The sequence below is a fragment of the Ochotona curzoniae genome, unplaced genomic scaffold, assembly GCF_017591425.1.
Source record: "Ochotona curzoniae isolate NIBS_2020 unplaced genomic scaffold, NIBS_Ocur_1.0 contig_4792, whole genome shotgun sequence".
Lineage (NCBI taxonomy): Eukaryota > Metazoa > Chordata > Mammalia > Lagomorpha > Ochotonidae > Ochotona > Ochotona curzoniae.
Window position 1 is genome coordinate 12,167,491 of NW_024466389.1, and position 70,008 is coordinate 12,237,498.

The 70,008-nt window shown below is 50.9% G+C and overlaps 2 protein-coding genes across 2 annotated transcripts; one reads left to right on the forward strand and one right to left on the reverse strand.

Annotated features, from left to right (window-relative positions):
- The first annotated feature begins 16,529 nt into the window (after positions 1 to 16,529).
- Positions 16,530 to 30,073, forward strand: PLA2G5 (phospholipase A2 group V). The gene is made up of 4 exons (XM_040987712.1): positions 16,530 to 16,569; positions 17,988 to 18,132; positions 29,250 to 29,356; positions 29,949 to 30,073. Exons 1-4 carry the CDS (start codon positions 16,530 to 16,532, stop codon positions 30,071 to 30,073), a joined length of 417 nt encoding a protein of 138 aa, XP_040843646.1.
- Positions 30,074 to 49,749: 19,676 nt separating this feature from the next.
- PLA2G2D (phospholipase A2 group IID) lies at positions 49,750 to 54,898 on the reverse strand. Its single transcript, XM_040987716.1, has 4 exons — positions 54,859 to 54,898; positions 51,728 to 51,872; positions 51,014 to 51,123; positions 49,750 to 49,991 (listed from the first exon to the last, which is right to left on the reverse strand). Exons 1-4 carry the CDS (start codon positions 54,896 to 54,898, stop codon positions 49,846 to 49,848), a joined length of 441 nt encoding a protein of 146 aa, XP_040843650.1. The 3' UTR covers positions 49,750 to 49,845.
- Between the last annotated feature and the right edge of the window lie 15,110 nt (positions 54,899 to 70,008).

The window sequence follows — 70,008 nt, forward strand, 5'->3', positions numbered from 1 at the left end:
CATACCTCCCTTTTATTCTAACACATACATGCATTTCCCATTGCTTTTAAATGTTTATTCAAGCTCTGGGGTCTAGGGGGTATGGAATTACTGCCTAGGGACATCCGTGGATAAGGCCATTATACATGTAGGTAAGGAATGAATCCTGTGGGACACCCAATGACAGGGCTTCTGTACTTGCAGGTAAGCAAGGGAACTGAGATCTGGTGGTTTGGAGGAGAGAGACCTGAAGATCTGTATGGGTCAGATTGATGCACCAACCCACATGGAAGTTCTGGGTTGGGCTTGTTAGCATGAAACATGGCTGCCTACCACATGGCAGCACACATACAAGCTATGGCTGGGGGCCTGTCTGGCAGAGTTAGATCCCAGCGCCTGATAGTAAGTGTCATATCAGGGGATGGGTCACGTTAGACTGGGCCATGACACCAACCAGCACGCAAGAGAACCAGGTCCAGGGTTGGATTCTGCGGGGGATATGAGTATCCAACCCTATAGAACTACAAGTCCTGCTGGTTAGCTTGAGAGTTGGGATGGTGATAGGTTGAGCTAGGTATGACCATGGAACTCACCAATGCTCACCAGAACTGGGGTTGGGAACAAGTAGAGCAAGTCCAGGCTGCAGCACCGCATGAGCACCCTAAAACATAGTGTGGGGTGGGCCGGGCCGCACCAGCTCATACAAAGACCAGGACAGATGGGGCAGGCTGTGTCTGGTAAGGGCCAAGCCCTGCTGGCATGTGTGAGATCTGGGTCTGGAAGTGGCCCAAGTGGGGGAGCCTGGGAAATCTCATAGTGGGTCATAGCCCCACTGATGAGCACGTGGTCCAGGTTTGGGTGTTGGGCAGGGTAGCTCATCCGTTGGCAAGTGTGTGAATTGGTTTTGGAAGGGGGCAGACCAGGTGGGGTAGAGCAAACCACAGCCCACTGGCAAGTGCAGAAACTAGGATGGAGTGAAAGTCATGAAGAACTAGGCTGCCACACCTACTGGTTTGCATGAGCCAGGGAAGAGAGTAAACTGAGCAGAGCCAGGTTCCAGCACCTACCAGCAAGAGTCAGGACTGGGGTCCAGCTGGGCCAGGCCAGGCTGCAGCCGTAAGTAGAGGCCAAGACAAGGGAGGGCTATGTCAAGCTGGGTCAGAGCAACCACTGGCAGGAGCAAGATCTGTGACTGGATCAGGTGTGGTTGAGGAGCAAAGAGGATGCTCTGACTGGGTTGTGCGTCCCACTGGTGAGCACAGGGGCTGGAGTGGGGGCTGTGGTCTGGTCTGGACATGGATACAGTCTGCCTTGGCACGGGTGTGGACTGGGCCTGGGGCATGCAAGACTGGGCTAGACTCCAGCCCCCACTGGAGCTCATGAGAACCAGGATGGGTGTAGGGTGGGTTGGGCTAGGTCTCTGTCCCTGCTAAGCCATGCATGAGCTGTGTCAAGATATGACCCGGCTTGACTGGGCTGTAGTACCCAACAGTAAAAACCAGAATGAGGTGAGGGCTGGTCAGTAAAGGCCACTGTTCCAGCTAGGACAGGAGGTGAACTAAGTAGGGCTGGCCCATGGACCCACCGGTGTGTGTGAGATCTGGCATTGGGAAAGGTTCAGATGGAGGAGCTTGGCAACTCCTCTGTCAGGACATAGTTCCTACAGGTGAGCGCAAGAACCATGATAGGGAGCAGCCCAGACAAGACCAGGTAATGGTACCCACCGGCATACATTTGGCTCAGATCAAGGGCAAGCTAGGCTGGACGCATCCGTACCACTAATAACCACTTTAGAAAGCGAAAGGGGAAAATGATGTCATTTACAGTAAGAAAAAAAAGCGCAGAATGCCTGAGGGGAATTAAAAAAAAAAGAAAAGGAAAAGAAAAAAGGGAAAACAAGTGAAAATGTTTTTGAGAAAAAATTCTAAAGCTTTAGTGAAAAAAGTGGATCTAAATAATTGGAGACGAAGACCATGTCATTTTCAGAACTGGCCAAGTGATTTGTAAGTCAGTGCAGTGCCGATACAAATTCCAGTGGGAGTTTTCAGGGAACTTCGCAAACTGTTTCTAAAATTCCTATGACAGACTGAAGCTTTAAAAATAACTAAACCATTTCCAAAGAAGAAAGACTTCCGTATTTTCTTTAGTATAAGAGAAGATTCCTCAGCTCTACATGGACCCAGGAACTGAGTCAGCACCCAGGAGCCATCAGACTGTTAGAGAAAAACATAGGAGGCGCTCTCCAAGACATAGGCATTGGTGAAGATTTTTTAGAAAAGTCACCGGAAGCTCAAACGGCTAAGGCCAAAATAAACAAATGGAACTACATCAAACTAAGACACTTCTGCAGAGCGAAGGAAATAAACAACAAAGCAAAGAGGCAACCAACAGAATGGGAGAAAATCTTTGCACATTGCACAATGGATAGGGGACTAATATTCAGGATTTACAAAAAAAAAAAATGCCTAATATTCAACAACAGCACAGCAAACAAGCCTGTTAAGAAATGGGCAAAGGAAATAAGCGGGCATTTTTCAAAAAAGCAAATTTGGTGGCCAATAAACATATGAAAAAATGCCTAGACTCCCTCACTATTAGAGAAATGCAAATAAAAACCGCAATGAAGTTACACCTAACTCCAGTGGGAATGGCCTACATTCAGAAACCTACTAACAGCACCTGCTGGTGTGGGTGTGGGGAAAAAGAATCGCTACTCTGCTGCTGGTGGGAATGTAGACTAGTTAGTGGGAATAAGGCCATTCTGGAGGTCAATGTAGAGAGTGCTCAGACAACTGAATTTTAATCTACCATATAATCCAGCTACCCCACTGCTGGGAATACATCCTAATAAAGTGAAATCTGCTTATGAGCAAGTGACCAACAAACGCTATATTGATCGCAGCACAATCCACAATAGTAATGACAAAACAATCCAGATGTACGCTGAAAGAGGACTGGATTTAAAAAAAAAAAAAGCTATGGTACATCTACTCCATGGAATACAACATATCCATTAAAAAGAATAAAATTCTACCTTTTACAACAAAATGGTCCCAACTGGAGACCATTATGCTCAGGGAAATAAGCCAATCCCCAAGGTGTTTGTCCTTTGCAGTAAATACCACGTACCCTTTCTGATATACGGCAACCTTTATGCAAAATACAAACAGTAGTTATATAGCTGAAAAGTATGTATGCATATTTTCCTAGATGAACTGTATAATGGATATTAGCATCCTGGGAAGTGAAGATATGTTACAGTAGGCATCTCTACTCCCAAATAGATGAAGGACTGCCAACGAAACTGATAAATATACCTTGACAATACGATGGAAGCTTTCCTACCATTGCCTATACAGGAATATTAAATAGGAATATTAAACTTGTAACTGTTACTGAAGGTCTATACCACTGTAACAATAAGGAGGGAAATGGTGGGAGGCGTAAATGAGGAAGGAGCGAGGGGAGGAAAAGGGGGAAACCCCTATAACTACAAAACTATCAAGTAAAAGAGTGATAATAATAATTTGTTCAAGTTAAAAGTAGAGAAGTTTCCATACATTGTAGCAGTTGGGCTGTTGCGAGGACAAAGGCGGGAGCATGGAACACAGCAGTGCCAAGCCCAGGACAGGCTAGCCGCGTCGGCGGGAACCTCTGCACAGGAGGAAGCAGGAAATTCGGAAGGAGGAGCAGGTGCCCAGCCCAGCAGCTGAGACCCGCGTGTCCCACAAGGCTGCACCTGGGCTGGATGCCTGGCTCCAGCTCCTGCGTCCAGCTGATGCTCATGCAAACCCTTGATGGAAGCAGTGATGGCTTGCGCAGTTGGGTTCTTGCTAGCCATGAGGGAGTCCTGGATTGAGTTCCCAGCAGTTGGCTTCAGCACAGCCCAGCCCCACCTATCATGGGCATTTAGGGAAAGAGTCATCTCTCTCTCCCTCTCCCTCTCCCTCTCCCTCTCCCTCTCCCTCTCCCTCTCCCTCTCCCTCTCCCTCTCCCTCTCCCTCTCCCTCTCCCTCTCCCTCTCCCTCTCCCTCTCCCTCTCCCTCTCCCTCTCCCTCTCCCTCTCCCTCTCCCTCTCCCTCTCCCTCTCCCTCTCCCTCTCCCTCTCCCTCTCCCTCTCCCTCTCCCTCTCCCTCTCCCTCTCCCTCTCCCTCTCCCTCTCTCTCTCCCTCTCCCTCTCCCTCTCCCTCTCCCTCTCCCTCTCCCTCTCCCTCTCCCTCTCCCACACACACACTGACTCACTCACTCTCTGTCACACACACACACACACAGGCACACACAAACAACAAACACACTGTTTAAATAATAAAGATCGTACTATTCCATTGAAGATACTGAAAGATACTTTCCTATGAATAAACAAAATTAAAGTTTGGCCTCAGCAATAAATACCATGTAAATTAAAGTCCTAAGTTTAAAACCTAACAATTTAGAGCCAATACCTTCAGAGTTATATAAAAGTTTAAAGGTTTATATAATACAAGGCATCATACATGAAATAGGAAGATAAATGACATATTCACAGAATGTATTTGCAAGGTATATGCACTGTGAAAGAGTGTGGCCTTTCCCAATCCCCTGCCTTCTGCAAGCAGCTAGTACAGGAGCCCACAGACTCCACCAGAGTAGAACATGGGGAGGACCAGGATGGAGCTAGGGGGTCAGTACAGGTACCAGCAAGCCGTTCATCAAAGACATCCAAACAGTCATAAATTGCCTGAGCCGAGAGCCAGGGACAGCAGATGGAAAGAGTACTGAGCAGGTGCTTGCTGTAGCACTGTGACGGGTCCTGCCTGGCACTTCTGTTGGGGGATGCTTGTGGGAGAGGACTAGGAAAGTTAGAGATGTGCATTCCACTCCCACCTGAGCATTAAACTCATTAAGGATACATACTTTGCTCTATTTGTGTTTGACCGTAGCTCAGTGGCCAGGCTACTACAGGTGCCACTGCTTCCTCCATCCCCTCCGGCCCCTCCGGAACTCACTTAAAGCAGCTTCTTTGCTTCCCTGAGAGTGACTCCATTAGTTCCCACTTGTGGGAGTTCCTCTTATTGGATTTCCTCCACCTGCGTCCTGGAACTTGTCCTCCCTGTCTCTGTGTCTGTCTTCCTGCCCCAGCCACAGCCCAGGAGATCCTGGCATGCAAATGGTAAAGATGCTTAGCAGGCAGGCTAAGAAAGTTCTGAGCTCAGGGCCCAGGCGGGATGATGGAGATTACAAAGCCCGTGCACTGGCTTGGGCCGTGACCTGGATAATTGAGGACTTCCAGCCACCCACACTGGAATGCTCTGGGTGACCGCCCACCTCCTGTGGTGAGAGCCGGCTCCAGGCTGGGGTATTGCCGGACTTCCTGACTGTGCAGGGGCCCACTTGGCAGAAGCTTCTCCTCTCCTCCGGGCCCATCTGCATTGCTGGCAAGTCCCCGGGCTGCTGCAGGTTAGGAATCCTTGCGCCCTGGTGGGAAGCAGGGAGTCAGCAGGGCCCAAGGTGCTGGGGAGCAAGAGCTGAGCCAGGCCAAAGAGGTCAGTTGCTGGGGAGGGGGCTGCACAAAGCTGCTGGACAGAGAGAAGTGGGAGCAGGTGGGTTCTGCCATGATCCCGAGGGGCCGGAGGAGGGTGGACAGGCCGGACACCTGTCACAGGGCCTCCCCACAGCTGCCAGGCTCCAACCTTGTGAGCTGCAGTGGTTCTGAAGGAGCCAGACCATGGGAAAGTAGGCTACTGCAGAGATTCCTGAAACTTGGTGCATACGCAGGGCAGGGCTGTGGCAAGGGTGTGGCAGGGGTGATTAGAAGCTATGCTGCCCTTCACTGGGTGAACCTTGTCTGGATTTCTCTTTAACTCAGATCACAAGAAAACATTCCCTTGTGGGAAAAGACGTTGTCAACATCCATTCCTCTAACCTCGGGGAGGTATTTCAGGACCCATGGAAACGAATCCAGACCTGGGTTAGAGCGGCTCCCGGCCGGCACTTAAAGAGAGCTCTTCATGCTTCCTCCTGGCCCGGCTCTTTCTCTGGCGGTCTTCTAGCTCCACACCTCTGGAAGGTAGGCTATCCCCCTGCTGAGGACAAGCGTCTTCGGAAAGTTCAGGGATGTGGGAGATAAACCATCCACCAACGGATGGACTCAGAACCAGGAAGGAAACAGAAAGTAAAGTGTTTGTTTCCCACCGTGACTGCTGGTGGAAGTGTGCTGTTAGCCCTCCCAGACACAGGTCTTACCTCTGGGTTTTTATTGGGTGAGAAAGTTGGGAGGAATAACCTGACCCCAGATGGCAGAGCCCAAGGTGGGGTGGGGTCATAGAGGAGTGGGTGCTTGAGCAGCTGGGAGAAGCAGGGTGTGCACGCGTGTGTGTGTGTGTATTGGGGGGGTGGTTGGCTGGGACAAGGGCAACACAGGGAGGGGGGCCTTGGGGCTGCAGCAATGTCCCCGAGGGTGCGTTTGACAGCTGTTGGTTCACACTGATACCAGGAACTGGTGCCAACAGGGTGATCCTGTGGTTACTGATTCTAGACACTGCTGGGGCATTGGTTACATAAAAAAGCAAAGTAGGAGAGCTGTGCAGACAGCTCAGCTGCTCACCTCCTGTGGGGTTTCCTACCCCCAGCTCCCTCCTCCTCCTGAGCCCCCTCTGCAGTAGTGGCCCTGGTACCACGGCTGCACTAAGATTAGGCTCTAAGTCCTTAAAAAGCAAACAAACAAACAAACAAAAAGCCTTGAGTGCATTTACCAGGGAGAAGTCTGCAGTGAAAGAGGCTGCATGTGGGTTTCAAGACCTGCTTGTACCAACAGCAGCCATGAGGGCAGAGTTTTCCACTGTCCTGGGTGTTGCTACAGGCCCAGCGTCCAAGACAGGCCTTGGCATGAAGCAGGGGTGCATTAGTAGCTGGGGAATGAAAAGCGAGTCACGTCTACCAGGAGGAGTGGGAGCTCGGGGAGGAGAGACAGCCCAGGGAGTAACAGGTGGAAAGGGACCGAGAGGACAGAGGCACAGGGGGAAGAGATGGAAAGAGAGGGTGGGAAAGAGACAGAGCAGCAGGGAGAGCTGAGGGTGACGGGGTATGGAGGCAGAGGCAGATCCCGGGGGGTGGGAAGTTGAAAAAGCAGACTTCTTCCCAGGCAACACGGGGAGTATGTGGCAGTCTACACAGCTGGGGAGGGCGGCAGGGCCGTATGGCATCCGGGAGGGGCAGCAGGCCCCTCTGCCTACAGTGGGATATGCTTTGTGCTGTCACGGATGTCAGGAAGGTTGACGCAAGAGAAGGGGCACGGGGGTAGGGAGAGCCATGAACCCTGCCCAGGAGATATCAGGGAGGGCATCTCAGAAGAGGTGCCTCCCACTCTCAGGTCCCAGGGAAAAGTGTCAAAGCTATTCTGGGTGCGAAAGGACGCTCCAGACACCGTCCCTGTGTCCCCTCCCTCACGAAGGCAGGTTTACAAACTGTCAAGGGTAGGGGCTGAAGGACTTGGCTGGTGTCAGTGTCCCTGAATAAGCCACATGGGACTCTGTCCATGGGATCCACTCAAGAAATGAGACAGATGGGGGTGGCTCAGCTCCAGCAGGGATTGTGCCAGTTGGGGCATGGGCAGTCCTAAGGCTGTCCTGCCTGCTGCAAAGGTGGAGGGACAAGGCTGCTTGGAAAGCAAATTGGATTTGTGAGATGAAAGTGGAGAATGCTCTGGGCAGAGCGAATGAAACACAGACAGAAAAGCTGGTGGACGCAAAGAGTGTGAACAGCTGAACTGGACACACCTGTCAAAGGTAAAACAACGTGTTGTCACTCGCAAGCCAGAATCTGGGTTTGTGTCTGTAAGCCAAAGCCCTGGGGTGGTGTGGACACAGACCCCATTGTCAACAGGAGTTGCTACAACTGTACCACTGGGCACCTCCTGGCTGCCACCAGCACAGGGCCACTGAGCACCTCCTGGCTGCCACCAGCACAGGGCCACTGGGCACCTCCTGGCTGCCACCAGCACAAGGCCAACTGTTTATCACTTTGTTCTGTTTTTTTTCAAGTTTATTTATTTGGAAGGTACAAATGACACAGAAAGAGGAGAGAGAGATTTTCCACCTGCTGATTCACTCTGAAAGTAGCTACAATAGCCAGGGCTGGACCAGACCAAAGGCAGGAGCCTGGAACTCCGTCTGGGTCACCCACAAGGGGGGAAGGGACTTGAGAACTTAGACCATCTTCTGCCGCTGTCCCAGGGAGCTGGACTTGTAGAACAAGGACTTGTACTCCCGTATGGGATGCTGGCTCTGCAATCAGCAGCCTAACGCACTGTGCCACGGCGCCTGCCTTTGTGGATCCTGACAAGATACCACGTTGTAGACAGCTGAGTCCTGGGTGGGCTGCTGCTTGCTCTAGATGTCTGTGATTCCTTCATCCATCCCTTTGTCTTACAAATAAGCACCGACCACCTAGTATATGTGGATGGTGTGCTGTCAGCTGAGGCTGTAATGAAGAATGATGTGAAGGAGTCTTCTACTGCCAGGCTAGTGGAAAGGATATAAACCTTAACCACAAACACAGGAAGGGAGAAAAAAAAACCAGAGTGATCCTCCGTAGGTAATCAGGGAAGGCTTTCTGGAGGATGTGTCTCTTGAGTTGCAGGTGCAGAAGCTCACAAGTTAGAGGCTCGGGGGTGTGAGAGCAGGCTGCGTGAGAGCACAACCCATCACGGCTGGCCCAGCCAGGGGGTATTTGAGCCCACCCAATCCAGCTTCCACTCAAAAGATGTTATCTGCAGCACCTCTGGACATGACTCTGGCACGGATGAAGTGGCAGTGGAGTGACAGTGCACCTGCTGGGCAGGGAGCACAGAATATTCATGGCTCTCGCCGTGTCACAGGGCAGCCAAGGGGCTCATCATTCTTCTTGCTTTTGTTTTCATCCTGCTAAAACATGATTTAAAAATCAGTGATGGAGGAATGGCACTGTCACACAGCATCACAGGCATCCAGTATGGGCGTGAGTTTTGAGTTCCGGCCGTTTCATCTCTAATCGAACTCCCAGCTAATGTGCCTGAGAAAGCAGCAGAAAATGGCCCAATTTCTCGGGCCCCTGCACCTATGTGGGAGAAGCTCCGGCTTTGGCCTGATCTAGGACCCGGGAACCTGTCCTGCTGTGGATGCCATGATCTGTCCCCGTGGGGAAGCACAGTGACTCCTTTCTCACTGTGTACCCTCCAGAGATGTGGGGAGGGCTAGGCTGCTCCTGGTCACCTACTTTTTTTTTTTTCTTTTTTAAGATTTATTTATTTGTATTGCAAAGTCAGATATACAGAGAGGAGAGACAGAAAGATCCTCCGTCCATTGATTCACTCCCCAAGTAGCTGCCACGGCCAGAGGTGAGCTGATCTGAAGTCAGGAGCCCAGAGCCTCTTCCAGGTCTCCCACACAGGTACAGGGTCCCAAGGCTTGGGCCGTCCTCGACTGCTTTCCCAGGCCATAAGCAGGGAGCTGGATGGGAAGCAAGGCTGCTGGGATATGCACTGGTGCCCATATGGGATCCTGGTACATTTAAGGCGAGGACTTTAACTGCTAGACTACCATGCCAAGCCCCCCTGGTCACCTTCTGACCATCAGGCTGTTGGCCTATTAGCTGGGTCCAGACACCTCCTTGCCTCCCAGAAGCCTATGCTCATTGGCACAGCAGTAGACATAGCCCTCTGAGCATGGTCTTCTAGGAGCTCCTGCTCATCGCCCTCCTTGTCAGAGAAGGCTACCGCATCTGTGCTGAGCCTGGCGTGGAGTCTGGGGCCAGACAAGATGGCTGGGCTGGGTCCTTGTGTATGTCTCCTGTTTGTGGGGAGCAATGCGCTGGAGCTGACCCCACATGTGTGACAGGCAGTCGTTGGTGTCTTTATATTGAACTTGGGTCATTTTGGTATTGATCGAGATCATTCCAGGACGTAGTCAGCATGCCCTGCTGCTTGACATCTGCCCCTACAGACTAGCTCCGCTCAGGCTTTCCCATCATTCCTGAATCCCACTAACACTTAAAAGTTCTTTGTTTCCAGGAGTCACCTGGCGGGGGGTGGGGGGAGGGGGCGTCTCCCTGTGTGTCTGAACACCTGCCATGGATCAACTCTGATCACAAAATTGAGGCGGGCAAAATCATTAGCCAACTGAAGCTGGTCTGAGGTTGCGCAGCTAAGTGGTCCCAGAGTGAGGAGGGCCTTGGAGCAGGAATGAGGTGGTGCCAGGAAGGACTAGAGAGAATGGTACATGTACCATGTGATGGTTTCTGTAACATCTCAGAGGCAGACAAGCTCCCTGTGGGAGGGGGAATGACCACAGAGAGCTTCCTGGAGGAAGAAGACGCACTAGAGATTGGTGCTGGTGAGGCTTGGGCAGTCCTGCCCTGTGTGCTGCATCCAGGGAGATGTAAACCACTTGGCAGGGCCAGGGTGTTTCAGCAGCTTGGTTCCCAGGTGAGAGAGTGTGTCCAGGTGTCTGTGGCTGTCCTCCTGGGATGTCAGCTTGCACCTGATAGACCCAACACGTGCTGGAAACAGCAGGTTTGTGCGATGTTTCATCTTGTGGGCGCCTACTTTGGGTCAGACATTGCTCTGCGCACTGGCGCCATCGGAGGGGCATGCTGCTCTGAGGTGTCTCCTGGGGTGGAAGGGATCAGCCCTCACTCACTGCCCTGTGCATGACTGCACAGCAGCGGGACTGGGGAGCCGGGGGGTGGGCGGGCTGCAAGGGCAGTGGTTCTGGTTCTGAGGCTCCCAAGGGTGGCAGGCTTGGGATATCCAGTGGGGTGTTATCTATGAGGCTACCTCAGCAACTTTGCAGGAACATGGACTCAGAGATTTCTTTAGATGCAGAAACTTTTGCAATCCATGCGTTGGTTTTTTTTTTTCATCGTCTCCTTTTTTTCCCCCAAACCCTTGGAAGACTTCTCTGTGTATGGATCACAAAATACTTTTTAGTACCCAAATAAACTCATATTCCAGTTCTACATCCTTGTGTGGGTATGTGTATGTGCGTGTGTGTGTACGTGTGTGAATAATTTGATTTCAAGTATAAGCTGGTGGGAAGGGAGCTACAGCTGGGGAGGTCAGGCATTCACTCAGCAAACCCTGAGCGTCTATTGTGTGCCCAACCAGGGTACCTGAAGAGGGGTGGGCGTGGTACCCGTGTTCACGGAGTTCTCAGTTTACTGGCAAGATGCGGGTGCCAGAATTTGTAATGAGCACCTGTTAGGCGTCAGGTCCTGTGCTGGACCCTGTGGGAGATACATCTTCAGTGGTCCACTCAGGAGATGGACTCTGACTCAGGAAGTTCAGCAGATGTGGAAGCTCAGGATTGGTTTCACAATATAAGGTTTCTAATGAGCAGGCACACACAAGCAAGGGGTCCCAGCAGGCAGGGCTTTCCCGTGGTTCTTTCCTCAGTGGCTGAGCACTGTGGTGTATAAGATCTTCCTGGAAGTCACATAAACTACAAAGAGACCTTCCTCCTTCCAGCCCAATTTCCTCTTGTCAGCTGGCTGGCTACTCAATCCATCAGATTCGCCTGCAGAGTTTTGCTACACCTGCGAGTCAGCTCATAGTAATTTTCCATTTTGTGTTGAAAACAGACCCCAGATTGCTTCTGACAAGCTCTGGGAGTGACCGCAGTTAGCGGGTGAGGTTGGCTTTAGCAGCGTCCTGTTTTGCCATGAGCAAACAGAGACCCCCTTCAGCAGCTTGCTCCGGGGACACAGGATGCCTGAGGTGAGACCCAGCTGAGTGCAGGTCTGGCTGGGAGCTCGGGAGTTTGCACCTGGCCTTGTGCCTTCTCATTCTGTATTCAACCGCTCCTTTACTGAGGGTTTCTTGTCATCTCGAAGTTGGCGCCAGACATGGGTCAGCTCAGGACATCTGCTAAATGCCTGCCCAGAAACAGGAGGGAAATCTGGGCTGGGGGCAGGGGATGAGGAGGAAAGAGAACAGACCCGCGAGGGTGGGTTCTGGAAGCACATTTGCATCCAGGCGCTGGCAGGGTGTGGTTCCCGGAGCAAGGGAGGACCACTGCACACTACATCATGGCCTTGGCCTTGTAAGGCCGCAGGCTGAGTTCTAGAAGAATGTGGTCTGTGTGTCTGGGACCTGACGGATGGGACCCCGCTACCCAGGCAACCCCAAGGTGAGAGGGGGGAGCAGGCCGGGAGGATGCTTGAGGGTACACTCAAGGGCACGGCTAGAACCGGGTGATCAGTAGCAGTGAGAAAGAGGGGGCACCCTGCTGCCTAGAAGTCCAGCTTTTGGAGAAAAAGAAAAACAGAGCGAGGCCACAGGAGGCCAGTGATGGCGCGTCTTTGCTTTGGCTTGGTTCAGTTTGGTTTTGTACCAGCGAGACAGTGAGAAAAGAACTGGCAAGAAGCCATACAGAGCGCAGGGCTTAGGGGGAGGGCTGTCCCTAGTACCCCCCAGCATGCCCAGCCATAGATGAGCAATGCAGACTTCTTCTGTAGCTCCCAGGGGTCCGTCCAGTGCCAGGGAAAGCCAGTGGTGGGGAGAGAAGTGGTTAGGCCTGGGAGCTTGACGGAAGTGGCCAGTGGAGAATAAAAGTAACTGTCCGTGTCCTGAGAAGACATTCTAGCACTGTCACACAGGTGTCCGAGCCACCAACATCCACAGATCCCACACTGATTCTCAGAGGCACAGTGTGGCACCAAGCAACCTGGCCAGGAGTGGGGAAGCCACACACAGCCCTGTCTCATTATAAGATCGCTTGGTTTTAGAGACACAGAGAGAAAGAGCAAGAGAGAAAGAGAGCTCTTCCTGCTGCTGGCAACAGCAAGGACTGGGCCAGGTCAGAGCCGGAAGGGTGGGAGTCAGTTCAGGTATCGCAGGTGGGTGGCAAGGGCCCAAGTCCTGGAGCACAGCTGGAGGAAGCTGGATTGGCGGTGGAGTAGATGGGACCGAAACAGGGGCTTCCCTGTGGAATGTGGGCACCTCAAGCCCCAACCTGACCCCTGCACCAAATGCTCGCTCCCTTCTTGTTTGTTTTGTCATATGTTTTTTGGTGACTGTTTTATTATGTGTATACAATGTATGATTATCCAACAGGGAGGCTCACATTTCCATTTCTTTAAGGTTTTGTTCCTCCAAAGTTCTATTCATACATGGTAGTTGTGGATGCTTTTATTGAATGCATTTCTCACCAAGGAGCCTTTGGGTTTGGGGAGTCTAGCTTCATGTTTCTAATAAAGAAATAGAGACGTATAGGAACCAGCTTGGGTTACACAGCTACCAAGTGCCTACAGCTTTCTAGCCACATGCCTGGTGTTTTGTTCTTCCCCAAGGGAAGAAATATAGGTGTCCCCAGGGGACTCAGAGGGAAGCACTCGCTGGGGGAGGCGGGGGGACTCGGGAGGCAGCCTTTCCAGAGGGGTACTCTCACAGACTGCTGAGGCACCCCAGCCTGGGCACAGCAGGGAGAGGGCGGGGACAAAGCGTCAGAGCAGGTCACATCGCATCACATCTGAGCAGGTGCTGTGCTGCCTGGCTCCCAGCACTGCCCCCTGCTCACGCTGAGCCAGGGGCTGGGAGGACCAGGGGACAGGTGCCAAGGACCAACTGAAGCAGAAAGGAAGGATGGAGGGAGGGAGTGAAAGTCCTGGGCAGAGGGTGGCTCCGGCTAGACCACCCTCCATGTCTCTCCTGTGCGTCACCCATGCCGTGAGCAGTGGAGGAAGTAACTGTTTATGAACGTAGGGATGGAAAAGTCCCCAAGGGTCTTGGCACGGTAGAGTGGGAGTCGGGGAATCTTGGAACAGGCCTAGGCAGGAGTGTGGGAGGTGGCCAGAGAGGCCCTTAAAGACAGCCAGTCCCGGTTGCAGCCTCTTCTCTGGCTGGAGGACATAGAGAAGGTCTCGCAGGTGAGGGGGTCCAGTTCTGGGGTGGCGGGGGGAACTGGAAAAGGAGACCCCTAGCCCATCCAGTACAGGCACCAGGTCTGGCCCTGCCTCCCTCACAGACTGAATTCAGGGCTGGGGGGTGTCTGAGCACAAAGGGTCTCAGGACCTCTGGTCTCGCTGGGCCAGGAGACCTGGTGTGCAGACCCTGGCAGGTCAGAGAACTGTCCCTCACATGATCTGGTGTCCTCGTGGCCTCTGGCTCGTGGACTTCCGTCTGTCTGTCTGTTTCCACTCATTACCACAGCTGCTACTCCTGTGGAAATGATCTGTGGTCAGCACATCCCTTTCTGTGGTCGCTCGGGTAAAAAATAGCCCGGCCACATCCTTCCCCTGGGCCCGCCTGGGGCCCCTCGGGCAGTGCCCGCATAGGGCCACCACCTCCTGCGGGCCCGGCGTGTTTTTCTCTCTCTGACTCCTTTGCAGGGGCCCCTGCTGCTCTTTCACCACGTCAGCTGCATGCCCAGGTGTTCTATGCTGCAGCTGGAACATTGGTTTTATTCAGCTATGGGGGCAGGGTGGGGCATCAAATCAGGAAATGGATGATGTCTCAAAGACAGTTCATTGCTTAGGGTTCCTGGGACAAGAGGGCTGGTGTGCAGGTCATGGGCTCATAGGCACAGGCCAGGGTTGGCCAGGAGGCAAGACCCAGGGCCTTGGTGGTGAGCCCCTGTGATTCCTGAAGGAAAACAGGGCAGGGCAGATCAGGCAGACAGTGATTCAGGGCAGAGGAAATGCTGGCTTGGGGTATGTTAGATAAGAGAAGTAGCTGGTTGATTTGTACATGAAAGGCCTGCTCTCTGGGTGCATAGGTGGGTGGGAATTGGCCAGCCTTTGAGGGGCCATCTCTCCCTGGCAGCAGGACCCCAGCATGCCAAAGCATCACAAAATACAGAGGTAGAGAATAGGTTCGTGGTACAGAGGCTGCCAGTCAATAACTTATTCATTCAATGAATCACTGATCTAAGGGGCAGACACTCAGCCAACAGGTGTATCTGAAGGTCCTGGGACTAGCTTTAAGAGACTGGACGAAACCTGGCACCATGGAGGTGCCCACTGAGGGGTCAGGAGGCCTTGGGGAAAGAAGGGTGTGGAAGGGTAGAGCCTAGAGCTGTTTGAAGCTCTCAGAACACAGGGCAGGAGTGAACAGAACTCTCAAGAATGTTCTTGGAGCTGGAAGAGCCACTGGACAGCAGCATCCAGTCCAGTAGGCTGCACGTGACTTCCGTGTCCACTTTTCACCAGCTGTGTGACAACTGGATATAGTGATGGACAAATAATAATGAGGCCAGTTTCATTTTTTTGTACCAGTGCACACATATTGGGTCTACTTTCTCTTTACTTTTCTTTTTCAAACATGGACTGTGACCTTCACTGATGGCTAGCCAGGTTCCAGCAGTCTCTGCCACCAACCCACACCTCCAGATCTCTCCTGGGTGCCCCGCCTGTTTCTCTGGGTCCTTCCAGCCCTTCTCTGCTGCGGGCCAGCTGGCAGCTCTCGTCTTCTCCAGCTCTGGTGGGGACAGTGTCCCTGAAATTCCCCTTGTGCCTGTAAACTCCCATCGGGTCACCCTCTGGAAGTTGCGTTAGATACTATACTTCACAGGAAATTCATTTGATGTATTTGAAAGGCAGAATGGCAGAGAGGAGGGGGAGAGACAAAGAGGAAGATCTCTCATCACTGTTGCATTCTACAAATGTGGGCAATGGCTGGGCTGGTCCAGGTGGAAACCAGTAGCCTGGAACTCTATCCAGGTACCCGCTGTGGGTGCAGGGGCCCAAGCACTTGCACCATCTTTGGTTCTTTTCCCAGATGCGTTAGCAAGGAACTGGATGGGAAGCAGAGTGGCTGGGACTTGAACTGGTGCCCCTATGTGAGGGGTTGGTGTCATAGATGGTAGCCTAACATGTTGTACCACAATGTAGGCCCTGCTGAGTAACTTTAAAATGAAAAGAGGTTTGAGGCCAGTGCAGTGGCCCAGCAAACTAATGCTCTGCCTGTAAGCACCGGCACCCCATACGGGTGCTGGTTCATTTCTCAGCTGCTCCACTTCCCTTCTAGCTTTCTGCTTGTGGCTTGGGAAAGCAGTCTAAGATGGCTCAAGTCTTTGGGTCCCTGCATCCATGTGGGAGACTAGGAAAAAGCTCCTGGCTCCCAGCTTCGTATCAGCTCAACTCTGGTGGTTGCAGCCACTGGAGGAGTGAACCAGTCAATGTAAGATCTCTATATCTCTCCTCTCTCTGTAAAATGTCTGTCTTTTAAATAAAAATAATTTTTTAAGTGAGATTTATTTCAAGTGGCCTCATCTAGTGGCAGAATGGTAAGATGACTTGGGGCATCACGTGGCATGGGAAAGGACATGTCTGTGTGTGTCTATAGACTCTGCAGCATCTCACAGAGGAACCTGGACTACAACCTGCTGCCCACAGCCCACTCCCTTGAGATAGACACATGAACCCCTGGGGGACACTCCAACCCTACCCAGCACCTGTCGATTGCTCAGCGTGAGGGACAGCAGTGGGATGGGCAGACCTGGAGGCAGCCAGGCAGGTGCTGAGTGGGAAGTGAAAAGTCCACTAGGACTAGGGGCGGGTGGAGGTGTCATGGATTGTGTTTCTTTTCCAGCAGCCCCGAGATGAAGGGCCTCCTCACGCTGACTTGGTTCCTGGCTTGTGGTAAGTGCTGGCCCCGTGACCGCTGCATGGCCTTCCACCCTGTGGGACTAAAATGGCAGGAGCGGAGACAGCATTTGACCTCTGGCTCCTCACCGCGAAGCACAGACAGCAGCCGGAGCCTTAGTTTCTCAGAGCCTCCACCGCTCTTCTGCTCCAGAGAGACGAGGCCATGGACACGGAGGACTGAGATGGGGTTCCTGGAGATGGGTGTCAGCAGGTTCAGGTTGCAGGTCCCATGGGCATATGGCAGGCAAAGTGTGGGCAGCAGACTACAAACCAGACGAGGCCAGAGTGGAGCAAAGATCAAAGTGAAAACCAAGACCCCTCTGTGTTTTCTGGGCCATTCTCTGTCCAGGTCTGAGTCTTCACATGCCACTTGGGGTCACCTGCAGTCTGTGTGGTAACTAGAGCTGATGTTTGTCCCTTTCCCTCAGCCTGGGAACTCAGGACTCCACCCCTGCCAGGCTGTGTGCTGGCTTGCAGGTCTCTGGAGCCCTGATAGAGTAGCTGGTGTAGGAGAGCCCGGGACTTGCTGGGAATCCCCAAACAGGGCACTTCCCCACCTGCCAATTCTGTTTCCTAAGATGAAGGTCCTGGCTACAGTGACTTTGGGGCTGGGTGAGGAAGATTGATTTATCTGAAGGACAAAGTAAAACAGAGAGAGAGAGAGAGAGAGAGAGAGAGAGAGAGAGAGAGAGATCTTTCATTTGCTTTTTTACTCCCCACAATGATTACAATGGCCAGGGCTGGGCCAGACCTAAGCCAGGAGCCTGGTCTCCCATCCCAGCTGTCCCATGTGGGTGGCAGGGGCGCAGTTATTTGGCCGTTACCTGCTGCTTTCTCAGGCACGTTAGCAGGAAACAGAATTGGAAACCGAGCGACTGCACCACAACACCAGTCACTAAGGATCCCATCCTGGTTTAAGATTCTACGTCTTTTGAATAAGAGTCTGCGCCCATAGAATCCAGAAGGCGGTAGGAGCAAGGGGTCATGATGGGAGAGACAGGAAGCCCCTATGTGCCACCTCCTGAAGAGACCATATGAGTTACTCCAAATACTTCTCAGGCACTTACTGTGTGTCTGTCACTGAGCTCAGAATTCACACACTGTGTCTGATTTTGACCCTTAGGATCACTCTCTGAGGCAGGTGCCATTGTAGGTCCCCAGCTTCCAAATGAGGACATTGAGGCTTGGCAACAGGAAGTATCCTATTCAACATCACACTTCAAATTAGAGATGCAGCCAGGATTCGAATCCTGGTCTGCTCACTTGCCAGGTCCCAACACAGCCCCTTGTGCCATCTTGCCTACGTTCACAGTCGGTCCCTGTCCCCCCTTCTGAGTCCCAGGGCGGGAAAGGGAAAGGTGGCAGTGGGGCAGGGTTCCCGGGGTCATCTGAGCCCACTGACTGTCTTTCAGGTGTGCCTGCTGTGCCAGGGAGCTTGCTAGACCTGAAGTCCATGATCGAGAAGGTGACCGGGAAGAATGCCCTGACCAAGTATGGCTTCTACGGCTGCTACTGTGGCTGGGGCGGCCGAGGGACCCCTTTGGATGGCACCGATTGGTGAGTTAGTTGTCAGACCTACCCCTGGGGGCTCTGGGCTGTGCACTCCCATTATCTCACTCGATTCCACAGCAAATCGGAAAGAGGAGTGTAAGGGCACCATTTTATACTTAAATCCAAGACTCGGAGGAGGTCATCTTCTGCTGCTTTCCCAGACACATTAATAGGAGTTGGTTTGAAAGTGGAGCAGCCAGGACTTGAACCGGTACCTGTGTGTGATGTCTGTAATGCAGAATGCCACAAGGCCAGCCTCCAGCTTAAAGTCTTAAGGCAACCACCAAGATTCATTGGGGGATGGCCTGATGGGGTGCTATGATTCTTCTCTACCCTGCTGCAGCTGGGGAAGCTCCACGGAGCCAGATGTCCACTGTGCAGAGGGCTCATTCTTGGGCCTGCTCCGCTGCCACTGCCGGCTGGGGACTCATCTGAGCTGCTGCCTGCAGCCTTCCTTCTGCTTGCCTGAGCATTCCCAGGGCTCTTGGAAGGTCTCGTAGTAGTGTGGAAGTTCTTGGCTCTCAAGAGCCAGTGTCCCACGACTACAAGACGGGATATGGAGTCTTCACGTGCAGCCTTGATTTTGTAATGTCACGTCATTCTCATGGTGGGGGCAGACACAGTGGCTTGAAGAAAGCTCTCAGAGAAGATTCCTTCTCTTGAAGGGAAGTGCCAACGTTCTAGAACAAAGCGAAAGTGGGAGACCTTGTTCTCTTGAAAACACAAGCTTCTGGGTCAACTCTTCTGATTCTGCTAGGCACATGTGACAGAAGCGGACAGTGGAGTAAATGGAAGGCAGATGGCTGGGCCCAAAGTCTTGTCGTTGGAGTGAGAGTTTATAAATAAGCCGAGGTGCAGGGTAGGGAAAGGAGAGCAGGAACGAGCCATGTGGAAGTGGAATACAGTTGGAAACACTGGTGTGAACTCCTGTTTAGCTTAACATAAATGCAGATGGATACATATGGAAATATGTATATGTGGGTCCTTCCAGAAGGTTTTGACAAAATAGTAAAAAGATAAGTTTATTTAAAAATTTTAAGAAGAAATCAATGCATAGGTCTTTTGTAATATGCAGCTTCCACGAACATCTGAAGAGCCTGCATGGGTTCAGCTGTGCACAGACATGAGTTACATAAACCTATTGCCCTATGCTCTGTTGGTGGAAAGGACCCCATCTAAGTGACATCTCAGCAGCCACAGGCACACTCGGGGCCTGGGTCAGGTAGCAACCTGGGAAGGAACCAAAGGTGCCTGAAGGAATGGTCAATCCTCAGACTAAGGTAGGAGATTCACAGAGGAGAAAAGAGCTGCCAAGAAGACACAGTGAGGCAGAACCCCGCTTTGCACGGGGGTCTCATGGAGTACAGGAGCCAAGTGAACGGGTCCCCAGGAGCTGACACCAAAACAACCCGAACAGAAGAATAGCATCACTCTTAGGCTTAGCGCAGGGAAAATGACCAGACAAATCCCAACGTGGGGGACAGCTGTCAGAGACCCTGACCAGGATCCCTGCACACCGTCAATGTCAATGGAAACAGGGCGAGAGTGAGAAATTGTCACAACTCGAGGGAATCTAAGGAGATGAGACGGCTGAAGTGTCATGTGGCACCACAGAGGAAGCAGAAGGAGAACATTGGGTAAAAAGTAAGAAAATCTAAGTACCTATGGACTTTTTTTTACAATGAATGAAAGAATACTGATCAACTATTAGATAGTTAACTGGTTAATAATTAGTTGTTTGGGTATTAGTATATAAAAATTGGTTCATTAATTGTAATAAAAGAATCAAAGCATTGTTAGATGTCAACAGTCAGCGAATCAGGATATTTTCCCTGTATCATCTATAAATGAAACATTTTCGAACGTAACCTGTCTAGCAGAAGTTTGTTTTTTGCCTAGATGGTGGTTTAATGTGCATCACATATTGATTTCGGGATGGAATTTCATTCCATTTTATGTCTCTGCCATATGGTTTGGGTGCAGAGTCCTCTCCTAGTTTGCCTCCATTCAGCTAGGAGATGGGGAAGGACAGAACTTGTCCCTTAGGAGACATGGACTCGCTGGCCAGAACCTAGTCCTGTGCACCCAGCTGCAAGGCAGGCTGGGAAACAATCTAACCATGATCCCAGCAGGAAAGAGTGGTTTGGGAGCTGCCGGCCAGTGGGGGGTCCCACTGAAAGAACAAGGGAGTTCTCAGTCGTATTACCAGGTTCATCTTCTGCCACACCTCGGTCACTGATGGGCCTTGGCTAAAAGGCTGTAACTGAATTTTTGCTTCTATTAGGGATGTCAGTCTGTGAAACAATCAGGGAGAGAGAGAGAAATTTTCCAAATAATGCTATTTGGGAATAGTAGTACATGGCAATAGGAACACATAGCATCACACTAAACTCTGCATGTGTCCGAGGAAGTTGAACAAAACAGATATTTTCATTGGCAAAAAAAAAAAGTGATGGAAGCTGTTGCTTGATACCAAGCTACTGGTCATGAAGACTAGAGTCAGGAATCAGATTAGCTCTTGGTGAGCCCTGGTGGCTATGCACTTGTTCTGGGAAGAGCATCTTTCCTGAATAGTTAGAGCTTTAGGAATGTGGCAGATTTGTCACAGAAATCTGTGCACACTCCATGCAAGGTGCACAAAGCACAGGTGCGTGCCGTTTCCTGCGAGACTTCAAAAGCGCCTTGAGAAAGCTCTTAGGCAAGCAGTCGCCGACCCTTCCTTTGCCGCTTTCCAGTTCTGGTTAGTCTGAGCCTGACAAGAAGGATCTCACCTGGGTATCAGCAGCTTTCAATTCCCCTGCTTTGATCACAATCTTTCTCTGGAAGGATCCCTGATCAATTGTGACCAGGTTGCAAGTGTCCCTTGGTGCTGTCCTGGTTGGTTGCGGTCACATCAGGGGGCAAGAGATTGATGGATGAAATTGATGTCAAGAACATCAAGGAAACCTGGGGGAGGCTCCCAGCTTAGTCCTTCCAGGCTCTGTGGCTCAGCCTGACCCTGTCTGTTTTGTAGGATTTGTAGGCTTTTCCCCAAACCCTGGGCACAGGTTTATGGTTAGGAGTTAACCACAGGGATTTAACAGCTAACACACATAGTTTTTAAAGGAAATAATGGCCCTCTCCTCCCTTCAGACACAAGAGAAGGAAAAACACAGACAGCCTGAAGCATGTGTCCCACCCACTTTCCTCCATGCCTGATCTTCTCCACCCTAATTAGAGGCCCCTATGGGCGTGCATCCCTCCCAACTAAGTAAACAATATTAAAAATAAAAGATTTTAAAAAAGCGATATTAACAATTATATCATCACCTCAGCTTTTGCCTGATGATTTTGAGTCATAAATCTAAGTAACCAATGGAACAAATAAAATAACCAAGAGGAACTGGGTGAGTTCCTCGCACAGGTTAGCTATGTTTCTCTTAAGTTTTATTTATTTGAAAGGTAAAATGACAGAAAGGGAGAGAAAGAGAGAGATCTTCCATCTGTTGGTTTTACTCCACAAATGTTTGCAAGGGACAGGGCTGGGCCAAAGCTAGGATTCTGGGACTTTATCTGGGTTCCCATATGGATGATGGAAGCCCCAGTCCTTGGGCAATCTTCTGCTGTTTTCCTAGGTACATTAGCTGGGAGCTGAATTGGGAGCAGAGCGGCTGGGACTTGACCCACTGCTCTGATATGGGATACCAGCATGATTACAACCTGTTCTACCACAAAGCCAGCCCCCGTTGCAGCCTCTGGACATGCTGTCCACTCTTGCACAGTTGAGTCTTAGTTTCCCCAGAGGGACTTGTCCAGGTACTATACACATTTTCTTATGTAATTCATGGATCATCTAGACCAATCATTTAATATCCCATGACTGAGCTGAGACAGGATTATTGAAAAGGATCATTAGCATAATTCTAAACCAAGAGTAGGCAGTACAGATGTTGCCAAAATTACACACAGAGAATTTCATGGGTTAAGTGCTCCACTGTGGATTTTGATTGTGACATTCTGATAATGACATTATCCTACCGTGTAAGAAAGGTAGGGACAGGTAAAGAAGGTTCTGAAGAAATGTATGGTTTATTTTGATATGGAGTCTGGTTCTGTTGTCCACTCTTCATCCTGGCTTGGAGTTCAGTTGTGTCTGGTTTCACACCGCACTGCTGTTGCAACCAATGCATCATGGATGAGGCGTCTTCCTGGAGACTTACATGATTTTGTTCAGTTACAGCTTATAGAGTTTTAAGAAATGGAGCAGTTCCTATTCTTAGTTGGAATGTTGTAGTCACATACTAGAGAAAACTACAAAAATTTAGAGTTCAGTCTCATCTACAGGTAGATAATGAAAAATGCAAAAACAAGTAACAGAGTTACAATCTAATTGCAAGTGTGGTATGGTAGTGTGGTTTAAAAAATTGTTTTGTTTATTTGAAAGACAGAATGACACACAGAGATCTTCCATTTTCTGGCCACAGTGGCTGGGAATAAGCCAGACCTAAGCTCAAAGCCTAAAGCTCTATCTGGGTCTCCAGTGTGAGTGTCAAGGGCCGCTGCTTTCTCAAGCACGTTAGTAAGGAGCTGGATTGGAAGTGGAGCAGCCAGGATTCATTGGCTGCTCTGATATGGGATGCTAGTAGTGTGGGCAGCATCTTAAGCCACTGCGCCACAACGCTGGTCCCAGCTGTAAGGTTGTTATTTTGTTTTGTTTTGATGTTTTTTTGAGACATATATATATATTTTTTTTCCTGCAGTCATACTGATTTTTACCAAGCATAAACAAAGATAAATAAATTTGGTTTGAAAATGACTGTAGTTTGATCAGATCTTATTTGGTTCTTTACATATGCACAGTAAGAAAAGTGATTTTCCATAATAATGATTTCAGATATAGGATGTTCCCCAGGTTAGAAAGCCAAAACAAGGCAAGCTTCATAAGTGACCTGTAGCAGCTGATCTCCTGAGGTGCCTGGACCTGCCAGGAGACAACAGTCTTTCATTCCTTTCCTGGAAGCCAGGACTTCTATGAGCATTACAAAATAGAACCTCCTGGTTCTAGCCAACGTTTCAATTGTCTCCCGCTATAAAGAAAGCAGGAGCTGACTGGACCCATGAAAACAACCACTGTGCCACTAGAAAGCAAACCAGAAATATCCATGCAGATAGAGGCATATTAACATATTCATTTTGGAGTAATCAAATAGGAAGACTAGTACTTTACAAAATTGCCATAAACTATAGATAGTTGGAGAATGGTTTCTCTGAATGTAGAAAACAAGAATGTTTAGGAATCAATTGTGTTTTGAATAAAAGATGTAAAATTCATTTTATCAGTCCACTCAGTCTCACGCTATTCATTCTTGTTCTGTTTGATCTCCATTTACATGTTTACGCACTCACAGCTTTCGTTAGCACTCGGGACTTTTTGTTTGGCCTGTTGATCTTATGGGTATCAGTACCCCGTGTTCTAGAGAACATCGCAGTCTCTTTTCCGTGACTTAGAATAGCCATGGAAATTTTTTTTAAAAGTTTGATTTGTTTAAGAGAGAGAGAAAGAGAATCTTGCATCCATTGGTTCACTGCCACAATGGCCACAACAGCCAGAGCTGGGCCTACCTGAACTGTAGTTCTAGGTGCTTCTTCCAGGTCTCCTGTGTGGGTGGCAAGGGGACTAAGCACTTGGACCACTCCCTGCTGCTTTTCCGGGCTGTCAGTGCAGAGCTGGATTGCAAGTGGAGCAGCCAGAATAGGAACTGACACTCAGGACGACAGTGTTGCAGATGGCAGCTTATTTACAACACCACACACTGCACTCGACGCCCCCCGCCCTCCCCCCCAGCCCCGGCATCGTAAAAATTTTTGAAAGGTTTAGTAAAGAAAATTTAGCATCACTTCATTATTTCACAATGCCTCATGCACTCCAACACAGCCAGCAAGCCTAGCTAGTTTACCACTTTCGCAAAGAGAAAGAACTTTCCTTTGAGTTTTTCTTAGATGGGATCTAGATGAAAAAAGTATCAAAGTTAATTCCGAGTCAAAAAGCCTTAATTTAGAACTTAGATTCATGAGGAAGCCTGCTAGCAGCGGCACGAGGTATAACACACTCGGTCAAAATAGGATACCATAATAACAGCCACTCACTCCACCAGCGTGATCTTTAAAAGATTAAAGCTCAAAGCAAAGCAAAGCAAAAACCACATTAGCTCTTTCAACTTTCAGTTTTACCAAGCTTTCAAAAATCCTGACACAGACAATCGGAAATATTGATGTTGTCTTGATAAGCTGCCATATTTTCGTTTTCTTATTCAAGTTTCCAAAAGATAAAGAAAACTCACCAGTGACAGAACTACTTCTCCTTAAGGGAAGCTGATTTGGAGAACTCAGAAGTCAAACCCACTGAAAAAAGGATTGGAATGAACTGGGAACAGGAAGGGTGTCAGGATCCTGAATGACTAACCTTAGAGACAAACACGAAAGCCAGGACCCAGGTCAGGGGCATGAGTGGCTCTTCGAAACAATCTGATGATACAGGGCAGACACATCCCAGAAGTACAAAAAAACAAAGTATCCTGGGTCTTCAAGACATTTTTAGTGCAGATTCAGAACTGGGGAGAAAAAAAAAACTTACAGGGGAGTTGACTGAGACACCAAGAGTTGCTCCTTCTTTTGGGAAGTCCCGAGGCAAGCAGGGATTTGGGCCATCTTGGGGCACCTGCTGCTTGATGGCGTGCCTGACCTTGAGTCCGGGCCAGCCCTCCAGTTCTGGCGTCCTGCTGATGCAAATCCTGGATTGGATGCTTGGGTCCCTGCCATTCACCTGCAAGGCCAGCCTTGAGCCCCAGCTTCAGCATAGTCTGATGTTGGCTGTTACATTTGAGAAGTGAACCAGCCTATACAAATCTCTCTCTTTCTGCCTTTCAAGTAATAATTTAAGAAAAGCTAGATGGAAACTGTAAAAATAAGAAAAGCTGCAGTTCAGAGGATAGTGGAAATTCAAAAGAAACAGACTTTAGATTTAATCATCAAAGTTGTATGTGACATTGAACCTTAGAAAAACATAATTTTTATTGTAGTAAATTTCCTTCTAGGATTTATTTGTCACTGCTATTGACTTGCTTGATTCCTTTGTGATTTGTTGACACCTTCAGTTTTGCTACAAATTTTTTTTCATACAAGAAATCATTTTCTTTGTGCATAGAATTAAATACATTCATGAGGATTTTTAACTTTTAGTAATCTATACTTTTTTTCTCTTTGATGGAGGCATGGCTACTTGCAACACTAGCATCCTAGACCAAAAGACCCTTTAGAGCCGCCACTGCTCTGCTTCCAATCCTGCTCCCTGGACCTGGGAAAACAGCAGAAGATGGCCTAAGTGCTTACACGCCTGCACACACCTGGGAGAGCTGGATGGAGTTTGCTCTCCTGACTTCTGGACTTGGCAACCATTTGAGTCATGAACTATTGGTTGGATTATCTCTCTCTTTCCTGTTAAAAAAAATTATGTATTAAAAAGTAACCATAAATGCAATAATTTAAAAAAAACAACAATGTTTTATTCAAAAGACAGAGCTAAAAAGAGAAGGAGAGACAGAGAAGGAAAGATCTTTCATCCAGTAGTTCACAACTCAAATGGCCACAATGGCTAGAGCTGAGCTGATCAAAGCCAGGAGTGTCACCCGGGTGCAGGGGCCCAAGCACTTGGACCATCCTCTGCTACTTTCCCAGAACGTCAGCAGGGAGCTGCATGGAAAACAGAGAAACTGGGACACAATCCTGTACCCATGTGGGACATGCTGGCTTTTGAAGGTGGAAGATTAGCCTATTGAGCTGTGGTACCAACCCCAATGCGATAATTTCATAAGAGAACTTATCATGGAATGTGAAAATTTCAAGATGTGCTGTATTAATTCAACGAATAGAGACTCATGAAATGTTGAACTTTTCTAAGGAAACACCAAAACATCCACTAAGTCGTGAGCATGCACGTTTCGGAGATTCCAAAATACGTATTTGTAAATGACAAACAATACAAACAATACATGATTGCTTTCTTCCTGTCCTCTCCCTAGAAGTGAAGGGTACTAAGAGCTCTAAACCCAAATTAATGTAATTCTATACTCAAAAATATAAAAGTAATATACTCTTTGTGACAGTCTTATGGCAAAGTGAAAGACTTAAGCACCTCACACAGAATCAAACTTAAACTTCTACAATGCTAAAATTCATCAACACTGCAGGTATTACATGAGGGAGATGGTGCCTCATTTAATGCGGGCAGCTCTGAGGATACATTTACCTTAATTAAACTAATGATGCCATGTTTATCAAATGATTATAACAAGATCTTATTTATCAAAGAATGACACAGAGATCCTTTTCTTTCTTTGAGGGTAAGTTTACAAATTTTTCTAAGACGTGTTTATTCGATCTCAGAATGCAAGAGAGAAACAGACCCGTGTTTGCTGGTTCATGCCCCCAAAAAGGCCAGGACAGCCATATCTCTTCAGTGCATAACAGAGGTACAAGCTGTCACCTGTTACCTTTCCAGGGGACTTAGCAGGAAGCTGGACAGAAAGCGGAGGAGCCAGGGCTCCGACTGCTGTTCTGGTATAGGTAGCAGATGGTGGCTTTACCCACACAATGCTGGTCCCTGGATCTATAATCCAGTGACCTTTCTATCAAATCCTGAGACGTGAATATGTTTGACAAAGATAAGCACAGCCCTGGCAAAGCCAGGCAATAACACACATTGCCAATTCAGTAGACATCAAACAAGTTAAAGGTAGCGCATTTATCAAAGGGCCCTGTGAGTTGTATGCACCGAAGGGCACTTGGGCTCATTTCTGGGTGCTTCCGTTAGGTCGAGATGTACTTCATTTCTGACATGGAGATAAATGTTCCATGTCAAGGAAAAACAATCTGCTAGAGAACCACAGAAGTGCCACATGAAACAAATAGAAGTTTGCCTTCATCACATCCTTTTGTTTCCATTTGGCATCACAGGTGGGCATCTGGGAGAGCTGATTTGATGGCAGTGGAGGGAGGAAGGAATTTGATTTTCTGCCAGCTTATGTCTGATCTCTTAGGCTCTCCTCCCCAGGCCGGGAGAATTGGGTTGTCCACCTTCTGACGGTTCCGCCTGGGTCAGAGAATTAAATCTAACCTAAGCCAGAGTAATGGGAAAAGCGGAAGATGGGTGCATTGTTTGTGTCCTGGAAAGAAAACCTCCTATGGAAATGTGAAGCGCAGAGAGCAGGTGGGGCGTGGTGCCAGCCCGCTGGGCTGTGTGGAGAACTGTGAGCCGTGAGTGGATGGCTGCATATGCTGGGGAGCCTGGGAGCTTTTCCCCGTGTGTGCGCTGCTTCTCGGTCTCCATTCCTTGCCCTAGAAGGTAGGGTGTGGGTGGCTCTTTTAAAAGCAAGTCTGTTTATGTGAGAGACAGACAGCAAGAGAGTATGGAATTTTTTTTTTACAAAAGAATGCTGTCTCTGCAGGTGCCGCCTCCCTAAGTGCTTTTTGATAGGCCAGAATAGTACGATTTCACTTTTGCTTTTTTTTCCCCCCCAATCTGGAATTTCCCTAGATGCTTCACATTCAATGCTGAGCTTGCCCCTGTGGACGGAAGAATTGGGTTAGCACATGATGAATTATGATGAAAAAAAAAAGGAAGAAAAATAAGTTGGGAGGGAGTTCCGGGGACAGAACTTTTCTATTTTTGACTTGGAAGTGCATGTTCTGCAGTGAGGCGATTGTTTTGAACAATCTGTGTATAATTCAAAGCCCCAAGACGCTCGCTGAGATTTGTCCCATTCCAACCCCTTGATCTCATCCTTGAGCCCTGTTGATTTGGTGCTAGGATAAACAAGCGCTCAGAGTTCAAAGAATCCCCCAAATGCTTGAAGATAAACCGACTGGACTCCCCAGGGGGAACACTATCATGGCAATCCTTTGAATTTTGAGAAATGAATGTAGCCAGGAGATGAGTGGGAAGGCTTGAGCGGTGGAAGCTGACTTGCAGCACAGTTTCAGTGGCGACCTGTGGCACTGACACGTCATTTGTGAGCACTGGCTCAAGACCCAGCTGCTCTGCTTCTGACTTAACTCCCTTTCACAGCTCCTGGGAAGGCTGCAGCGGATGATCCCAAGAGCATGGGCCCCTGCTATTGAAGCCATTTAGGGAGTGAAGCAACATATGGAAGTGCAAGTGCTCGCTCTGTGTTGTGTCTCTCCCCAACCCTTTTTGTCACTCTGCATTTCAAAGAAATAAAGAATTGAATCTTTTGCAACATATCTGAACCTGCAGAAATTGAAATCCATGAAGCCCTCACGGACAAAGGCGACACTCTGCCCAGCAGAACATCTGTCCTTTCTTGTCCCAGAAAGGGCTCACCAGAAAGAGAAAGTCTTTATAATCCCTCAGAGGTCAAGGTCCTTTAGGAGGGCACTGCAGCAAGCTGTGGAAACAAATTGAAAGGTGACTTTATTTTGGTGTAAATATAACATTTGAAATCCATATATAGATTTCCCATAACATGCATTATTCCTTGATAATTGTGAAGATTCCCTCTTGTGGAAGGTGTTTTTAACTAAACCAGATTGGTAGGGAACCTCTACCAAGAAAGGGGTGGAAGGGTGGGGTGGTTCAACCCCAGAGAAGACTCAGCAAGCTGAGAAAGATCAGTTCAGGGTCAGGACTGCACCTGCCGCCAGTGCCCACTCCCACTGGAGGTGGCTTTGTCTCAGGCCTCCGTTGTGCACACCTGCTCTGTCAGCAATGTTCCCGGGGACCCCGGGCAGGAGTTGGCATCAGCTTGTGGGTGCAGGTGTCATTGCCAGGCAGGTGTAAAGTACTGAGCATCTCCTCTGAATCTGTGCAGGTTAAAGATCCACCTTATTACAGAAACCTGTGCATGCTCTAGGCCAGGTGTACAAGGCCCTGGGTGTGTGTCATTTCTTGTGGAGTTTTAGGATGTCCTGATCCCAGACGAACAGGCACAAATCTTTTTTAACAGCCTGGCTCTCATTCTGAGTGTGTTCAACAAGAAGACTATCATCTTGATGCCAGTAACTTTCACAGGGACGAGGCAAGAAAGGGCGACTGCCGTCCTAAGGGCCTGAGTCTCTTGCTTTGACAGGTGCTGCTGGGTGCATGACAGGTGCTATGGGCAGCTGGAGGAGAGATCCTGCAACATCCGGACCCAGTCCTACAAATACCATATTGCACGGGGCCTGGTCACCTGCGGTAAGCCCCTGCCTCCCCCCGCCCCCAGGGCTGGATCTCTCGTGTCCTCAGGTCAGTTAGCCCAGGTGTGGAGAGGAAGAGTGGTGGGGGCAGTGTTAGGAGTCCAGGGAAGGTAAAACTCAGCCCTATCACACACAAGCTGAGGTCTTTCAGTTGGTCCTCCCCAGTGTACCCTGGAGTCAGGCTGGTTCACTCCACTTCACTGAAACTCAGAACATGCAAGGTGAGTAGCTGGAGTTGGGATCTGACCTCAGGCCGTCAGAGTTCAAAGCTAAGACTGGAGATTGTGTCTCCATTGTGTGAGTTCCGGTCGCACTAGCCCAGGAGGCTGCCTCCACCATCAGACTGGGAGCCTTCAAGGGGTGGGGGGGAACGTGTTGCTTCCTGAATCAGACTGGGAACTCCCCAAGGTCAGCAGCTATGCCTCTTCCATTGGGTTATGTGTTCCCCATAACTTAGGGTAACTTCCATGAGATGGAGAGCTTCCTGGAGCAGGAAGCAGCCTGGGGAGTCTGCAAAGACAGGGTCTGCAAAGACCCTGTCCCCATGGCCTTCCTTTTTCCTCACCCTGCTCTCTGTGTCCTGTCTGCAGAGCTGGGGTCCTTCTGCCCGATGCAGCTCTGCACCTGTGACCGCAAGCTAGTCCACTGCCTGAAGAGAAACCTCTGGAGCTACAACCCTCACTACCAATACTACCCCAACTTCTTCTGTACCTAGATGCTCTCCACCAGCTCCTTCCTGACCCCGACTCCATCTGCCTGCTGGCCACCACCCAGGGACCCCACAGCTCGGACCTCATCCTTTCTTACAGGACACAAGGCTTAGGGAACCCCAGGGCCATGCTTCCCCCCACCCTGGGGAGCCCCTAAGAAGTGATTCTGGTCCCAAGGCTTCAGTTCGACCCCATTGGAGCTTGGAGCTCTCTGCCTGTACCCCAGCAGCCGACTGCAGTCCGTGGTGCCAAGTTGTCTTTCGAAGCTCAGCCTATAGCCCATGGTTCTGCTTTTTCCAGAGGTGTTCCAGCAAGAAGCAAGGCACCTGCAGACACCTGCCAGACAGGCGCTGAGTGAAGTCCACACCCAGGCAGAGGAAGCCACATGGACGCTGTCCTGTGCTGCTGGCATTGCCTGAGCCTCCCTCTCTGCTGCTGGGCCAGGAGCCCCATCCCTGGGGTCCTCTCCAGCAGGAACCCTTGGCCTTGTCTGCCTGTGTAATGCCAGTTGTGGTGGTCGTGGCCTTCAGACAGAGGCTTTCAAACTCCAGCTCTGGCTTCTGCTGTGTGACCTTGGGGTCATTCCCAAACCTCTCTTTCAGTTGCTTTACAAAGACCTTATATTCTTGGCAATACAAGGTCAAGCTCACGAAGCCCACTTCTGTGCCTGCTCAGGGGATGCTGAGCTTCTGGCTGGCATTAGGCAGGAATTCTTACACTTCACCTTAGCCAAAGGCCAAGAAGCAATGGGTGGAAATTTTTTAAACTAGTATTCAGTGTTGAGTGTTCTGGTAAAGCCAGTGAAGTGGCCACCTGCAATGTCACGTTTCTTTAGGTGAGCCGATTCAAGACAGCTGCTCCACTTCACATCCAGCGCCCTGGTAATCCGCCAGGGAAAGCACTGGAAGGTGGTTAATGTTCTTGGGCCCCTGCATGTGGGCAACCTGGAAGAAGTTCCTGGCTCCTGGCTTCAATCTGGCTCAGTCCCAGCCATTGTGGCCATTTGGGGAGTGAACCAGCAGATGGAAAATCTCTCTTTCTCTTAGTCCTGACTTTCAGATCAATGAATACATTTTAAAAAGAGGAGAGAGACTGCAAGCAGGTAGCTCTCCCTTTGAACTAAATGGTGCTTGTGTTTGAAGCCCTCCAGAAGTGAGCATTTCTCACTGAAGTGACTAAGATTCCCTTGAATATACTCATGTTCTAGAGACGTCTAATGTAGCTTTAGACTCTAACAATGCAGCAAGGGTGGGACCCCATGTCTGACTTGCTCATACAATTATTAAAACCAAAGCCATTTCCAGATCTAACTTTGAATGGGCATGTGAGGGAGATGGGGAGCTTTGTCCCAAAGCCATTTCTCTCCTCTTGACAGTGTTCTCGATGGCAGCTCCTCCCTCTTCCCATGAAGATCAAGGGGAAGGTGGGGCACAGGCTGGCTGGCTCATTTGGCAGGAGGGAACCTCGGGGTCCTTCTCATTGGAGCCCACAGCTTGGAGTTTCCACAGATAGACAAGTGAATGAGATTGTGACAAGGGCAGGCTGATATGGATGGCGCTGGAGACAACTGTGCAGGCTTCAGAAACCCCAAGTCACTCAGCAGAGGCTCCAAACCCTAAGCCCTGGCCACTACCCCACTAGCATCAACTCCCAGCACAAAGGGATAAAGGAGGACATAGCACTCCAGGGGTCTTCCCTAGGAGGACTCCCTAGAAGGCAGCTGGCTTCCTTCTCTGTTCTAGCTGCTTCTCTGGAGGCCTGAAGCCATCCCTGGGGGCTCGGCCTGGCTGAGGCTCTGGGCTTTGCCCTCCATTGAGTGATCCCATTGGCATCTTCCATGGCTGTCGGACCCACCTTGTCTGCCCTGGGCAGCCCTGCGAAGCATGGACGTGAGTAAGCATGGGCACTGGGAGCAGACATTTTTGCAGATACTTTGATCTGCCTCTTCCTTGGCCAGTAGAAAGCAGGTTGGAAAGGGGGTGTGATGGTCAGGAAGGCTGTCCCTCTCAGAGCTACATGGCTCCCCTTCTCAGCAAGATAGGACAGGGCCCGGTGCTCAGGCAGGGTGAGTTAAACCCATGTGAGTGCTGGTTTGAATCCTAGCTGCCTCACTTCTGGTCCAGCTCCCTGCTAATGTGCCTGGGAAAGCAGCAGGCAATAGTCTGAGCGCTTGGGTTCCGGCACTCACACAGGAGACCCGGATGGAATTCTGGGGTCCTGGCTTCTATGTGGCCCAGACCTGACCATTTGTAGCATTGTGAAAATGAACCAGTGGATGGAGGAAAGCTTCTATAGATCTATTTCTATCACTTTCAAATAAGCAAATAAATTTCAAAAGATACTGCGATGCACAGACTTTGCCTCACTAGCCAGATCTCCGTACAAGAAAAGAGCCCACAATCCGTGGACGGATTGCCTTATGTTCTTTGCTGCAGTCTACAGATGGACTTCCAATAAAAATGTGTTCCTCCAAACGTGTGCAGTGATGGCACTGAGCCGGTTGCCTTTAGGGAGGAAGAGGAAGGAGAGGTTTGCTCCCAGCTTCCACCGAGTTGAACAAGTGTCAAACAGAAGCCCACCAGTCCAGACAGAAGGAGCGCAAGCGGAAAGGAAATGATGCTGAGCCCAGAGTGACAGCCTAGCGGCTAAAGTCCTCATCTTAAATCCACTGGGATCCCATATGAGCACTGGCTCATGTCCTGGCTGCTCTACTTCCCATCCAGCCCCCTGCGTGTGGCCTGGAAAAGCAGTCGAAGATGACCCAAAGACTTGGGCCCCTGCACCCACATGGGAGACCCAGAAGAAGCTCCTGGCTCCTGGATTCAGCTCCAGCTGTTGGGGCCACTTGGAGAGTGAAGCAGTGGATGGAAGATCTTTCTGTATTTCCTCTGTGTAAGCCTGACTTTCCAACAACAAAAAGGAACATCTAATAAGAAAGAAAGAAAGAAAGAAAGAAAGAAAGAAAGAAAGAAAGAAAGAAAGAAAGAAAGAAAGAAAGAAAGAAAGAAAGAAAGAAAGAAAGAAAGAAAGAGAAAGAAAGAGACTGCAGCAGGTGTGCAGGGTCCCTTCTCTGTGCCTCACATACACTGTCACCCCACTCCCACCTGGACGCCTCACAGACACGGTCATCCCTCACTCCTGTCCACCCAGGCAGGTGTTCTTGTCCCTAGGTAGGAGTGGAACTACCACCCAGGGGAGCCAAGCATTTTGCCTGAGATCACAGAGGTAATAAGGAAAACAGGTGGGCAGGAAGCGGCTGCCGGGTGGCGGAGCTGTGTTCTCGGGCAGCCGGACAGATGGTAGCACGGGAGCCGGAGCCAGGTCTTACGACAGAACACGCTTTGTTTCGTTTGAGCCGGCTGTGGTGAACTTGGATTGTGTAACTGCAGTTGAGCTCAGCTTCCCAGAATTCCTTCCCATGCAGAGTCTGGGGTGAGCAGGGCCTGGGAGGCATTCTATGTGAGGTCTGGAAGGCACCAGGGAAGCAGTGGGATCCAAGCCGTGCTGGAGATTCAGGCATGTTTTCCTGGATCTACTGGCTGGTCTGGCTGCTCTGAGCCTGTCACATCTCTTCCTGTAGCTTCTGCAGCTCGGGGGCCCTGGGGGTTTAGCTTCTCCGGCAGGTGCACTGCAGTAAAGTACAGTGTTGAAGGGTGGAGACCCCTGTGGTTCTGGCTCATCCTGAGGGTCCCACATCCTTTGTCCCCTCTAGACTGTTCATCCCCATCTCTACCTGTGAAGTGAGTTTTTTTTATTAAATCAGTAGCAACAATGAAGGCTCTCACATGCTGGGTGCTATGTGCCAGGCTGTCTCAATCTTCCCAACAATCCAACAGGTGAGTGTAACTGTCCCATTTAAGGATAGGCAGATTGACTTTGAGTGTATATACTCAACTATGCAGGGAGAGAAAGGCCGGATGGGGATTTGAACCTGGGTCTGTACAGATCCCAAGCCTGAGCTTCCCGGGGGAGCCTTCTTGGCCCTCAGCAGTCCTTCCCGTTCTTGGCATGGAGCCTGGCAGAAATGGAGTGCCTCATAAGTGTCTCCTGGGTGAAATCCGTGCATACCCAGCTTCATATGCTGCCTGGGTCAGGGCTGCCCTCAGAGCCAGGGACGCACAGCTAGGATTCCTGGGAAGCCACACCCTGGAGCCAAATAGAAGGAGGAACTCAATAGAGTCAGAGCTAACGAGAGAACTTGTCTAGGGGTCAGTGTTGTGGTGCAGTGGATTAAGCCACTGCTTCTGATGCCAGTATCCCATATCCTAGTCCTGCTTCAAGTCCTGGGCTCTCTGCTTCTTATATAGCATCTTGGGAAGTAGCTGAAGTTTCTGACTCCTGGCTTCTACCTTGCCCAGCTCCACTTGTAGCCATTTGGGGAGTGCAGCAGCAAAAATTCATTCTCTCTCTCTTTCCATCTGCCTTTCAACTAAAGAAGCAAGTCTTTAAACAAAAACACAAGAAGAACAAGTCTGGCCTCTGAATCTCAAAAAAGATAAAAGATACAGAAAGCCTGGTGGGCGGGAGCCTGGCCATCAGGACTCCTGCTGCAGCACTGGCTGGCTCAGTGAGAACCTGCAGTCAGGAGGTAACCCAGTCGCTCATTCCCAAAGCACAGAGGGGACCCTCTCCAAAGCAGGACAAAGTGAGAGGCCTGGTACCTCATAGCATGCATAAACTCCAGTTAACATTCTACACATCAGAGCATTGGGTATCTAGAAGTATCAGGAGCTGGACCCCAATTTCTAGCTGTGACCTTGAGCATCCCATGACCTTGGCAGGCTCCAGTCACTTCCCAGGCCTCGGCATTTCCACTGTTCCAAGGGCAATGGGCTTGATGAACCTTGTTTTTAAGTTGTAGTCCTGGTCTACTTGTGGGTCATAGAATCAGTGCAGGGGTGGGGAATGCCCAGGCAACAGGCTGGTGAAATTGTTTGTTCTGACCCTGCAAAAGTAACCACAGGTGGGACTTGAAATTCAATGCCTCTATGGCAGGCTGATTTTTAAGACAGTTTTGTTTGGCCTGTGAATGGTGTTATAAATGTCCAAGTGACCCATGGCAGACACAATGTTCTCTAGTCCTAGGTAATGGCTGCACTTGGTGTGTTGACACGGGTGCATCCACAGATCAGACATGTGTGTCCCGTGTTCTGCATATGTCTGTATGTGTGTTATCCATGTTGTTCTTGCATGACTGGGTCCAGGCATCAATTGTTATTTTGGTTTTTTTTTAAGATTCATTTTTATTATTTTCTTATTGGAAAGGCGGATATACAGAGAGGAGAGACAGAGAGGAAGATCTTCCGTCCGATGATTCATTCCCCAAGTGAGCGCAACAGCCGATACTATGCCGATCCGAAGCCAGGAGCCTCTTCTGGGTCTCCCACGCGGGTGCAGGGTCCCAAAGCTTTGGGACATCCTCCACTTCGACTGCCTTCCCGGACCACAGGCAGGGAGCTGGAAGGGAAGCGGGGCTGCCGGGATTAGAACCGGCACCCATATGGGATCCCGGGCGTGCAAGGCGAGGACTTAACCACTTGCGCCACCGCGCTGGGCCCAATTGTTATTTTGTTTTTATAATCTTTACATAGTTGATTAGAGCACAAAGGGTCAAGGGCTACAGGACAGTGGGTAACACCAGTGTTTCCACATTATTATTTTTTTCTTTATCTGGGATAAGGGGAGGGATAAAGAGACAAGCCCCACCCAGCCTCCCACCCATCCCAGGGTCCCTGATGTGGGACATGCTCCGAGGGTCCTGCTCAAGTGGTTTTGATAGTTCAACAGTTCTGAATTGCTGCCAATCTCACTACTCCAAGCACGATGAAATCTCTCCAGAAGCCACTGGCTGACACAGTCCACCTTAGAGTCCCTGTTTGCCCAGATTTGCACTGCCAACACATGGCTGGGGTAGATGATCAATTTGTTCTGTCCTCTGTCCTCTGTTGTGGTACCAGGTGTCCTGTGCAGGTTCCGATGGACTGCCATATCCTCCATGTGCGCTTGGATATGCTGTCTGCTGCTCTATCTGAGCCTCTGAGGAGGCTCAGCGTTGATAAATGCACTCCATGGTCAGACCATGCAAACTGCACTTCTCATGGTTGGGGTTCTGAGTCCAGCAGTTCAATTGGAGGGATCCCCAAAGAAACTTTCTCTGAGGTGATCCCAGACCTGATTTTTGTGTATGCATGTCAGGACAGAGTCCGGCACAATCCATCACCCCAATCAGTTTGTGCATATGCTGGTCGTTGTAATTGCTGGGTCAGTTCTGTTTCCAGCCCACTGGCTGGAATGAACCAATGGGTGTTGCAGTCCAGTCTGATTCTGCCCAGCACACACTTGGCCCTCATGCAAACCAGTGGGAGCTGCAGCCCAGTCAGAGTGACTTCCAATAATCCCCCACCAGATCCACCCCCTGCCCTGGTTCCTATGCTTGCCAGTATGTACAGCAGACTGGTCCAGTCTGTCCCACATCCCATTCATCTCTCCTATAGGTCAATGGGCATTGAAGCCTAGTTCAACCCAACCAGCCCCACTATCCATCCCACACACATAGGCATCAATTTTATGATATTCCTTGAGTTGTCATCAAAATGGAATGAGAAGCCTTCTCGGTCCTTCCGTCTCAAGTTCAGGCTCATAGTGTTAGCTTTACTTGCGCATGCGTGCACACAGACACACATCGCCAAGGCTCCCCTGGGACTCCATGCCCCAAAGCCTCCGCACCCTTCTCTGCAGATATTAACCAGAACTGGTTTCTCTCTGCCACCTCCAAGCCTTTGACAGCTGTGGTCCCCACATCATCAACAACCTAACACGGGGCCTGGACACCAGCACAGGAGCCTGGCTCCTCAGTGTGACCGAGATACAAGCCACCAGGTTTAAGTCTTACAGACCTTGTATGCTAAGAGTTTTTGTTTATAAATATGTATTTATTTGCAAGGTAGAGGTCAGAGCAAAAGGGAGACACAGAGAGACAGATCTTCCATTTGCTGATTCACTTCCTAAATGAACGGAACAGCTAGGCCTAAGCCAGACCAAAGCATGGAACCTAGAACTCCATCCGGGTCTCCTGCATGGGCGAAAGGGACTCAGACACTTGAGTCATCTTTCGCTGTCTGCCCAGGTGCATTAGCAGGGAGTTGGGTCAGAAGTGGGACAGCACGACTGAAGCCATGGCATAGCATGTTACGCCTTAGCCTTCAACACCGGTGTCCCATAGAAGCAGCTTGTGAGTCCTGCTTGCCCCACCTGCACAAACCCCCACTCAGCAGACTTCACTCAAACACCTCCTCTTGCATTGTCCTTTCCAGTTTCTCCAGCAGAGGGCCCCCTTCCCTTGCTGAGCCAGCTTCTTCATCACTCACAGCCAAGGTCAGGCCTTCAGCGCACAGCTTGGGCTAGGCCCTGGGGGCACCGCTGCCAATTCATCACGCCTCTAGAGGCTTAGGTTAGGGAAGGTTGGATGGGCACCCTGGTGAGGCAAAGGAGTGTTAAGTTGGATTCAAGCTGTCACCCACAGGGAGGTGATACCTGCCACGCACCGTGTACTCAAATGCACCAGAGCAAGCAGGTGGCAGCTATGCATGTCATAGACAGGCCCAAGTCACTCGGCCTCAGCCACATCTGTCCGTGCAGGGGATCTGCCAGTCCTTCCCAGGGAACCCAAGTTCAGTGGTATGGCACAGTCTCCCAGCACAGACAGGGTGAGGCATGGAGACATTGCAGAGAGAAGAAAGCCTCGTTCAGGGAAAACCTGGTGGATTTGAGGGCTGCTCCAGTTGCGGACAAGTAGAAGGGTGGCCTCAGAATACCAGGCCAATCAGAGTGTGGTTGGTCTAGGGCCCGGTAATCTGTATTCTACAGCACCACTCCAATAATGCCAATGCTGGTCAGCGGGGGGTGGGGGAACGCTGGAGCTGAGACAGATGCCAGCATGCTGTCTGGGTTGGGCAGGTGGCATGCTCTTTTGTTATTCCAGGCCACATGGTGAGTGAGGCTCACCTGACAGCCCCGGTGTAGATCCTCGGATGTTTCCCAAGGCCATGCTGAGTCTGGAACCACCTGCAGCCCTGGTTTTTCGCACGGAGTCCCAGGCTTCAAGGAGCAGGAGGTGTGTCCCCCTAATGAATGTCATAGCACTGTCAGCGTGTGTCCAACACACGTGCCCGTTGTCACTTCTTCTTTTGAGACAGATACATAACTGCACATCATCTTTCATAATAGAACATTTCCCCTTCATAATTCCCTTTACTGTAAAGCCAGATTTTTTTTTTAATTTTATTTTTGATGATGTTTACATAGTTGATTAGGGTGGGAAGGGTCCAGGGTCAGGGGAAAACGAGCGAGACCTTCGTATCCACGTTTTCTTTTCCTTCTTCCTGTGTCTGGAGGAAGCGAGGCGATAAAAGGAGAAGCCACACCCGGCCTCCCAACTGCGTCAGCATCCAGGGATGGGGAACGGTCACCTGGTGTCATCCCGAAGTCCCTGATGTGGAGCGTGCCTCAAGGGTTCTGCTCAAGCACTTTCAATAGTTCCGAAATGCCGTCAGTCTCACAGATAGAAGGATGCAGAAACCCTTCCAAGGTCCCTTGGCTGACACAGTCCACTTCTGTCTCCGTTTGCTCAGATGTATGCTGTCGTGCTTCCCTGGGGTAGTTGATCAATTTGTCCTGCCCTCCTTCCTCTGCTCTGTACCAGATGTCCTCTGCAGGCTCCAATGGTCTGACCTGTCCCCCATGTGCGGCATGCCGTCCGCTGCTCCCTCAAAGCCGCTGAGGAGGTCCAGCTTTGACAGATGCACACCGTTGTCAGGCCACAGGTCCTGCCACTCTCCCCATGGCTGGAGTCCAGTGGTTTAGTCGGGGAGATCCTCAAAGCAGTTTCGTCCGAGCTGATCTCAGACCTATCTCTTCTTGTGCGCCCGCCTGTACGTGGTCCAGGTTCTGTCACCCACATCAGCCTACGTTCACACTGGTAATTGTGATTGCTAGGTTAGATCTATCTCCAGCCCATTTTCTATGAAAACCAATGGATGCTGTGGGCCCACTCCCAGAACTGGATCTTGCACTCTCCGGGTGGTTCTGCAGTCTGGTTCAACAGGACCTGTCCCTGTCCCAGCCCTTGTCAGCTGATGCTGCAGCAAAGCCCAACCAGCCTGCCCTTATTCTGGCTCAGTGGATACTGTCAATTAGCCCAGCCTAACTCTCCCCCAACCCATTTCACATGCAGGTCAACAGGCGTCGTAGCCCTGTTCAATCTGATCGGCCCCGAGTCCCAGCTCTTACACTCACCAACAGGAACAGTGACCCAGCAGGAGAGTCCCCACAGCTCCGCCCACCCCGGGCTTGCACCACCTCCACCAGGTCTCACATGTGCTAGTGGGTGCCACAGCCCTGTCTGGCATGGCCCGTATCACCTCGGTGTTTGGCAGAGGGTGATGTAGATTGGCTTGGCCCAGACTGCGCCCAGTTCCAGCTCGTGCTGGTGGATGCTGCCGCCCAACCTGGCCCAGCCAGCTCCAGTCCTGACCCTAATGTTTACCGGCTGGTGCTGTGGACTGACCTGGCCTGGCCTGCACCCTGACTTGGTTCTCAGATTTGCCAGTAGGGGTTATGAACTGACCCAGCCTGTCCCGCCCCTATACCTGAGCCACATGTATAACTTGATCTGGCCTGAGCTGTTCCCAGTCTTGGTTCTTGAGCTCATGTGCAGGGACTGTTTTCCGACAAAGGAGTTCCCCAAGCTCCTCTATCAGATCTCCCAGTGGCAGATCTCATGCACACCAGTGGGTCCTTGGCTGACATAGTCTACCTCCTGTTGTGGCAGGAACAGTGGCCTTGCCAAACTGGCTCACAACCATTCCTGGTTTTGCTTTTAGAGCTACAGCCCAGCCATACCTGGTCCACACCTAGGCACGGCTCTCATGTGACTCAGCAGAAGCCAAGACCTGGTCCAGCCCAGCCCACACCCACCCTGTCTCTCACAAGCACTAGTGTGCACTGGAGTCTAGCCCAGTCTGGCGCACCTCAGATCCAGTCCACACTCAGGACAAGGGATACTGCAGCCATGCCCAGCCCAGACTGCTGTGTCCATCCAGTCCCTGCACTCATCAGTGGGGACCACAACCCAGTCTGGGCATCCCTTTAGCTCCTGTAAAGCCAGATTTACAGAGAGGAGAGACAAAGAGAAAGATCTTCCATCCATTGGTTCACTCCCCAAGTGTCTGCAGTGGCTGAAAATGAGCTGATCCAAAGCCAGCAGCCAGGAGCTTCTTCTGAGTCTCCCATGTGGGTGTATTGGCTCAAGGCTTTAGGCTATCCTCTACTGCTTTTCCAGGCCACAAGCAGGGAGCTTGATGGGAAATGGAGCAGACAGGACGTTGATCAGCCTCCCCTTTACAGAATGCAGGTGCTTGCAAGTGGAGGATTAGCCAACTGAGTCATTGCCCTGGCCCTAGAACATTTCTCGCTTCCTCATCCCGTTTCTCACTTCCTCATCTTTGTGGGCACACATGCATCCCTGTTACTCTCTTCCAGAAGATTCCAGCTCACTGGGCTGAGAACCCTGACTGCACTGCCTCCAGCAGCCCCATCCCTGGGCTGGTGCAGAGCTAAGGGAAGGGGAGCCACATCTCACAGAAAAGCAGTATCCCCAAGTTCCGCATCTCCCCTCATGAGCCCCACAAACCTCAGACATTAGGAACCCACAAACAACCCATCTGAGCCCTGAGTCAGAGCAGCTGCAAATCCTGCTACTGCTGTGTCGGCCACACTGAGTCATTGGCCTTAAACTGCTGACGGAGTCAACTGGGGAGTTTGTGTAATTGATTTCCTATCAACCAAAGCAAGTCAGATGCCAGACACCGAAATCACTCAAGTTTCGAACAAACTTGTCGGCTGTCAACCTGGAACCTGCTGTTATCTTCCCGAAGCATCTGCTTATCTCCAGTCTCTGTGCTGTTCTCTGGCACACCTGGGGAGAGTTCTAGAACCAAGGTTTATGCACTTTTCTGTGTGGAACGCCCCAGACTCCCCCACCCCGTTATGATTTTCAAGGTGTTTTCAGATCCATGATCCAATCTTAGCCTCGCCACATACCTTGCGATAGAAACACATCCTGCTCCAGCCACGTTAGTGACGGAGCCAGGACATGAATCCGGGGTTAACCCTGTGAGGGTTAGTGACCCCACAAGGCATGAAGTCTCAGAGGGATTGGGAGCTTGGCCCTGGCCAGAGCTGCTAAGCACAAAGCTAGAGCCAGCTGCCCTTCCTCTGCTGTGCCAGGAAACACGCGCTGCACCAACTGTGGTCAACCACAGGCCAGCCCTGTGCTCCAGGCCCCCACCCACAGGGACACCCATAGGCGATGTAAAGGAGGAAGGACCACTTCCATGGCCATTGCCGGATGACTGTGGACCACTTCCATGGCCATTGCCGGACTGTGCCCTGGAGTCCCCACCAGCTGCCCTGGGGGAACATGAGTGCTGCTGTCAAGGACAGCATGGCAACAAATGCTGGAGCTCACCCCCCAAAGAACCAGGCCACGGCAAGACCACCGCCCGAGGTGTCCATTCCCAAGCTAATGATCCAGGTGCTGCCAGATGCTGTCACTTGGCCCTAGGAACACCTGGTGAAGCCAGCTCTATGAACACTGCACTGAAGATACAGAGCTCAAACTGCAATGACCTGTCCCCAAGAGCCCACACCCACAGTCCCAGAGACCCCACCCAGCTCAGCAGCCTGCGTGGGGGCCTCTCAGCCCACTCTCATCACAATGATGCGCGGTGTTTCCTCTGCTGACCCTAACTCCTCCCCGAGAGTTAAGACGGACAGACTGTAGTACACATCGGTTTGTCCCCCTTTCCTCACTTACTCTGAGCCTTTTCTATCTTGGGCATGGTGATGTTGCTGGGGGAACTGCAGGCCGCTGTCGGGATGCAAACCATCCCCTCCACTCTCTTAGGGTTAGTCTTGGGGGTCTGCACACCAGACTAAGGACAGCCAGCTCAGCAGGAGAAAGTACACCATTCCTATTAATATCCATGTGCACGGCCATTCACAGAATACAAGCCAAGCAAAAAAAAAAAAACCAGCTAGACTCGTGGCTTACCTATTCTCTCTTAATAAACAGGGAATTTCAGCTCCAAGGGACAACAAATTGTGGGAAAACAGCCAGGAAATAAATGAGAACTAAGAAAAGATGGGGGCTCTTCGCAGCAAATGCATCCAGCCGTCAGCTTCCCTTTTGTGAGGGTGACAGTCTTCTCTCGCAGGGACCCGAGCGGGGCAGGGCTGCCTTCGTGCACCTGCTGGCTCTCCACTGCCATCAGCAAGAAAGACTCCTGAGACCAACATGACACCCTTGAGGGTGGTGCATCCAGAGTCCCTCCATCAGCAGGAACTGACCATGGGATGCACAGACCCCTGGCTAGCCAGTGTCACCTCCCAGCTGGCAAGGGTTCTCTGGGGCCCCGCATCCAGAGGGACACGCAGGTTGCAGCTCAGGGCTCTCCCAAGGGGTCGCCAGCTGGCACCTCCCTGGGTGAGAGACCTGGCAGAGAAGACTGACTCTGGCTTGCAGAGTGCCCCCTGCCTCCAGTGGGCCCCCGTCCTTCTCCATCTTACTAACCAGAGGCCCCATGGAGAGCTTGGGCGCCCTGAACACCCTCGGAGGCCACTCCTTCTCTAATGACCGTGGGGCACACCTCACCTCAGATTGATGAAAGAGTAACTTTTTTAAAGATTTTATATATTTTTATTGCAAAGTCAGATATACAGAGAGGAGGAGAGACAGAGAGGAAGATCTTCTGTCCGTTGATTCACTCCCCAAGTGAGGGCAACGGCTAGAACTGAGCCAGTCCGAAGCCAGGAGCCAGGAACCTCTTCCAGGTCTCCCACGTGGTGTATAGTCCCAAGGCTTTGGGCTGTCCTCGACTGCTTTCCCAGGCCACAAGCAGGGAGCTGGATGGGAAGAGGGGCTGCCAGGATTAGAACCAGTGTCCATATGGGATCCCAGCACGTTCAAGGCAAGGTCTTTAGCTGCTAGGCTATCGCACCAGGCCCAAGAGAGAGCAACTTCTATGGTCTAATTCTGGGACCACTTTCTGCTGACAAGGACAAAACTGGTCTTCCCCAAGCCGCAGCAACATGAGGTTCCTTAAATGCATTTGTTTAAATTAACAAAAGTTTTTTTGGCTGTTTCTTTTTTAAGAGGAGGGGGTGGATATTTTTCCACCAAATCCTCAGGGGATGGTGAACGTTTGGGGAAACGCTCCTGGGGACAGTGACACAGTGGAGGGTGCCGAGATGGGACTGGAGGAACCCTGACTCCAGCCTTAGCCCGCCTGGAGGAGATTAAGCCTTGGCATTCACAGGATGAGGTGTGCCCATGTTGGCATAGGGGTAGGTCTCTGTCTGTTCTGGCCCTGGGATTAGGGGAGGGGGTATCACGTGTCGCTGAGGCCTGGGCAAGTCAGCGCTGGGGCTCACGCAGCTCTGAGTGTCTTTGTTCCTCCCCCAGGGGTGGCCAAGGGGACTCCCTGACCCAGACGTAGTGGTGCCAGTGGCCCGTGTCTCCACGGTCAGGGTGGCATTGCAGGGTCTCACTGCATGAGGATTCGTGCCCAAGGTGGGACAAAATCCCTTTATACCAGGCACCCCTCTCTGCATACACCCCCACTTCTACGAGGACACCCCGCTACCCTCTGCCAAAATTCTCTAAAGAGCCTGACACCACTGACCAACCAGGAACCAGGACGGGACACGAGCTGGACACGCCCCTCTCAGCCCCAGTCTGGAGTCTGCCCCTCTAACCCCTCTGGGGTCCTGGGGTTAGGCAGCCACTGTCTCGCTCCCAACTACGTGCTTTGCAGATAAATACTCACTTTCTTGTGCTGTTGTGATGCCAGTGATTGGCTTTCTGCGCTTTGGGTGAGTGGGCCCAGGGTTGGGGGGCTGTTCTGCTACATGGGGGTTGCAGGGGAGGGGAGGAGAAGAGGAGGGGGGGTCCTGCCCCCTTTTCAATGTGTGATCCTGCCAGAAGGAATGCAGTCTCTGGCCCGGCTTGTTAGAAAATACAGATTCCCAGAAGCTCCTCCCCAGGCTAGGATCAGACTCTTGCAGTAAGTACCCAAGCCCAGGAACCTGCATTTTATACCTCTGGGCCCTGGGAATCCTGAGCCCTGCCCCCTCTGGCCTTTGCCAGTGAGCGGCATCTGGACCCAGGGTTTACGCTCTCTTAGCAGGGAGAGACTCTGCCTCTCGGCCCAGCAGTAAATGCCCTGAGCGACCTTTACCTCCCCAGCTGTGAGCTGCACTGAATCAAGTGAGAACCTGCAGGGGTGTGCAGGGGCTGGGCTCCTCCTTCCCTCCTTTCCTTCCTTCCTTCCTTCCTTCCTTCCTTCCTTCCTTCCTTCCTTCCTTCCTTCCTTCCTTCCTTCCTTCCTTCCTTCCTCCCCTTCTGGGAAACGTCCTAGATCTGGGGACTCAGGAACCCTGACCAGGGCCATTCCCCATAGGTGGGCAGCAGAGTTGGGACTGGTCACAGCTTCCTGGCCAGGGGAGGGGGTAGCTTCGGCTCCCTGTCGCCACAGCCCAGCCCAGCTTCTGGGCCAGAGAGCTCCAGAGAAGGTTCTGTGAGCCCCTATTGTATGATCTTGGGGATGGCAGGGTGGGGGTGGGATGAGGTGGTTCTTCCCCAACCCAGGAGAGGACACTGGTCAACCTGCCCTCTTGGCTCTCTGCCCGCCCACCCTGTCCACCCTGTTCTCCCACCTCCTCACTGCTTATCAGAAAAGGAGAAGGGTCTGGTCCCAGTTTCCCCATTAGAGAAGTAAATCCATGAGCCCCAAAGTCACAAGGCTGGGAAGGAGCCCAGTGGCTAGAGACGGAATGAGCTTGCCAGCCAGTCAGCATCTGCTCAGCCCTTCACTGGCCAGCCCGCCCCTGGCGTCACTGCTGACACTGGGATGTGGTCCTGCTCTGGGAGGTGGGGGACGATGGCTCAGTCAGATTCCTGCCGCCCCTGTGGGACCCCAAGATCCAGCTCTCAGCTTGAACCTGGCCAAGTCGGGGGGGCTCTTGGGGACGGTGAGTCAGCAGGTGGGAGTTTAGTCTTTATGTCTATCTTTGCTTCTGAATAAAATACACACACATACATACAAAAATAGAAAAAGTAGGCGAAGGCATCAGGGATTCGCCAGGATGGGCGGAGGGTGGCTGCTTCAGGTTTGGGGGGTGAGCTCTGGAGGGCAGCCGAGCTCTGGAGCCGGAGGAGCTGGTCACACCCCAGAGCCCAGAGGCGGCAGGAGTCCCAGTGGGTGAGGCTTGGCTGGTACCCAGAGCAGACGTGGGGTGGTGAGCCCTCTGGGTCGGGCTTCTCAGAGCTGCTTTAAACTTTCTCAGATTATTTCAAAACCTCTACTTTATCTTATTAAAAAGAAAATCACACACACGTTTACACAGACACGTTCACATAGATATTCACACAAATTCACATGTTCTCACACAAACACACCCCCCCAAGAGAGGACTGGAAGCTGGAGAGGGCAAGCCAGGTCCCCTGCGGGGCTGTCCCAGTGGCCCTGGGCTCCTGCTGGCTCCAGTGCTGACCTCAGGTGTGAGTCAGGAGACCAGGGCCTGCTCCCCATCTCCCTCTGGAGGACATTGAGACAGGCAGAAGCACTCAGGTTGCCCTGTACACTCCAGCCAGAGCCCAGGGGGCAGGGGAGCAGGAAGTTTGGGTCCTGGAGAACAAGATCCAGCTGGCATCCACCACTGGGCCCTCGAGGTGGGATTCCACAGCCCAGAGTAGCAAGGGGCTCCACCCTTTATGGAGGTGGAACTCTCCCCATCAGTGGTGGCCCTTTGCTCCAGCAGCGAGCCTTCTGTACCATCCCCCCCCACCCACACACACATACTGTATTGTCCCTGGAAGCAGCCTGTCCCTTCCCAGGCGCCCACTGCTAGGGTTGGGAACTGTCCTGGTAAGGAATGTGGGAGGCAGGGTGGCATGCAGCCCTGGGGCCGGGGAGGCCTGGGTCTGAATTCCAGGCCTGGCACTCGTCAGCAGCTGACTCAGCTGGGCGTTTCAGTGTCTGCAGCTGCCAAAGCTGGGCACCAACACCAGCGTAGTGAGGAAGTGCAGAAGCTGGGGGCACAGCATAGATGCGTGGTGCCCACCACCCTGCCCCTGAGGGGTGCCTCATAAAACTTGAGCCAACAGAAAGTATGGTGGTTTTGTCCCCATCTCTACCTCCTTCGCCCAGGGTCTTTTTTTTTTTTCCCTTAAAGTTCATTTATTTGAAAGAGTTTCAGAAAGAGAGCGAGGTCCTCCACCTGCTGGTTCATTTCCCAGATGGCAGCCACAGCAGGACTTGGCCAGGCTGAAGCCAGGATCTAGGAGCTTTGTCTGGGTCTCTCATGTGTGGCAGGGTCCCAAATACTTGAGCCATCTTCTGATATTTTTTTTTCCCACACTGTTACCAGGGAGTTGGATTGGAAGTGGAGCAACCAGGATTCAAAGCAGTGCCCATATGGGATGCCAGCATCACAGGAAGTAGCTTTACTCGCTATGGCGCATCACCAGCCCCCATCCAGGGTCTTTGGGTGATGCAGGTGGAGGACCCACACTCTCCTGGGACTCGCACCTTCCTTTGTGCCTCTTGTCCAATTTCAATAACAGGAAATTGGTTCAGTGCAGGAGTCGTAGGGCTGGGGAGGGAGTGGGCTCTTTCTTCACTGTGGAACCCACAAACCCATCCGCTTCCTAATCCTCAATCCCGTGACTTTAACCATCTGTGATTCACTCATTCACTCATCAAATCCCTGGTGATCGGTCATCTGGGCTGCCGGGCCTGCAGCAGGCGACGAGGTGGTTCTAGGCACTGCCCTGCTCCCAGCCATGCCTCTACCCCATGCGTGTTCACCCCTCAGCCCTGGACCTGCCCACTGGACACGAACCCCATCAGCAGCTCCAGCAGCCTCACTGTCTCAGTCTCCTCTTTTCAGAGAAAGATGCTGATCCTGGTTCCTTCTCAGTAGAAATGGGTCCTGAGGAATCCAAACCACTGGGGTAACTCCACAGTCCTGGACCACCATTGATTTAGGACTACCAGGCTCGAGGGCAGTGTGCTGGGCAGTGGGGTGGTGGGGAGACGAAGGACAGAATTCACAACCTCTTCTCCCCCATGTGCTGCCACGTCCTGGCCTGTGGTCTGGAATGAAGGCTGCCATCTTGAAGCCAGGAGGGAAGGCAGGCTTGGGCAGAACAAACATCATGAGGGTGGCCCAGATAGGGCCGAGGGAGACCCTGCTCTGATGACACCCCAAAGCCGGAGAAGTACCCTACTTAGTGCTCTTGCCTGGACTTGTCGGGTGGGATTGCTAATGTCCTTGTGACTCCAGTTTGCAGCTGGAAGCTTCTGGACCCATGAGGACGCAGAGTGGAAAGTCTGGGCACATCGTGGCTTTGCTTCTTGCTGGTGGCAGGATCTCAGAGGGTGCCCAGCCTCTCTGGGAGCCACAGGGGCCTCCCGGGCAGAGTGTAGATAGCTGATGGTGCAGAGTGCCCAGGGGACCTGATGGACACAAGGGTCACCAGCTCCTATGAGTGTGTCTTGATCCGGGGGATTTGTTCCTCTGCGGCTGGGCTGGAGAAGGGGTGGGGGACCACTAATCACCTCCTTTCTCCCCTTGTCTCCCCAGAAGTGACTTCAGATGAACTCACTACCTACCAACGGCCAGCATCCTATGGGTCACATGGAAGCAGGCTCTGTCCTGTACTGGGCAGACACCTAAGAGCTTCGCCTACACAGATCCCATTCAGCGCTCACATTGCTCTTTGTGCTTCTCACACAAGGAGACAGATCCTTCATGTAAGATCCCTAGTGGGTCAGTGGTACCACCAGAATAAAACAAAAAGCAGAGATTCTAGCCTGACACCCTCTCTCACCCACCCGAGGGTACATGTCCCAGGACTGTGCGTCCAGAGCCTATGGTGATGTGGCTTCCCCAGGGCCACTGGGCTTTAGCAAAACCGCTCTTCCAGCTGCGGCCCGGGTACACATCCCAGGCTGGAGAGTGTGGGTGGCCCCAGGTACCTCTGCATCCCGGCCAGAAGCACATTTCATCACACATGAGACACAGTGGGAGGGACAGTGTGTGGGTCCTTGTGTACCACAGGGAGCTGCATGGAGTCAGGTGCCCTGAATGCACAGGCCGAGACAGCATCTAGTGCAAGGGATTTATTGAGGGAGTAAACCTGTGGGGAACCAGGAAAACAGGCCAGGCCAGAGGGCGAGGGGAAGCAGAGCTGTAGTGCAGGAGGAGTCTCCAGGGCGGAGACCCACGCATTCCCAGGAGATGGCTGGAGCAATTCCCCACCCAGAAATCTGCCCAGGGAAAGGGGCTGGGTGGTTCCATTCATGGAAGTGTGTGTGTGTGTGTGTGTGTGTGTGTGTGTGTGTGTGTGTGTGTGGATTTGTTTATTTATTTGAAAGGTAGAGGAATAGAGACAGTGGGAAAGACAGATTTTCCATCTTCTGGTTCAATCCCCAAATGACTGCAACTGACAGGGCCTGCCCAGGCCTAAGCAAGGAGCCAGGATCTATACCTGGGTCTCCCCAGTGTGTGGCAGGAGCTAACAAATACCCAGGTCCATTAATGGGACTGGAGCAGAAGAAGAGCAGCTGGGACTTAAACAGGTGCTCCAAATGGGCTCGGGTGTTCAAGCAGAGGTTTAGCCCTCCGCGTCGTGCCTGCCCCTCTCGGCAGGGTCGCCTCTGCATTGATGCCTCCAGCAGGTGGCAGTGGGGCTGGGAAGAAGTGGATCACAGTGGGCCAGGATGCTCCTGAGAAGGAGGCTGATTGGTGTGTCTAGTAGCCAGGGTCCAGCTCCGACCAGTGAGAGGGTCCTGGTGTAGGAAGGAATCTACATGGGGCAACAACAACACCTGCTAAAACCTCTGACTTTGGTCACAGGCCTATCTGACCCACAAGTGTCAACTGAGCACTTGTTATGGGGGGAAGCAGGAAAAACAAGGAGGAGACAGACATGATCTCGGGTCTAGCAGGGGAGGAGCAGAGAAGTCCCAGTTACCACTCCAGAGAAAATCTGGTATATATCAGCTCCAGAATATGCTAGAAGAACTGAGAGAGGGTTAGGCATCAGCAAGGGCTTGTTTCCCCAAAGACGTCTACACAGTCCACCCTGGGGGGCTGCAAGTGGGGGGCACTGGAGTACTTCTGCAAGACTACCTACTCCCTCCCACCCCAACCTGCTTGAGACGCATCCAACTCAGGCCGGGCTGCCCTCACAGGCACCTCTGAGCCTGGCTAGGGAGAGCAACCAAGGCCAGGCTGTGGGCGAGGGGGCACTTGATTGCTGAGCAGCAGAGCCCCTTGGGGCTTTGGGAAGAGACCCACACAAACAAGAAGACCCACAGTGACCTTCAGCAAGGTGTCACAAGCAGCAGCTTGGAGAGGATACAGGAGGGGTGGCAGTGCTGAGGAGTCAGGTCTGCACTGAAGACCCTTACCCCATCTCTACTGTGCTGGCCAGATGTCATCCCTGCAGGCTCCCCACCTGGGGTTTTCCAGGGTCCCAGGCCGTTCTAGGAGCAGGCAAGATTGCAAGAGGATTTGGGAAGACAGAGGAGCATGGAGTGGCAGGGAACTGGGACCCATTCCTCTAGGGGGTGTGCCAGTTCTTGCAGGGATTGGCTATGGGGGAGGGAGGTCTGGACATTCCAGAAGGGGATATAGGGGGAGGCTTTTTCTAACACTCGGGGGTCTTGCCGGTGCACTGCTGGTGCCGGTAATAACGCAGGTGTTTCTGGTAGGTGTCTAGGTTGCGCTTCAGGCAGAGGGCCACCTCCTTGTCACAGGCACACAGCTTCTGCTCGCACAGGCTCCCCTCGTCAGCTGCAGAAGGAGAGGTGAGGCCTCAGTGTGTGTCCCTCCCCAAGACAGAGCTGGTGCAGGGCTGGGGTGCCTCTAGAGGCAGCATCGCCCCTCATTGTGTCCCTTCCCAAGACAGAGCTGGTGCAGGGCTGGGGTGTCTCTGGAGGCAGCATCGCCCCCCATTCAGCTTCGGAAGAACCCAACAACCTTGACACCACTGCATACGCTTGTTCTTGTATTGGTAGATTCCCCACTTCCCTAAGCAACTGCTGAATATCTAAAGGGACTCAACAAAAGGGACACTCGGGGAAACAGATACTGGAATTGTGTGAATAAGCCAGCTGCTCTGCAGGATGGGACAAGGGCATCAAGATGCAGCTGAACCTAGACAGGAAAGGGCCAAGAGAAAGCCAGCTGCACTGGGGAGTGGCTGGCTCCAAGTAGGTGGGACAGGCTGTGCAAAGACCGCAGGCAGGAGGGATGTCACTGGCCCTGGCTCACTGTCTGCCAAGCAGGGACAATGGCAGGATCTCCCGTGGGGCTGTGGGAAGGCAGAGCTGTTCACACCACAGGACATTCACCATCAGTGCTGGGTGCCTCTGGCATCGGCATTACTATGAAGCCTCTGGACTCCCAGCCCTGGAATCTACCACCTTTCTCCATGCTGGCAGTATCAGCTTAGCTACAGGGACCGGAGGATCTGGTTTGGGGGCCAGGCTTTGTCATTTACAGGCTGGCGACCCCAGGTCGCAGTTTGAGTTCCTTGCCTGTGAGACACCCCCATGGGTTTCGGCACCTCCTGGATCAGTGAGACCCAGCTGGTGGGTGACATATGATGCTAAGATTCTGATAAGTCAGGTGCACAGGGTCGGTAGTGGCGGGCCTGGCTTCGGGGTGCTGGAGACCCTCTCTCATCACCACCCAACCCTGCCCTTTCCTCACCCCCAGCCCAGCTGCTGCCCTGAACCTCTGAGAACAGAGAGGCAAAGTGCATGCAGTGCATGGCTCCCCAGCTTGCACAAGCCCGAGGCACCCCCACTCACAGCACTGAATGATTCCCTGGGAGATGTTGTATTTGTAATGGTCCTTGAGTGTACGGCAACCATGGGTCTTCTTCAGCTTGGAGTAGCAGCAGTCATGGACCTGGCAGCACCTGCAGGGTGGACAGGGTTCCCGGCTGACTTGAGAGAGGCTGTGTCTGCCCCCACCCCTTGACAGAGGAGCCAGGCGTCCCCTGGGGAAGAGCCATGGCCTTCAGGAGCCTAGGAGCCAGCACTCCCTGAGCACCTGCTGGAGTCTGCTCTCTCTTCGACATCACAGGTGCTGCTCTTAGCCCCATTGCACGGATGAAGAAGCTGAGACCCAGAGAGCTCAAGCCACTTGGTCCAGACCATGTGGCCTGGGAGTGGAGGCTTGGGGAAGCGGGCCCAGGCTCTGGTGGCTCCAGGACGGTTGTGAAAAAGGTGTTTTTAAAGCCGTCATGCCTTGGTACTGGGGCAAGTGAGGGAGCTGCCTCTGGATTAGGGGATGAGGATTCAAGGCTGTTTGGACTCCAGAGCTCTGGGGAAACTTCTAGAAGGTCAGCTCCAGCAAGGTGGAACGAAATCTGCATTGCAAGTGCCTATCACATGGTAGATTCCAAACAAGATGACTCTGCTTATAAATAGAAGGGTAGGAAAGAAGGGAGAGTCTGGGGCAGGGCAGGGTCAGGATACAAGTGTCCTCCTGACTCCCTGCAGGCTTAATGAGGGACTTACCAGTCTGTGGCGTCCTTGGGCTGGCCTCTGCCACGGAGGCCACAGTAACAGCCATAGGGCCAGTAGGAGAGGAAGGGTATCTTCCCGGTCATCTGCCTGACCATTTTGTTCAGGTCCAGAATCCCTCCCTGGCTGGGACTCACACCTGCCAGGACTGAGGGAGAGGGCAGGAATGAGCCCCTGGGAGGAATAAGGGCCATCCCCTTTGCCCTTCCCTGCCCAAATAGGTGGTGCTAAAAGAGGATGGTGGCAGAATAGCAACATTTCCTACTGCTGTGAAAAATAGAGCCACAGCAGTCCCTTGGCCCAGTGACTAAACTGCTGAGGTCCCACAGCAATTGTCTGGGTTCAAGTCCCACCTCCGGCTCCCGACTGTGGCTTTCTGCTGGTGTGCACCCCAAGAGGCAGTGTGTGATGGTCCAACTAATGTGCACCTGCCACCAGCATAGGAGACCTGCACTGAGCTCGTGGCTTTGGCCTGGCCTGATCCTGGCCCAATGGTGGGCGTTTGGAGGATCAGTCAACAAATGGGAACTCTCTCTCTCTTTCTGTGTCTGTCTGTCTGTCTCTCCAATAAATAAATGAATGAACAAATCAAAAAACATCTGTAGTGGCAGTTACTGAGTGCTTACTGTGAAACTTTTTGCATCTAAATGTATTAACATCATCCATGAGATAATGCTATTTTAAATAAATAAACTTATAAAAAAGTTTGTTAATAACAAGTAGCATTTTAAATAATTCTAGATGCTCAAAGAAGTTATAAAGACAATACAGAGAGTGCAATGCACCCTCTTCCTATCTCTTCTAATGTTACTGTTCTGCGTAATTACAGTGCATTTGTAAAACTAGGGAACCATTAATACTTTCACAAACACTGTTTTTTTAAGACTTATTTTTAGAGACAGATATGTCCTAGGCGCGATTCACTCCCTAAATCCCTACAACAGCCAGGGCTGGGCCAGGCAGATGCCAGCAGCCAGGAGCTCAGTTCAGCTCTCCTACGGGGATAGCAGAAACCCAGCCATTGGTTCTACTGCTTGCTGTCTCCTAGTATCTGTGTTAGCAGGAAACTGGAATTCAGGGTGACTCAAACCCCGTCACTCCAAATATGAGCTGCCACGTATTCATCACTAGGCCAAATGCCCATCCTCCCGCCCCTTAATTTTTTTGTTTATTTGAAAGGTAGAATGAGGAATAGAGAGAGATCTTCCATCTGCTGCTTCACTCCCCAAGTGGCCACAGAGGCTGTGGTAGGGCCAGGATGAAGCAGGGAGCTGTGAACACCAGCTGGGTCTCCCACTTTGGTGGCAGGAAGCTGAACTGCTGATAGAGTAGCTGGGCTTGAGCCAGGCACTCCGACGGGGATGTGGGGGTTCCACGCAGCGACTTCACCTGCCGAGTTGTGTTTGTTTCATGTTGGAGAAGCACAGAGGCAGAGACGTGGGAACTAGCTGAAATTCCCTGCCTGCAGATGAGCAGGCAGAGGCTCTATAACCTGCTCAAAATTACAGTGACTGGCGCATGGAGCCAGAGCTCACCAGCACTTCCTGCCTCGGTTGCTTTGTTTTTCTCATCCTTTGGCTGCCACTAGGGGCGACAGAGTCCCTTCTGCACATGGAGCGAAGGAGTGCTCACTACCAACTGCACTCCAGAGCTGTGTGGCGACTCACTGCCCCTGTCACTGATATTTTCTTTCATTTATTTGTTTGTTTTTATTGAAAGGCAGAACGGAGAGGAGAGCCAGAAGAAAAAATCTTCCACCTGCCAGTTCACTCCCAAAATGGCTGCAACAGTCAGAGCTAAGCTGATCCAAAGCCAGGAGCCAAGAGCCTCCTCTGGGTCTCCTATATGGGCTCAGGGTCCCAGGGCTTTGGGCCATCCTCTACTGCTTTTCCAGGTCATAAATAGGAAGTAGGATGAGAAGTGGAGCAGCCTGGACATGAGACAGTGCCCACAGGGGATCTTGCTGCTTGCAAGCCAAGAGAGCCATCGCACCAGGCCCCACTAACACTTTGTCAACAATTTGTGCCTGATATCTCACTAGAGCCCTTCCTATAACCCTGCAGACAGGAGACAATGGGCCCATTTCACAGTGAGAATGCAGATTGGATGACTTGTCCAAGGTCACATTGCCAGACAGAGATGGAGCCAGCATGCAAATGTGGGTTCCTCTGTGTGTTGGAGTCCGGTGGTGTCCTGTGTCTTTACACTTGAGACATGAACTTTTGCAACCAACCACCAAGCTCCTAGTACTGCTCACCGTACCTGTTGAGAAGGGTTCCTCTCGAGAGCTTGGGAGTCCCGGAATACCACTAGACCATTTTTCAAAAAAGCAAATGCTCCTAAAATGGCCCCTTTGAAGATGGATTAAGAGGTAAGCTAGTCAGTTCACAACACTTTTCCATTTTGTTTGCTAAACCTTGAATGAACACTGTCTCCTCCCATACTGATCAACAGAACTCTCTTCCCGGTGCCTGGCACTGGGGCACAGTGTGTGAAGCCTGCAATGCCAGCATCCCATATTGTCTCAGAACGTATGCTCCCGTCTGCTAATGTACCTGGGAGAGCAGCAGAAGATGGCCCCAGTGCCCTGACCGCAAGTGGGAAGCCTCGATGGAATGCTGAGCTCCTGATTTAGGCCTGGGCCAGACCTGGTCATTGAGGCCATTTGGGGAGTGAACCAGTGGATGAAAGAGCTCTCTCCTCTCTTTCCCTTTCCTTCAAATAAACCAGTAAATCTTGAAAAAATAAAAACAACCCTCTTTGCAGGTGCAAGGAAGACAACCAACTTGGAAGTGTTCTAGAAACACAAGACAGTGCCTATGTGAAAGACCCCCATTCCTGCAGCTAAGACGGTGCAGGCAAGGTGACACAGGGCCTTCCCATTTCTTCCAGCCACACCCCAAGTCCCATAACCAGCAGCCCAAGGGGCCCAGTTCATAGCAGCCAGAGGGGGTCACCTGAGCTCTCTGGCTAAAGCCACGTCCCAGGGGCCTGGCAGCTCCACACAAAAGGCAGAAAGAATCGGGCACTAGGAAGATAGGACCCCAGGTACCACAGCAGCCACAGCCCAGCCTAAAGGCAGCAAGCACAGGGCCTTCCCTTCCCAGCCGAAGGGCCCCCCTCACCAGCCAGCAGCACCAGTCCACACAGCAGACGGAGCTCCATGAGCCCAGTACCGAGCAGGGCAGCCACGGCTGGAAGTCCCTGGCTGTGAACCCTCTTATATCAGACAAGCCCCAACCCGGGACAGCCCGCCCCCCACCTGCTCTAGCCCCAAGAAACAATGCTGTTTTTTTTTTTTGTTTTTTGTTTTTTTTTTTTTTTGCTTCCTCTTTTTGTGGTGCTAGGAAATCTCATGAATACTTTTCCAAAAATATAATTGTATTTATTTGAGAAGAGGAAGGAGAAGGGAGATGGGGTGCTGCTACTCCCCAAATACCCTTGATGGTCAGAGCTGAGCTCATCCAGGAGTCCCAGTGTGGGTAGCAGGATCCACAGACTTGAGCCAATACTGCTGCCTTGCAGGGTCTGAATGGGCAGGAAATGGAATTAGGAACCCAAGGTAGAAACTGAACCTGGGTCCTCTGATGCAGGACCTTGACCTTGGCCTCTTAGACAACACCCCGATCACCGGACCAGACACCTGTGTGATAGCCTATGTTTTTCCTTTTCTTTTTTTCATAAACATTACTCAGTGTAGAAGATGTGGACAAACACCAGGAATTCTGAAATGACCTGTGACGTTATGAACATTTTGGTGCTCGTCCTTTGAGCTTAGTGCCAAATCTGTCTGTTTCTAGCACATACAAACGTACTTCAAGAACTTCATGGAAAATAAAAGATAAGTTTGTGTGAAATATCTCAAATCCATATGTTAGTTTTTTCATAATTCTCATAATTCTCTTTCCCACAAATTTGTTTGAGATTCCTTGTAGGTGTGTATTGCAACATCTTTATAGCCAAACAAATGTATCCATTTTCTACAAGCTTTTTCCAGACCTCATGCCCATATGCAAGCATGTGTGTGTCTGCTGTCTCTATATCCTCCCCTGACCACATTGGCAGATGCTTTATATAGTATTTTTACAGAAGAGATACTTGTTTGCTTATTTTAAAGGCAGAATAACAGAGAGGAGAGAGAGAGAGAGAAAGACACGGAGAGATCTCCCATCTGCTAGTTCACAACCTCAAAGCCACCATCTTCCACTGACACCAGGAGCCCAGACCTTCATCCAGGATTCCAGCATGGGTGACCGGGACCCAAGTACCTGGGCCATCCTCTGCTAGTCTCCCAGGTGCATTAGCTAAGCAACAGGCCTTGAATCACGTGGGATAACAGCATTACAAGCAGGAACCTGCCGCAGCACACCACTGGCCCCTTATGTAGTGCTTAGTATCCTGTCTGTTCACCACTGACCCACCTTGAACATATTTCTATATATTCTTTGGCCGAGTTACCTTCATATTCCATTATGCAGCTCTGCTGTTTATCTGACAAATTCGCAATGGATAGACGCACAGATGTACAGCTTTCACTGTAGTACAGCTCGCTTCTGCTAAATTGCTCCCTCGTGTGGACTTGACAAATCAAAGAATCATCAAAGGCAGATGATGTGTGCTGCCAGCTTAACCAAGGCAAGACCCATCCCTGTTTACCTGTGGGAACCCTCAGAAGCAGAGGAGGTGACCATTCTGGGAGAAAAAGCTGATGACATCAGCAACACTTAGAGATGTCAGCCTCAGGGCACCTAGGACAACCTTGGACACAGAAGGCAGGGACTTGCAGGTAGCTGTTCAAGGTCAGTGCTGAAGTTGACTTCCTTTTTTCTTTTTTAAGGTTTGTTTATTTTTATCGGAAAGGCAGACCAGATTTAGGGAGAAAAGAAAAAACAGAAAGATCTTCTGTCTGCTGGTTCACTCCCCAAGTGGCTGTCACAGCTAGAAATAAGCTGATACAAAGCCAGGAGCCAGGAGCATCTTCTGCATCTCCCACAGGGTGCAAGGTCCCAAGGCTTTGGGCCATCCTCTCCTGCTTTCCCAGGCCACAAGCAGAGAGCTGGGTGGAAAGTGGAGCAGCCTGGACACAAGACAGTGCCCATGTGGAATCTTGGCACTTACAAGGTGAGGATTTAGCTATTGAGCCATCGTGCCAGGTCCAAGGCTGAACCCTTCACTACCAGCCAGAAACTGTACCTCTGTCACAGCTGGAAGCTGTTTCTTTCTCCACCCGCCTTCCCTCCCCGACCATGTGCCTTTCAAATCCGATTTTTTTTTTTGCCTTGACTCCTTGAATCAGTCAATTGACTACCTTATCTAGAATGAAGCAATCTACAGGCAAATATTAAACAACATATTCTTTGTAATTATTGACTGAGGAACGGGTGCTTTGGCACAGAGAGTTAGGCTGCCGCCTGGGACACTGCATCCCAAATAGGAGTGCCAGTTAGCGCCCTGGTAACTCTGCCTCTTCTCCAGTTTCCTGCTAATTCCCCTGCTGATGGTCCTAGTACTCGGATCCCTGACACCCACACAAGAGACCCAGATGGAATTCCAGGCGCCGAGATTTGGCCAGGCTCAGTGCTTGGCTGTGGCAGGCATTAAGTTAGAAGACCTTTCAAATGACCAAATGCCGCATGAAGAAAATATTTTAGAAAGCATCGTCACTCTTGAATAGGATGTGTAATGAGGCACATGTGTTGAATGGATACAACACAGGGAGTTTGAGGGTCAGCATTCCTACCAACAGCATCACAGACACACTTCGCCTCCAGAGCCCTCTGCTGGTGTGTTCTCAGATACACCGCCCTCGCCCACCTTCCACAACCATCGCCATATACCTTATCAAGGTGGCACTTTACCCTGAGTGCTGCCTCCTAGATCAGGGCCCTTGGCGAGGCATGAGGCTGTCTGCAGAATCCAACTCCCCGCCGTCCTTGGTATCATGTAGGCAGGAGCAAAAGTAACAGAGGCACAAACCCTTTGTGGATTCCAAAAGGCTTTTCTCATGGGAGAAAAGATGATATGGATGCTGCCAAGAGGCCTTAAAAATCCTAGCATCAAGAACTGGCACTGTGGCATAGTGGGTCAAGTCGCCACCTGCAGCGCTGGCATCCCATATGGGCACCAACCAGTATGAATTCCAGCTGTTCCACTTCCCATCCCGCTTGCCATGACGACACCTGGGAAAGCAGTGGAGGATGGCCTAAGTGCTTGGGCTCCTGCATCTGTGTGGGAGACTTGGGAGAAGTTCCTGGCTCCTGGCTTCAGACAAGCTCAGTTCTGGCTGTTTTAGCGTTGAGGAGTGCATCAGCAGATGGAAGTTGTCTCTCCCTCTTCTCTCTCTGATCATCAAGTAAAAAACAACAACTTAACAAAAAACAAAACAAAACAACAACAAAAAACTATCACTAGAAGATGCCTTAGAACCCCAGGCCTGGTCCGGAGGCCTTGAGGGAAACACTCGGCAGGCTGCATTTGGGGTCAGGTGCACCTTGTCGCTTCATCTGCACCAATCTTGGTCTCTCATTTGCAAAACAGGGCCAGCGTCCCTCCCTTCTCTGAAAGCTCTGGGGTTTGGAGGTGACACACACATAACACACTGCATTTCGCCTCACCCAGCAAGAGAATGCCATCACAGGAACAGTGTCGATGGGGCTGTATCCCAACCTGGAGGCGAAGAAGCCGGGGGAAGATGGCTCTCAAACCTAGACTGCCCAGGACGATGGCCTGCCCTCCACACCGCCCAGCTGCTTAACCTGGAGTAAGCTGCTCAGCCCCCCACCTTCTCCTTCCTCATTGGAAGCAGGGCGAACACAGCACTTACTTCTACCACCACCGCCACCATCCTCATCCTCACAGCTTGTAACGAACACGATGAATTCCCAACCTCCTCTTCTGTTCACAGCCTGTGCCTGCTGCTTCACCCTCTCTAAATCCAACCTGGGCCTTTCTATACCTTTCGTTCTTCTGCTGAGCAGGGCTCACCTTTCTCCCCTGTCCTGAAACACAAAATACAGCACCCCCTTGCAGCGTCTTGGCTAACTCTATCAGCTGTGTTGTGTCTGGATCGTGTTTGTCTTTTGTTGGGTAGTAATTGAGAAGATGTTTCCAGAAGGAAGTTGCTGAGTCAGAAGACATAAAAGTCTTTCCAGCCTTACATTCCTCTGCTAGGCAACTTGAGCCGTGGTTACTTCTTGAGGTTTCTCAGCAGGTCTCAGCACTTTCACTTCCCTGGGGTCTGCTTGGGGACTTGGAGGCCACAACCCGGCCAGCTCTCTAGGCAGTGGGTGGAAGGGAGCAGGAAGGAGCTCAGATGTCGAAAATCAAATTCCATTCACAGTCGTTACCATTGTCGCAGCCTTTGTTCTCTGCTGGTTTGGGCTGTTATCTCATTTAGTTATCACAACTGCACCCTGAAGGCCGTACTGCTATCCCTGTTTCATGGGTGAGGATGCTGGGACTCAGAGAGACTGGAAACTCCAGCAGAGTCACGCAATAGAGTTCAGATTAGCATGCAAGTTTACCAGAGCCTGCCCGTTTCCTGTGTGGGACACCTTCTGAATGGCCCACGCACGATCAATGCAAGTAGACGCTTACCTAATCCCCAGTGTACAGATGAGTCACGGGGCTTGGGGCTCTGCCATGTGCACCTGCTTACCCTCCTGGCATCCACAGAGGTAGAAACCAGAAGAACCAGGCACAGCTACACACTGGCCACCCCCAACTTCACTGCAGAATGGAAAGGCACCCCCTTCTCCTAAGAGACACCCCTGAGGATTGACAGCAGTGGCCATAGTCCTCCCTCCATCCTCTTTCCCAGAAAATCCCCGTGCCCTGATTCCATCTTGGCTCAGGGCCAGGAAGCCTCTTCTTTTGTCAAGGGTCATTTGGAGACTGTTGACATCACTCAAACACCATGCAAAACTATAAGCTTACCAATAAGCCCAATAGCAATTGATTGGATTTCAATTCCCCCTGTGGTTGCCTGGGCAGGAACAGACCAAACAATTTCCTACAGCCCACAGGCAGGCCATTCCCTCATCATCCCATTCCAGGATGGAGTGCCTTGTCAGAGGCAACCAGGAATGAGGCTCGGAATGGCTGTGGGTGTGCAGATCAGAGGAAAGCAGGCAGAGCTGGGCCCCCCGGGTTGGAGAGACTGGAGATCGGAGGGCCCCCTCCTCTCCATCTGCACCAAGAAGGGGTCAAGACCCCAGGAAGTGCTGCAGTGTTTGTCAGCTGCAGAATGATGAACAGGTGGTTGTGTGGCCGCTCATTCACATCAGCGAGCCATAGTGACACAGTGTGATGTGGATGGAGGCCGAACAACAAGCCAAACCCAACAGGGACAAGTGTGAGAGGGACGACACTGGTGAGGGGCAGCAGTAACCTGTGCTGACTTGAGTTTTTACAGGGTGGTGCACTGATGTGAGTGGTGGCAGCAGGAGGTCAGTGGAAGTCTCTGGAAGGGCCACTGATGTGAGTGGTGGCAGCAGGTTGGTGGAAGTTTCTGGAAGGGTCACTGGTGTTCATCCCTATGGCATCTGGTTCCACGGGTGCATTAATGTTGCAAGAATTCCTCCAGACGTTTGCTTGTGGTGTGTGCATTTTCCTTTGTGGTACTTGAGACATTGGAATAATAACATGACAGTAATAATAATAATAGTAATAGCAATGAAGAGCCCAAACATCATCAGGGCTTCCCATTCTGGCTCAGCAGTGCTGTCATCTTGGCCACGCCACTTCATCTCTGATCCCAGAGTTTCCCGCTGGAAGATGGGGTTCACGAGACTTCATGGGCCTGTTATCATGAAGCTCCAACTAAAGCAAAAAAGCCAGGCTCCCTCTGCGGCACCCCTCAGAGAGCCTTACCTCCTGGTGGCACACATGTGAGGGGATCTCCCAGTTCTCCCAGTGACTCAAACCCAGACTGCACAAAGGCACTTTCCCAGCTCTTGAAATCCCCACACCGGGTTGCTTCAAGGTCACTGCCCCAAGGCTTTCGAATGTTTTCAGATCTAATCCAGACCCTGGCTGCCTTCCCCAGGGCCTCATCAGGCAAGGCAGCATGAAGCTGAAGGCTCACACAGCCCTACCAGGACTCCCCACTCCCCTCTGCTGGCTCCTGTGCTAAGGCAGCAGAGGAGAACCCACTTCCAAGATCCCAGAGTAGCCCACCAAAGCCAGGCCTCCCCCCAGGTGTTCCAGGGCACCTGCGGTTTGCTGGCCTCTAGCCCTGCCCATCTCAGTGTTGAGGGTGCAAAGGAGGGATAGGACAAGTCCCTGCCTGCCGGAGTGGCACACAGTGATGTCCCCAGGAATGACCAGATGCTGGCTGGCAGCCAGGCTGTCTGCTGGGTAGGGGTGGGGGTTTCACTGATTTACATGGACTTGGTCTGCATGGAGAGGACCAAACAAAGAGAAGACATCCAGTCAGCTGTCAGATGGGCTAGCCCTGGAGAGGCAAGCCTAGGGGAGGGGCTCTGCAAGGCACAGGGTGTAGAGGGTGCAGGTACACCCTGGCTGGTGCTAGGCCAAGGCGTAGCCTGCACCTAGTCCACCAGGCAGCTTTCCTGGGCCCTTGGGAGAAGCTGCAGCTGAGTGGGCATCTGGGGTCCTGGCTCATTCTGCAGGGATGCTGAGACCTCCACTACAACTCTGAGTAGACATCATTCAGGTGGGGGCTGGGAGCATAGTAGAAGGTGGGGAGCAATGTGGAGTTCCCTAATCCCCTCCGGAGACTCAGACACCCTGGGGTAAGCTTCACTTCCTTCAAGGAGTCTGGGGGCAGAATAAGAAGCCAGAGGCATGTCCTCTGCTTGCTAATGTGATTCCCTCACCCCACTCCCCCCACCCACAGGGCCCCACAGCCTGGTGAGACCTCTGGGAGGGGTTAGCCCAGCTGGATGCATTCCAAGGAAAAGTGTGACACTTCCTATATTCTGTCTCACTCAGTCCTTGGGCAGGATTTACAGGGGGTCTCAGAATATCCATAAAAAACCCCTGACTATGAAAATGAGGGTTTCAAGTGCCTTTGCAATAAACTCCTGCTTTCCATGAACTTTCTGAAGTCCCCTCACACAGCACATACTGGGTAGATGAGGCTGTGGGGTTCCCCTGGGTCCACCGCTTCTCAGATGGAGGCCATGATGGGATGCAGACTCAGCACGTGGACTGAGCCCCACAGGATGGGCCACGCTGGGGACCAGAGGCTTCCGTAGGTGACTGCTGCATGGGCCCAGATCAACAAGTCTGATATCCACACGGGAAGAGATGATTGGGGCAGGGAGAGGCCTGGGTGGAAACAGCCCTCCCACGTTTGCATGTCACACCTGGCCTCCGAGCTCTGAGTCAACACACGGTCGCTGTCACAGCCCCTGCTCTGCGCCCTTTGCTACAGCAGCTCTGACAGACCAATGTGGCTGTTAGCAGAGCCCTGAAGAAAGAGTGGACACCCAGAGTGTCTTCCTCCAGGAAGCAGCAGATGGGACACTGACCATCTGCAGCTGCTGCCTCCCCCGAGGTAGGCAACAGGGGCGCTGAGGTCCCAACACCTGCTCTCGGGCCTGAGCCCACAGCATTGAGCCCAGTGGTTTTCCAGTCCAATGTCTGCTTCCATTTCTGCCTTCATAAAATGAAAATACCTCCCTCCTGCAGAGCTAATGCTCAGGAATTGTTCGATCAAAACCATTTTATAAACATCTCTGTTACAAATACTTCTTGTTCTCTCTTAAAGTAAAGTTTTTTGGGGGTAGAACTGATATAAAAATCAAGGCATCCTTTTGAAATTTGGTGAGTTTTTTTGATAAATAGCTATATATACTACATTTTTCACTCTTAACAATTATGTATTTATTTATAATGCAACGTTACAAAGAGAGAGAGGAAAAGACATACAGAGAAAGCTCTTCCATCTGCTGGTTCACTCCTTCAGTGGCCGCAATGGTCAGGGCTGAGCCAGGCCAAAGCCAGGAGCCAGGAGCCTCCTCCTAGTCTCCCATATGAATGGCAGGGGCCCAAGCACTTGGGCCAGCTTCCACTGCTTTCCCAGGCTCATCAGCTGGTTAGAAGGCAGAGTAGCCAGGACTCAAACTGGTGCTCTTGTGGAATGCTGGACCTGCTGCATACCAGCCACTGTAGAATCACTTACTTAGCCAAGTCACCAATTTCCCTTCTGCCTCTTTGAAGCCAGCCCATCAGCACTTCCAGGCCTGGGCAGCCATGATTAACCCTCCTGTCACTTCAGACAAGTTTCTCCCATTCTAGCAGTCCCTTCAGAAGGAATCCTTGAGATGCAAGGCTTTGTGGCTGGATTTGTTTGCTGAACCTAACGCCTCCGAGGCTCAGTTGCGTTACTGTGTGCGTGCATGCGTTTTATTGCCGACAAGTGCTGTGTTGTGTGGACGTAGCACAGTTTGTTGATCTTTTCGTCAGTTGATGGACTTGGGGTTGTTTATAGTGTGGGGCCGTGGTGAATCAGGCTGCTGTAAATGTGCGTGAGTAAACATGTCTTTGCATCAACACATACTTCCTTTTCTTCCGAATAAATATCCGGGGGTAGAATGACTGAATCAGATGGTGGGTGTCTATTGACCTTTATAAAGAATTGCCAAATTGTTTTCCAACTTGGTTGCACCATTTTTGCGTTCTTGTCAGACGTATGAGGGCTTCAGTTGCTTCAGATCTTTGCCAATACTTGTTATCATTTTGCTCTATTACAGCCTTCTAGTGGGGGTGAGGTATTGTCTCCCTGTTGTTTTGATTTGCACTTTCCTCACCATGAACGAGGCCGAGCCTAGTTTCAGATGCTTGCTGATCATTATCTTTCTTTGGAGAGGTGCCTACTTAATGCCTTTGCCTGTTTCTTTTTAAGATTTATTATTTATTTTTTATTGGAAAGTCGTATTTGCAGAGAGAAGGAGAGAGAGAGAAAGATCTTCCACCTGCTGGTTCACTCCTCAAGTGGCTACAATGGCAAGAGACAAGCTGATTCGAAGCCAAGAGCCAGAAGCTTCTTCTGGGTCTCCCATGTGGGTGCAGGGGCCAAGACTTTGGACCATTCTGTACTGCTTTCCCAGGCCACAAACAGGGGGCTGGGGGGGAAGTGGAGCAGCTGGGATACAAACCAGAATCCACATGGGATCCTGGTGCATGCAAGGTGAGGCCCTTCACCACTGCAATAGACCTCTCTCCTTCACCCCTTTGCCTGTTTTAAACTACATAATTATTTCTTTGAAAAGCAGAGAGAGAGAGAGAAGAGGCAGAATTAGGGATAGATTGTCGATCTGCTGGTTCTCTCCCCAAAGGCCCACAGTAGCCTGGGCCAGCTGGAAGCCAGTTGCTGGGAACTCAATCCATGTCTCCCACAGTGATTCTCGCCCCAGCCACTTGCACCACCACCTGTCACCCCCACGCCCGCTCTTCCAGCTTACACATGAACAGGAAGCTAGAATTGAATTGGGAACAGAGCCAGGGCTCAACTGCAGGATTTGGCCCCCCAAGTTTATGTGTCTTAAAATCGAGTAGCATAAATCCTGCAGTTTTAGTGTTTTAATAGTTGATTTGACTATCCTAGATTTTTTTTTAATTTCTCTATGAATTTTAGGACCAGCTTGCCAATTTCTACAAAAGCAGTCTGTTAAGGCTTTGATCAATGTACACTGACCTGCAGAGCACACGGAGAAACAAACATTTTAACAATATTTATACTTCTGATTGATAAACATGGTGTATCCATAGATTTATTTTTGCCTTTTAAAAATTTTTCTGAGTATTAGTTTATAGTTTTCAATGTGTATCTCTTCCATTTTTATCAATTATATCCCTAAATATTTCATATTTGTGGGTATTACCATAAACATTCTTATATGTCTATTGCATGTGGTCTAAATTATTCAATATTCTTTGCTAATGTGTAGAAGTACAATTATGGGACCCTGGCATGATAGCCTAATGGCTAAATTCTCCCCTTGCATGCACTAGGATCCCATTTGGGCACTGGTTCATGTCCTGGCTGCTCCACTTTCCATCCAGCTCCCTGATTGTGGCCTGGGAAAGCAGCAAAGGATGGTCCAAAGCCTTGGGCCCCTGCACCCACATGGGATACTGGGAGGAAGCTCCTGTCTCCTGGCTTCGGATCAGCTTGTCTTTGGCCATTGCAACCACTTGGGGAGTGAATCAGCAGGCAGAAGAGCTTTCTCTCTATATCTCCTCTCTCTCTTTCTCTCTCTCTCTATGTATATATGTATATACATCTGCCTTTCCAATAAAAATAAGCAAGTAAATCTGTCATAACGTATAATTATGACTAACATTTTGTATTCTCATAATTCTTCAATCTCACTTAACTCAGATACTACTTTCAGCAGCATTATTGTACATTCTGTAAGGTTTTTAAAATATTTTATTTATGGAGAGGATCTTCAACCAGTTGGTTCACTCCCCACGTGGCTGCAATGGCCAGAGCTGAGCCAGGAGCCAGAAGTTTCTTCAGAGTCTCCCTTGTGGGTGCTGGATCCCAAGGTCATCCTCCACTGCTTTCCCACAGGCAGGGAGGCGGATGGGAAGTAGGGTAGCCAGGACATGAACCTGTGCCTTTATGGGATCCTAGTGCTTGCAAGGTAAGGATTTAGCCAATTGAGCCATGGCATTGGGCCCGATCCTAAAAGATTTTTTACAGGCACAATGCCTAGGCTGATAGAGTGATCATATTCATTCCTTTCCCAGTGAAATGCCTTTTGTTTCCTTTCTTGCACTAACAAACCACTAGTACAATGTTGACTGGAAGTGATGAGAGTGGACACGCTTGTCTTCCTAATCATTCTTTAACCAGTAGCCTGATGTTAAACTCAGGTTTATTACAGATGCACCTTTCCAAGTTAAGAAAATTCCCTTCCATCATTGTTTGTTGGCAGTTTTTTTTTAAATCAAAAATAAATGTTAGACATTTTCAAATAGTCTTTGTTTTGATTGAGGGGATTTCATGGTGTTCTTTATTAGGATGATATATTGCATTGACTGATTTTTTAAAATAGGTTTGTTTATTTATCTATTTATTTGTTTATTCATATTGGAAAATCAGATATACAGAGAGGAGGAGAGACAGAGAGCAAGATCTTCCATCTGATGATTCACTCCCCAAGCGGCTGGAGCTGAGCCAGTCCGAAGCCAGGAGCCCAGAGCCTTTTTTGGGTCTCCCACGTGAATACAGGGTCCCAAGGCTTTGGGCCGTCCTTGACTGCTTTCCCAGGCCACAAGCAGGGAGCTGGATGGGAAGTGGGGCTGCCGGAATTAGAACCGAAGCCCATATGGGATCCCGGTGCATGTAAAGTGAGGACTTCATTTGCTAGGCTTCCATGCTGGGCCCATTGACTGATTTTTAATGTAAAAGCGATCTTGTATTCCTAAGAATAAACACCACTTTGTTATTGTATATCTTCTCCTTTATGCAACCAGATCCAGCTCGCCAGCGCTTTGTGAAGAATTTTGGAGTGAATGTTGAGGCCCAGAAAACTGAATGATCATTTGCGTGTCCCCCTTCACATTGCAGAGTATAGGTTCAAGTCCCGGCTGCTCTGCTTGTGATCCAGCGTTCTGTCGATGTCCCCAGAAGGCAGCAGAGGATGACGTAAGCCCTCGGGCTCCTGCTAGCCATGTGAGAGCCTGGACAGAGTTCCTGCATCCTGCTTTAGGCCCGGCCCAGCCCTGGCCTTGGTGGACTTTGGGAAGTGAACCAATGGATGGAAGATCTTTTTTTTTTTTTTTTTTTGCTTGTTTTTAAAGGTTTCTTTTTTTTATCGGAAAGGTAAAAATAAATATACAGAGAACAGGAGAGACAGAGAGGAAAATCTTCTGTCCAATGATTCACTCCCCAAGTGAGCCCAACGGCCGGTGCTGAGCCGATCTGAAGCCAGGAGCTCTTCCAGGTCTCCCACGCGGGTGCAGGGTCCCAAAGCTTTGGGCAATTCTCAACTGCTTTTCCAGGCCACAAGCAGGGAGCTGGATGGGAAGCAGGGCCGCTGGGACTGTGCAAGGCGAGGACCTTAACTGCTATGCTACCGCGCTGGGACCTGGATGGAAGATCTTTCTCTCTTTCTGTTTCAAAAAAGTAAATAATATTTTATAAAGTAAGTGGATAGTTGATCAGTCTCACTCTGCAGACAGTAAAAAAAAAAAAAAATAGTTAAAGCAACGAGATACTATTTATTAGGAAAGAAAATGGGGAAAACTGCTGCTTTTAACCAGCTGCTCCATTGCTTCATTCTTCTTCTTTTTAAACATTTATTAATCTATTTATTGGTTTGTTTGTTTATTTGAAAGTCAGAGTTATGGAGAGACAGGAAGAGACTGTTTTCCTGCTGATTCACTCTCCAGAAGGCCATAATAACTGGAGCTGGACCAGGCTGAAGACAGGAGCCAGGAACTCCATCAGAGTCTCCCAGCAGGTGGCAGGCATTTGAGCATCTTCTGCTGGCTTTTCCAGGCCATTAGCCTGAAGCTGGCCTGGGAACAGAGCAGCCAGTCACAAACCAGTTACCCAGATGGGATGCCGATGTCACAGGTAGTGGCTTTATTCTTTATGCCACAATGCCAGTTCTGCTACTCTGATTTGGATCCAACTTCCTGTTAATGTGCATGGGAGACCAAGTACTGGCTTCAGCCTGGCCCAACACTGGCTGTTGTGGTCACGGGGGAGTGAACCAAATAATGAAGGATCTCTCTCTCTCTCTGCCTTTCAAAGGAATGAATAATCTTTTTTTTAAGAAAGGAATATTTCTATCCATGTTCATGAAGAGTATCAAGTTATAGTTTTGCATGTAATGCCTTTATTTTTGTTTCCTAATAATAATGACTTCATAGAATAGAACAACTTGGGAAATATTCCATGGACTTAAAATTTTCAAAGAACTTTGTATATTATTGCTGCTTGGGGCTAAATTGCATCTCTCCCACCCTCACAGTTTGTAAGCACCACGTGCTGGTGCTTCAGCAGGCGTTTGGAGACCATGCCTCTAAAGAGGTTATGGTACAGCGAGGCAAGCTCTGCCCTGATACAGTGAGTGTGCTGATAGGACATGGCCCGGATGTTCAGGGGGACACAAGGAATGCCCAGCACCTAGAAAAGAGCGCAAGGATGCGGCCAGATGGCACCCATGGGCCCAGGAAGCAAGCCTTGGAATAGAACCAGCCCTCCAGCACCCTGGCCTTGAGCCTCTAGGACCACCACCGTAGCCCAGGACTACCACGGCCACTCCCAGCTGATGGTATCTGTGTCACTGCAACGCTAGCCAGCTAATGCCACTGACTGTGCTTTTCCCTGAAGTGTCTGACCAAGTTTACCGGGTTAGCCACCTGATCCCGCAGTTTGTGCTGGGAAGGGTCTAACCACATATTCACGTTGTTCCCTAGGTACAGGGCCGCTTCAGCAGGACAAGCTTGCACCTTTCAAGGAAGTCAACCATCTTATCTTGGCTGTTGACTGCAAGAATGCGTTCATTTTAACACCAAAATTTGCAAATAGAAGATGAAAACCTCCATCAATTCCATTGCAGGGAGATAGTCATTACAAATACTGAAAGGTCTGTCTTTCCAGATAATTCTATCTACACGTTGCACGTTGACACCCTTCTCTCTCTTCATTGCTGTTTTCCTGTAACATCAAATGTTTTTGCAAACAGGGTTATGATTTGAGGGCTAATAATTCCCTTCACTAATCTCAAATTTCAGTTGCTTCTAACTGCAGGTGGGAGCAGAGGGTATCAAGGAAATACCTGAGCCAGTGTCCTTTCTGGCTGTCTTCAGAAACGGTTCTGGTTTGCCACTTGGTTTCTATCCTCAGAAGTGGAATTACTGGGTCGACCAGTTGACTATCAATTCCATTACTGAGCACATTTTACTTTGTAAATGGAGGGCAGGTGAGTGGGAAGAGCCTTGTCCTCCTGCTCCAAGACGGAAGCTCTCTGAAGATGAGGCCCAGTGGGAATTCAAGAACAGAAATCAGCCACAGTGCTGTTCAGAGTCTGCAGGGGCTCCTGGCTGTAACCTTGACCTTTAATTTGTTGTTGTTGTTTCTTTTCTTTCTAAAAAGGATTTCCAGAGTTACAGAGAGGGAGAGGCAGAAGTGGAGAAAGGGAGAGATACTCTACCCGTTGGTTTTACTTCTCAGTTAGCCCCAACAGCCAATGCTGGGCTAGGTTGAAGCCAGGAACTTCATCTGTTTCTCCCACTAGGACGCAGAGGGTTACACACTCGGGCCATCATCTGTTGCTTTCCTTAGCACATTAGCGGGGAGGCGGATGGGAAGTGAAGCAGCTGGGACTAGGACCAACACTGCTATGGGCATGCCAGCACTGCAGGTGGCAGCTTAACCACAACACCACCACAGTGCTGGCTCCGACCTTGGCCTTGTTGGCATGCATCTAAGTGGCTGCCAGGTCCTGCAGGCAGGAAGCTGCATCTTTGGAGTACGGACTGGTTGGGGCATTTCTTCTTGACTCTTCCTTCCTTGGAGTATGTTGATATGATGAAGAAGCATATGAAGCAAAAATAGAAAACCAGAGGCCAGCCTCTGTCTTCCCATCACTTCACTTTGATGAGGCATTTGCAGTCCTCCACCCCAGGGGAAGCCTGGGCCTTTAGGAAAAATAGAGGTCCCTGCCCTCTAGGGGTACCAGCCTGAAATGCCAGGCCCCACAAGCCAAAGCACACGCAGGTCTCCACAAAGGAATGTGTGAGCAAGGGAAAACGAACACCTTCCTGAGTCAGGTGTTTGCAGTGTTCCACGACAACTTCCTGGAAGGAGGGGGCCTGGATTCCAAGAGAGCAAGGAGTGGAGACTAAACCAAAGAGATGCTGACAATGCTGGCAGTGGGGGCAGGGGAGGGTCTCTTCTACCCCTTATCAGTAGGTGTGGGAGATGAACAGAGAAAGGTCAACAAGGTGAGGGCTTGCACCTGCCGTGTCAGTTTCCAAGGGCGCTCTTCTTGCCCTGTCCTTTATCTCGCTTCCACCATCCAACGCCCCTCAAGCTGGGAGTCAGGCTCCTACTGTGTCCCAATCAGATCTTTCCTTTCTATGTGAGAGATAGAGAGACAGAGGAGCTAGCGCCCATCTGCCAGCTTTGTTCTTCAAATACCCAGGACATTCACCGCCAAAGCCGGGAACTGGGATCGCACTTCGGGTCTCCCACATGGATGGCAGAAAGCCAAACACTGAAGCCATCTCTGCCGCCCCCCAGAGTCTGCATCAGTGGGAAGCTGGAGCCCAGAGTGGACCAT

Bases quoted from the DNA above. Each gene is read 5' to 3' on its own strand.
- PLA2G5 (XM_040987712.1), top strand. From the start codon at position 16,530: ATGAAGGGCCTCCTCACGCTGACTTGGTTCCTGGCTTGTG. The intron at 16,570-17,987 runs GTAAGTGCTGGC...ACTGTCTTTCAG, and splicing joins GACTTGGTTCCTGGCTTGTG to GTGTGCCTGCTGTGCCAGGG. The intron at 18,133-29,249 runs GTGAGTTAGTTG...TTGCTTTGACAG, and splicing joins CCTTTGGATGGCACCGATTG to GTGCTGCTGGGTGCATGACA.
- PLA2G2D (XM_040987716.1), bottom strand. From the start codon at position 54,898: ATGGAGCTCCGTCTGCTGTGTGGACTGGTGCTGCTGGCTG. The intron at 51,873-54,858 runs GTGAGGGGGGCC...CAGTCCTGGCAG, and splicing joins TGGACTGGTGCTGCTGGCTG to GTGTGAGTCCCAGCCAGGGA. The intron at 51,124-51,727 runs GTAAGTCCCTCA...TCCACCCTGCAG, and splicing joins CCCAAGGACGCCACAGACTG to GTGCTGCCAGGTCCATGACT.